This window comes from Arachis ipaensis, chromosome B9 (assembly GCF_059453495.1).
Source record: "Arachis ipaensis isolate K30076 ecotype BB chromosome B9, ASM5945349v1, whole genome shotgun sequence".
NCBI lineage: Eukaryota > Viridiplantae > Streptophyta > Magnoliopsida > Fabales > Fabaceae > Arachis > Arachis ipaensis.
In genome coordinates this window covers 156,787,955-156,860,043 of record NC_142444.1, presented here as the reverse complement: position 1 = coordinate 156,860,043, position 72,089 = coordinate 156,787,955, and the positions used below count along the sequence as shown (strand labels likewise).

The following is a 72,089-nucleotide window of genomic DNA, read 5'->3' as shown; positions in this document are numbered from 1 at the left end:
ATACAACTTTTTCTATGAACGATTTCAGACACCTTCATTGTCTTCACAACCGCACCATTCTGGCGGCCCCGATCTTCTGCTCTTGGTTGGCGTTTTCGTCCGATTCCAACTAGATCACTACAAAATTTCAGATGCTTTGAATTTAATTTAGCTATCAAATTTAATTTTGTTAAGAAAATTGCTTACCCTGTATCAAAATTTCTGATTTGCTTTCTCCATTCGTTGTTGCTGGAATCAGGGGTGTTACTAGCAACCCCGCGATACTTTATGATTTATCTTCATCTTCATCTTTAACAGCAAACTTCTTTTTTGTATTGCATTTAATTCCTTTACAATCTTCTTACTTGGCAGAATTTTGAAAGAGCCATAACTATATCAAATGCTTACAGTGAACAGTTGAGGTAAGTTTTCTTTTGTACTTGATTTTCAATACATAATGTTTTGCATAGAATATAGATTTGAAGTAGGTTGTGATATACTTTTTTATTTACTTTATCTCTTGTGATTAAGCCAAAGGTATAAACTCTAGATAAAAAAATTTGGGTAAATTCTATTGAATCACATTGTTGAACTCATTATTCTGATCTTCCATATTGAGAAAAAAGATTCAGACTTGTGATACAGAAATTTGTTGACTGTTAGAAACGTAATTCAAAGTGTAATAAGTTTAAATGTCACTGCAAGTTGTTATGCGCATTATGATGTCACCAAAATTTTATCCTTGCGGCTTACAGAAGCAACAATATGCTCATTGTTTTTGTGTATTTTTTAACAGCTTATACTCTGTCTTGCTCAATACGAAACAGTAATCAATGCTTACTTGGATGGTCTTGAAGCTTCTGAGATGGCTAATCTCTCAAGGTTTAAAGTTCTGCTGCTTTCTACATTAGTAGAGTGGACGTTACAATTGACAAGAAACTTGAGTAAATTGGTACTTTTGAGGCTCTTGATCTTAGGGGAAACGAACAGAGCTTTCACCTGCAGTGCTACTCCCATCCATCATCGACATGAGTAACAGCCCCCGATAGAAGAATGAGGAGAGTGTGATGAACAAGAAAAAGAGATGAAGTTTACAAAAATTTGGGGATTTAGGGTTAAATATAAAATGAGGGACCAATGTGGGTACAAATTGGAAATTCACCAGCTCAGATAGCTGTTGGACCCCTCCAGCGTGGCAAACAGAGGCCACATCAGTGCTCCGGTGATGACTCATTACCAGAAATATGTCTAGGGACCATTTTGAGTACTCGAAGCTCTATCTGGGGACTAAAATAGGGAAATCGGGATCTTGAGGATTACATTGAGTATTTACGCGAATCTCAGGGACAACTATGAGTATTTACTCTATTTTGCTTGGATGTAGAGCTTTATTCTTTTTTTTTCTGTTAAGAGTTTCAACTTGTTCTCTCTCCTTTTCGTCTTTATTGTTATCTTGGAAGGAGGTTGCTGCCCCTAACCTTGCAAGGCGGTGGCCAGCCTTTGAATTTAATCATTAAACATTAGAGACAAAGTTGAATATAAACTAATCGTTACTTCAATCACATGGATCAATCTTTCAATTATGAAATATCTTCTTTTAATTACAAATAAATTTGGTTAAAAACTCAACATAAGTTAAATTTTAACCATAAGAATATGACCTCTTAACTATTTTTTAGCCCAAAATATAGATTTATTATATTTTGTCTTTGCAATAATTTCATATATATAAAAAGATTATTCTCTGTTAAATAAACCATGGAGAGAGATAACAATGGAATAAGTAGGGATAAATTTTTTCTCATCTTATTTAACTTCACCCTTTTTTAACTTGGATAAAACTTACTCTGCCTTAAAACTATTAAAATCCAACAAATAAAATTATTAAACTTCAAAAGAATATATATATTAAGAGCAAGTAAAGGTAGATATAATCTAAACCCGACTTCCATCCAACCATGTAGAAATGGTTGAGTATTTGAGAGTTCAAGTGTTATTTATTATGAGTAAGTATTTAATATAAATTTATTTCCATTAGTTATTTTTAATTTACCATCTTATTAGAAATGAAGTAATTATTGACATTATTTGTTAATTTTATTAATTAATCACAAAATGTAGAAATAATATTAAAAATATTCATTCATAAATATTTTAAATAGAGTTAATATTCAAGTAAAATAATAAATGATTAGAGATCAGAAATCCTTAAAATTCTTTTGAAATTATTTTATTTATTGGAGTGCCTTCAAGCTAATAAAAAATTAGTTACCAAACTGTACCCTAATGAATATCATAGTTATAGACTACAAAAAATGTGAAAAAACCATTAAAAATGAATATATATTAATAAAGTTTATTTAAAAAAAATGCATGTGACAACTTTATTTCATATAAAAAAAATCTCATTTCACCTCTGCAAGGTAAAAATAAATAAAATGAATTATAATTACAAAGAGATTTAACTTTATATATAGAAAAATAAAATTAAATAAAATATAACCTTAGGATTACATTAAAATGAAAGAATATATTGGAGTATATAGCAAAAAAAGAAAATATAAGACAAAAATCTCTTTTAAATTTCTGTAATTAAAATAAAATATGATTAATACATTATATTGTACTCTAAATAGCAAAATTATTGTATCCCACCATATTATTGACCGAAAATTATGATAAACTTACTATTAAAAGTAAAATAAAAAATTATATATATAATTGATTTTTAATTAATTTAAATATATCAAAATTCAATAAATAATAAAATAATTAATATTCTATATATAACTTTAATTGAGTATAAAAAGAATTCATTTAGAAAAAAATACAAAGCTATCAATTATATTATTTAATATATACTGATATGTAACTTATACCTCGGCAACGGAAACGATAAACTCGGACACGTGAGACATTAGTTAAATGTGAGCAGTAAGACGTTGCGCGTAAGACCCAAATTTTGGAAATTAAATAATGAGTTATTCGTGATTATTATATTTATTCAAGATTTTATTTTTACAGATTTTTATATTAGTTGAAAATTTTTTTATTTATGATTTAAAGTTTTAGTAATTGAAAGAAAAATGAGAATTTATATGCTTTAATTTGAATATTTAAATTTTGAACTTTATTTTATGGGTAAAATAAAATTAATTTGATTATTTCTAAATCTCAGATTAGAGTATTTATTTGAAAATAATTTATAAATTTATGAATAAATAGTATTTTTTTTAAAGATAATTTTATTGGATTAAAATTGGTTTTCAATTACTCTATTATCCCTATTCTTATTAAAAATACCTATACTATCCAAAACCCTAACTAAGTGACACACATAAAACCCTAGCCCACTCTCACCTCACACACTCAGCCACATCCTCACTCACCTCACACTCATTCTTCTTCACACACACACATGAACGGAAAGAGAAAAATGGAGGGAGAGCTGCGCTGCGAGGGATAGAAGAAGAGAGAAGGAAGATGGGAGCCGTGTTGCCACTGCACCATCGTCGCGCCCAGCTCGCCGCCGTCGCATCCTGCTGTTTCCGTCGTCATCGCGCGTCAAAGGAGAGAGCACTATTGTGTCGCGCGCGAGAGGGAGGCCGAAGCTGTCGATGCAGAGGAGAGAAACCACGTCGCGGTTGGAGCTGGATCCTTCTGACGCCATCGAGTCACCCACTGACGTCGCCGTTCTGATGCCGTCGAGCCACCATGAGGACCTTACACGAGGAGAGAGAGACAGAATGCGTGCGGAGAGAGAAGGCATCGCGGGGTGGTTTTGCCGTCGTCTAGGTTGTCACCAGCAGATGCCGCCACTGTTGGAGCTCGCCAGAACTGCTGCTGCTCCGTTCCCCCACTTATTCTCGATTTGGGTAAGTCATTTTGCTCCAAAACTCTTTTAGTCGCTGTTCTATTATATGTGGATGAGGTTTTGCAACGTTATTGCGATAGGATCAAGTTCCGGTTGTTGCTTGTCGTGTTTGCAGTTGTGGTTGTTGTCGCGAGAGTAGTATGGAGCTATTGTTGTAGCTCTCGCTGTTGCGGGCTTAGAGAAAAAGAGAGTTTGTCACGTAGTTGAGTCGCGATCGAGGTAGGGGCGCTTTTCTTAAACTCATTTTATTTCCAAGAATTGTTATAAATCGATATTGATGCAAAAATATATTTTTGGTGATTATGTGAGTCTTATGGATTGACTAAGTTATTTTGAATGAATTTGATTGTTTACTTGATTGAATTTTTTATTGATTGAGTTGGCATTGTGATGGTTAATGAAAGTTTGATTTGGAAATCCGATTGGTATATTTATACTAAGAAATGAGTTGTGTTGAAAATCTTGTTGAGTTGTGAGAAGGCTGAGAATTCTGAATTTTGAATTGATTTTGTTGAAGTTAGTCTAAATTGTGATTGATGAGATTGGTTGCTTGAGTTATGGAATTTATTGATTCTTTCAGTTGAGTTGGTATTGTTGTGATAATAGTTTATTAGAAGTGATTTGAATGATTGAGAGATGTTTGGTTTGGTTGTTGTGACCCTTGAAGGGTGGCAAAGTCTGAATTTTAAAGGAGATGTTGCCAAAAATTTTATAAAAACTCTGAGACTTTGTTTGAAGCATTATTTAGAAAAAAATTTGATTTAAGAATCATATTAATTGATTTTGATTTATTACGGAAAGAGACATATTTTTAGTTCGATTTATTGAGAAAAGAATTATGTTTTGAGTTTTATTTATTAAGAAAAGAATTATGTTCTGAGTTTAATCTATTGAGAAAAGAATTTTATTTTGAGTTTGATTTATTAAGAAAAGTGTTATGATTTGAGTTCGATTTATTATGAAAAGGGTTTTGTTTTGAGTTTGATTTATTAAGAAAAGAATTATGATTTGAGTTCGATTTATTAAGAAAAGAATTATGTTTTGAGTTTTATTTATTAAGAAAAGAATTATGTTCTGAGTTTTATTTATTAAGTAAAGAATTATGTTTTGAGTTTGATTTATTAAGAAAAGTGTTATGATTTGAGTTCGATTTATTATGAAAAGGATTTTGTTTTGAGTTTGATTTATTAAGAAAAGAATTATGATTTGAGTTCGATTTATTAAGAAAGGAATTTTGTTTTGAGTTTGATTCATTAAGAAAAGAATTATGTTCTGACCTCGATTTCATATAAAAAGAACTATGTCTTGAGTTTGATTAAAGAATCCCATTTTTAGAAGTTTTGGTGAATTTATAGTATTTGAATTTATTTTGGGGCTTTAAAAAATTATTGAACTTGAGAATGAAGTTGAAAGGGAGCTTTAAGCAATTATTTCAAATTTGAGAATTATGTTTTTGAAAATTTCAAACAGAATTGAAGAATAAATTTTCGAGGTTAATTTGAGACTTCAGATTTGATGAAAAGGAGTTTTGTGGAAGATAAAAGAATTTGAATTATTTGTAAAAAGAAATTTTTGAATTTTTGAGCTTTTGGGATAATATGCAAGGATGATGGTTTTGTCCCGCTTGTTTCCAGGTGGAATTTGAGCTTCTGGGGGTAAGATGCAAGGATTGTGGTTTTGTTCTTCTTGCTCTCAGTCGAAATTTGAGCTTCCGAGGGTCATATGTAAGGATAGTGGTTTTGTCCCACTTGCTCTCGGTCGGAATTGAGACTTTGTTGACCCTCCGTTGCAAGATGTGGTCGAGCACTTATACCTTTATGGATGATTCGCCCAATAGATATTGATCAATGAATATGAATACGAGCTTCGGGGATGCACGCACCGAGGGACTGTCCAGTGTTAGCTACCAGACATGTCGGGTTCGGCTGTATAACCGACAGATGAGCTCATTGGCCATAGGACAAGAATGCATCATTTGCATTTGTGTGTATTATTGGGGTGTGTATCTTGTATTTGGTTTGCCTATTAGCATAATTGTACCTATTACTAATTCAACTAATTGCCTTAACTATCCTCTTTGTTTGTGTATTTCTTGTATTATTTTGTTTGTGCTTGAACAACTGAGAGATCCTTTATGCTGGCGGTGGTAATGCCGAGGGTTGTTCCTGATGTAGTACTGGCTGTAATTGTTCTCTGTTTGTAATTGCCTTGTACCGTTTGATGCCGGTAATTGATTTTGTTTTGAGATTGAGCTTTTATGGTGATTTGATTCGAGTTGGGTCGGAGGCCATGATTTAATTTGATTTGGGCCCGAGACCGAGTTGATTTGATTTGGGCCGGAGGCCGTTTAATTATGTTATGAGATATTAATTTAGAACTAACTTGGGTTGGCCAAGTGGTCAGCTCACTCGTCCGCTTAAGCAAGTGTTGGGAGTTTGAATCCCGTCTTGTGCATGTAGCAACCCATTGGCCAGTGGCAGACCCTTAAATGGAGCTCAGATCCGCGACAGATTAATCCTTAGCCTGCCACGTTGAGGGATACCATGGGCAACAAAAAAATTAGTTTTGAAATTCTTATAACTAAAGAAGTGAATTTTGAACTTTGGGTAATTAATTGTTAATTATTTGAATAGATTCGTAAGACGATCGAGAATTACTGCAATTGAAAGAAATTCTTTGTTTTATATGCATCCTCTTATGACAATTTTTAAAAACCCTCTATTAAGAATCAGCGAAGACGATATTTTTAACCCCTACAAATTTTTATTTTCAGGATGGACGAAGAGTTTAAAGAGTTTTTCTGTGCATCTGATTGTGTTCTATATTATTGTATATATAGTTATAGTTTTTTCTCACTTTTATTATTATATTTATAAGAGGGATAGGAGTTGTAATGATATATATGTATGTATATTTGTAAATTACTTGTATAAAAAATTTTGTATGTATGTATGTATGTTGTATGTATGTATGTATGTATGTATGTATGTATGTATGTATGTATATAATATGAGGATTGTGATTTGAATTTGGTTATATATGCATGTTTGAAAAGAAAAAGTATTTCTGGTTTTTCAAAGAAAACAGCGATATGGTTTCAAGTTAAAGTCTCATATCTTATTATTAATATATGAAGTCGTCGTAATACTTCTCGCTATCAGAGTAGCGTAGCCGGAAGCATGACATTCTGATAGTAAGGGTGTTACGTTGCGCACAACCCCCCACATAAGCGATATTCTCAAACCAAACAAGAATCTCGATAAAACTCTAAACTGACTAACATACTATTACTCTATATAAAGGAACGAATAATAACGCAACAGGCAAAACAATATGTATACTTCACTTGTTTTTATTAGTTCTTACCACATTATTAAAGTTCACTTATGACTTGAGTATTGGAGTATATCTTTTGCAGATGTTCCCACTCGTGGTGTTCGACGCTACCGACGTATAGCTCCTCCAGAGAAATAAGCTTACCAATGCTGGGAGTTGCTATAGCTCGGTTGGAACCCTCAACGAATGGAACATTTGGCGCTTATCGTAAGACCCGAACAGGATTAACTCTAAGATATCAAAATCTTTTTATTTAAAAACTTTTGTTTGCAAAGACTCTAATAATGGTTGACAATGGGATCCCTAAACTGACACAATCCGAGTTGATGGCACAAAATGCGGAACTCCAAAGAGTGATCGACTTGCTAACCCAACATCAAAACGGGAAGAAAGACAAAGGAGATCCCAAAATCCCAAACCCAAACGACCAACTTGTGTTCGAAGCTAGTCCGGATGAAACAGTCCCTCCAAAAGAAAAAAAGACAATATCTAATAATTTTTCAGAAGACATTATGCAGTTTCAGATACCGAAAAATTTTACATTGTCGACCACCGTCAAACCATATGAAGGGCTTGGAGACCCGCACATGCATATCACTAAATTCTAGGCGATGATATTTTTTAACGGTGCTTCTGACCCTATATTTTGTCGTTCTTTCCCAACTTTTTTAGATGGTGCTACTTTACTATGGTTCTCTAAGTTACCTGTATGGTCCATTCCCAATTTTGAAGACTTGGCAGAGGTCTTTACTAATCACTTTGCTGCTTCAAAAATATACATGCATGGATGGGACTATCTTAGCACCATCAAGCAAGGACAACACGAAAATCTCAAAGATTATATGACGCGTTCTGCTAAAGCAACAATGGAGATTTCAGACCTCAGTCCGGACGTACACTTGCTTGCAATCAAAAGCGGCCTTCGCCTTGGCAAATTTCAAGAGACTATAGAAGTAACAAAATCAAAGACATTAGCCGAGTTCCGGGAAAAAGCTGCTAGAAAAATGGAGATTGAAAAGCTCCGTGAAGCCCAGAGAATAGATAAACAGCAACTTCGGCGTGATAAGGAGAAAACTCCCAAATACACAAAACAACAAGGACATTAAGAAACCATTCAAACTCACCCCTAAATTTGATACTTCTACCCGATTTAACATCGAAAGAGAGGACATCATAAAAGAAATCCTTCACGCCAAGATTATTAAACCTTCGAGCAGAGCATGCACCTACTAAGACCAAAGGTTTGTAGACAAAACAAAGCATTATGCTTTTCATAAAAAATTCAGCCACACTACAGATAAGTGAGTAGTGGTGAAGGATCTCCTAGAAAGACTAGCACGACAAGGACTCTTGGACAAATACGTAAATGGATGATTACACAAAGATAGCAACTCCACTCAATAAACCAACAGCCAAATGCCAACAGAGAAAGACAAAGGTAAATGGATGAGTTCTAACCAACCAAGGGGAATTATAAATTGCATTTCAGGAGGCTATGCCGGAGGAGAAACTACATGCTCGGCTCGGAAAAAGGAGTTACCGGAATATGCTAGTGATAGAAGGAACTCAACCTGCAAAGGAGGGCATAGTAAAAATGGCAATTGCTTTCACACAATCCGATTTCCGCTCCTCAAGTCCAAACCTTGATGACCTGGTGGTAATTTTCATACAGACTAGTGACTTGTTGGTAAGAAAAGTCTTATTAGACCCAGGTAGTAGTGTTGATGTTCTATTTTATTCAACTTTTTAAAAAATGAAATTGTGTGATAAAGCTATGCAGCCTTCCTCTGGAGAACTGGTTGGGTACTCCGGAAAAAGAGTCCCAGTGCTCGTGCATATCTGGTTGAAGACTACGATGGGGGAACGCCCTCAGTAAAAAACTATTGACATCCTGTATCTCATAATAGATTACCCCAGTCCATATAACATCATTCTTGGATGACCTGCTTTAAATGCTTTCGGAGCAATAGAATCTACTTTATATTTGTGTCTTAAGTTTCATCTGCAGAAAAACTTAGTGGCAACGGTACACACCAACCATAAAGAAGCACAACAATATTACAACGCAATGTTAAAGCAAAGCTCCGCTAAGACAATACCACCAACATGCTTGCAAGCCGTGTACAACTCAGAGGAGTTGCTCCTACTGTCTGAGCTTGATTCTAGGGAGGACTTCCATAAAATACCTCAACCAATGGACGACCTTGAGAAGGTAACTTTAACCAAAAATGAAAAACAATTTACATATATAGGAGGTGCTCTAACCGACGAGGAGTGATTGCGGCTAATGATCATATTACGAGATAATGCCAACCTGTTTGCATGGATACTTGCCGACATGCCAGGAATTGATTCCGGTATCATTTGTCACAAATATCTATTCATTACCTTGTATTGACAAATTGATTGATAATACTTCTGATTTTGATAACTTTAAGTTTTATAGGTGCGTATTCTGATTTTCATACGTTTTGAAGATTAGAGTAAAATGGCCTTTATAATAGAGTTTGGTAATTTTTTTTTATACAATAATGCTATTTAGCCTGAAGAATACAGATGTCACATACTAACGGTTGTTAAACAAAGTATTCTAACAATAAATAGGACGGAAAATGAAAGTTTAGGTCGACGACGATATGGCTGCAAAGACATCTACGCAGGAAAATAGCGTGCAATGGCCCTGCGGTTTAATTTGTGACAGTATATGTAGTGGGAGCGGGCATGGTTAGTTTTTGGCCCCCACATTCATTCGTAAATTGATTTTCTCCACTTATAAAGTACTATATATTAATTGTTTTGTTGTCGCCTTATTAGCTTGGCCTTGCAGTGATATTATTGTGACCCGGCTGCTTTTAAATGCCTGGAGAGCATCACATAGTGGATGGGGATAGCTAAGAAGAGATGCCTCACTAGTATATGTTTAACTATTTCAGCATCCTAAGTACCTAACCTACACTAACCTACCTATTCATACATGGGTTACTAGTTTAATTGGATTAAAAAGGATCGGAGGAGCACTACTGCTAGATTTATAGTTGATTCTTGATCGAGGTGTCGATTGCCGACTCGTTATGAATAGCGAGTCAAAATAAAATAGAGTATTGCGTATAATGGGCTAAATGAATAAAATGAACATCACCCATACTATTTAGAATAATCATTTGGATATCACGAATAATAAATATCTCATATCATAAAACCATTTATCCCAAAAGCTTAAACTGATTTTGGAATTCACCAAGGATAGAACTCTTGACCTTTCGGATTTAGAATCCGAATATTATATCATGAAACCACTCACTCATCCCAAAAGGGTAACCTGACAAGACAACGTAACACTAATGGTCATATCTCCAATACTTCCTAAACCTCCATTGTACATATTGTACGCTTAGGCCATTGGCTCCCTATACTTTCTCTAAAATAAAATATATTTTTTATTTTTAACATTTTTTAAAATTATTTTTAACATTTAATTTGATTTAATTTTTTCTTTAACCTTTAAAATAAATTTAATTTTACTCTTACTATTAATTATTTAACAGTTAACTTCTAGTCAAATTTTGACTAATTATTGGCGGTCAAAAATTTTACAGTAAGAACAAAATTAAAGTTATTTTAAACATTAAAGATAAAATTAAATCAAATTAAATATTAAAGATAATTTTAAAAAAATTTTAAAAATATTAGAGACAAAAAATGCATTTTATTCTAAAAAAACCGAGTTGGTCCGTATTTTAAATGAGTATAAAAAAATTAAAATGATCTGATTTATCCGAGTTAACGAGTTAGATGAATCGCCAAGAAGCTATAACTCAAATGTCATAATCTCCCCATACTCACTCAAGAGATTGCGGGTTTGAGTCTCCCTATTTTTGGTAAAAGAAAAAAACAAGTTAGACGAATCAAGTTTTTTTTTTATTTTTAAATAAAAAGATAGTTCATAATCTTAGCAACCTTTTTTACTTAATATCTATACAAATAAAAAAATTATCATAAATTTATATAAAGAGAAATATTAGCTATTAATTAACCACCAATGTTTAAAAGTATGGGATAAAGTATATTATTCCATTACTAGACTAAAAGAACTAGACTAAAAAAAATTAAGTTGATGACTAAATAATGACAAAAAACAATAAATTTAGATAACCTTTAACATTTCTCTTATATAAATTTATTCCAAATTATCTAAACTCTAAAAAACTAGTTAACAAAAAAGAAATTTTGTATACTAAAAGAGATATTATATATATACCCAAAAATAAAAAAAAAAGAGTAAAGGACAAATTCATCCCTGACCTTTTTTACCGCGGACATTTTCGTCCCCGAGGATTAGGAAATACTTAAATGTCCCTGACCCCGTTAAAAACTGGACATTTTTACCCCTCCATTTGAGTGTCTCTGTTTGTCTTGTCGGAAAACGGTGACGTGGCTCCCGTGGCGCTGAGCTGGCCTTAACGGGCTGCCACGTCGATGAGCTTTTAAAAAGAGGACAAATTAGTCCCCAGACTCAAAAACGCTGCCGTTTCTCCCCAACCTTTAGAAACTTACCTTAACTCACATAAGCAACACCCATAACACAAAAACGATCAAAGTTCCCCCTCTGTTTCTCCCTCCAAAAACTGCACTACGTGGAAGAGCAATCGGAGTGCAGTGGAGTTGCTGTCGGTGGTAGGAAAGAAGGTTACTGGCGAGGTCAGCACTGCCGTCTTCCTGTCAAGGTAAGATCGCCTTCCTTACCCCTGAAGTTTCTGTAGTTCATGTTTGTACTAAGGGTGAAGTCATCATGGGCGCATGTTGAGACTATGTAACAGTAGTGTAATGAGGGCTAAAAATATTTTTTAGAGCATGGTGTGTAGAAGTAGTAGTAGGAAGCATTGTGTTAGGGTTTAGGGGGGTTTTGAAATAAATTTTCAATGTATCCCGGTACTGACACAAAGTTGTTTCTTGGTAAATTTCAGATGGTGAATATTTTTGTAGTGCTAGTTTTTCACCACGGAGGTAACTTCGTGAGAGGTAGTGATGGTGTCCTTGTATATCAAAATGGTAAGGAGGAGAGGTTCCCGGAGATGGACCTAGATTTTGTGAACTTCGAGGACCTTGTAACCTTATTTAAGGGTTTGGGATACCAGTCATACAAGGCAGTATACTGGTATGATCGAAGAAGTGACAATCTTGAGTCTAGTCTGAACGAGTTAACCGGGGACGCAGGGATCAATGCAATGTGAGAAAACTTATTGAAGGACCAACATTCTCTTGAGTTTCACATTTACTTTGACCACCCCGTTAATGCTCCGGAGGTAGTAGATGATGCTGGTAGGAATGGTGATGATGAAGTGGATGTGGATGTTGATAAAATTTTAGAGGAATTGAAGACATCCTCTTCATCGGATGATGGGTACGAGAGCACCGAGGATGACCCAATATCTAAGGAATCAACATGACTGATGGCTGACGATATTATGCTTTTTTTTTTTGGTTTAGCTGTGACCCAATGTAACTGATAACCAGAAATTCTAGATACTATTTCCTTTTTTGGTTTGAGTCTTTATTTTAGTTCAAACTTTATTTGTGAAGTAAGAAGATATTAATGGTAGAAAGACATACTACTTTCCTTTTATTTTGATGTTAATGGTTGAAAGTTTGATTTCCTGTAACTTTGCCAACTTTCTTTTCATACATACATAATCACAAACATGACCCAAACTTATGTCAGATACACAAATGATTAATACATTTTATTTTCAACATTTTGCATGTCTTACATCATTTCTTATAACTAAATAATACAAATATCAGGACAACAAACATCACACATATGCTCCACCAAATTGGATTTTTTTTAACCTCTAACGTTTCTATCCTCTTCTCCAGCAACATTATCCTCTTTTCCATGTCTTTGTTCCAGTGATGCTCTTCACCATGTAAAATTTGCTCATGCCCCAGGTACCTTGTAACACCAACACCAATACCAGCTATGTGCTCGTCCAGCCACAGAAAATACTTGCAACATGGTTGTCTAACCTAAACAAAATAATCCTCAAAGCTCAGAAAATCAGGAATTGAGAATAAACCCTACCACAAACGGAGTTACACAGATTTTCTTTGCATACCTTATAAAAGGGACATCCCAGAAACAATCTCTTCGGATTTCTGGTCGTCCTCGACATGAACAGGATTGCATTTTCTCCATAGAAGCACTTTGGTGACACGCACTCTTTTCCATCATTGTCGGTCGGAACTGGGCCTCTTCTCGAGTTTGAGGACACACCTTCGGATGCCATGGTCGGAATGCTCCCTTTCTTCCTTCTCCCGCTTCACCCTCAGAATGCATTCAAAGGATTAGGGCTCCAGGATTTCATACATTGGGGATGACTGAGAAACGGCAGCGTTTTTGAGTCTGGAGACTAATTTGTCCTCTTTTTAAAAGCCCATCCGACGTGGCAACCCGTTAAGGCCAGCTCAGTGCCACGGGAGCCACGTCACCGTTTTTCGTCAAGGCAAATGGAGACACTCAAACGGAGGGTAAAAAGTCCAGTTTTTAACAGGGTCAGGGACATTTAAGTATTTCTTAATCTTCGGGGATGAAAATGTCCGCGGTAAAAAAGATCAGGGACGAATTTGACCTTTACTCTAAAAAAAATAGAGTTAGACGAGTCAACTTGTGTCCGCTCGAACCAAACCTATTTAACTCATAAGTTATATAAACAATACTAAATTATCACGCATTTAAATGAATTATGATTTTACTGGCTCGACTCATCCATATTTACGAAAATTAAATTCGAACTAACTCGTGAATCACAGCTCATTTTGATAACTTTATTGATTAATCATGTAAAATATTGTTCCTGATAATATTTTAGAATATAGACAATCTCATAACTTTGTTAATTAAAAATACTATAATACTGAAACCACCCTTATTATTATTATTTAGTAATTTTTTTAATATGTATATTTTCATTTTAGAAAGTTATTTCAAATAAAATATATAAACTTAGTTAAAAATTGTCTTAATAAATAAAAATAAATTTTGAATTATAATATTAAAAAATTTGCAGCTTTGTATATATTCAGTATATTATAAATACTAATTTTTTTTATCTTTATAGCAGTTTATATATATAGTAAGACTTATTTTTATGACTTTTGTACAAGTGCAAAATTCCAAAAAATATGATTTCATCCTTCTTAAAATAAATATATCTTTTATTTTTTCTTAAGAATCATTAAAACGTGGATTTAACTAAAGAGTATTCTAAAATATCATTAAAAATACAATAATAAAAACTTATTTATTTTTTTATATATTTAATGCAGTAGAAATATAAAATATTTATCTTTTCAATAATTTGATTAATTTTTTTGTTACACTCAATTAGTATCTTTATGATATTTATGAATAAAAATTTAAAAATATTAACGAATTTATATAAAAGGGTTGTTTGGATATATATTAGGATTTGTTTGATTTTTATTTCTATTTTTTGTTTTAACAAATAATTCTGTTATTATTTTTATTTTTTTTATAAAATTTCAAAAAACTGAAATTAAAATAAAAATCAATCACATATTCACATAGTTATTTTAACAAGTTTTAAAAATAAAAAGTATTTATTTTGAAATAATGTGGCTAATTTGTTTTTATGTGATCCTGTTAGGTGTATTTGCTTTGAACATGGGCATGTTATGTTAAATTGAGTGAGTACAATGATTAAAACAAATTGTGACTGCGGATTTGCTTTAAGAAAACGAAAATAGTGACAATTTCATTTAAGTAAAGTTTTAATTTTTTTTAAAGAAATCATTAGTAATGGTTAGAATTTTAAAAAAACTGTAAATTTAAAATAATCTTAGCCATTGATTTTAAATCTCTTCCTCAATCTGAGTCGTTATTTTTTTAATATAAAATCATTAGTCACCATTTTAATTTGTATAATAATAATAACTAATAGATTCACAATTTCTATCTAAAATTAACGAGTTAATTATCAATTTAGTACTCAAAAGATTAGTTGCTCACAAAAATTTTTTTAAAAGATGTTATGGAATATCGACAAAACAACTATGGAATGATTTGAAAATACAATAAAAAAATCAATAAATATTATAATTTTTGTAAGCAACAAAAAAACTTTTATATTTAGCAAATAATTTATCTATTAGCTCTATATTTTTGTGGCAACATTAAAATAAATATTTAGAAGGTGTACACAAAATTTAGAACAAAACTTAATTTCTAAATTTTTTTATTTTTCAAAAAAATTTGGTCATTTACAATAAATTTAAAAAAAATCACTTGCCAAAAATTATTAAATTTTTAAAATAAAAATATTTTTTTTCTAATAATAATTATAAAAATCTGTATCAAAATTTAATTTCTAAAATTATTTTTTAAAATATATATTTAATATCTAATTTTTTAAAATATATTTTTAATTTTTTAAAAATTTATTTATTGTTAATATTTTCAGAGTTTGTTTTATTAGTCATGCAAATTTTTTAATACTATTTTAGTAGATTACTCTAAAATTAATTAACGGAAAGTCACGGAGTACATACACGAGATAAAATTCTTAACTATGCACTAAAATTGAAAAAACCCGGACCCAACACCCCACCACCCCTATCCCAAAACCGCTTCTGCAACAAATTGATTTTCACAGACTTTCCATTATTGCTCCTCGGCGCCAACAAGGCAACAACCATGGCTACCTTCTATGGCTCCTCCTCGCTAATTCTGGCGATGATTCTGGGTGAAGCTGTGATGCCCGATCAGGTCTCCTCCGTCAGCAACTCCTCGGCAGGTCCTGCCGGAGCAGAGGGCAGCGAAGACGCCTGAGAAGTATTAAACTAGTCTTGCAAATAGGATAAAAAGTTGCTGTTGAAAAATTAGATAGCTAACATCCCGCTTTACTGAAACATTGATTTAACCAAGTGATGTGATTGTTTGACCCTAATAATTGCAATCTTAGTATTATTTGACCAAACTCAAATAAAAAATATGATTTAGTTAAAAATCAATATAAAATGTATTATTTAAGAATATGTGACTTTTATTCTTTTAATATAATAAATTATAAAAATTCCAAAACAAACTAATATATAATTTAAATTTTATATTAAAATGTTCCATTTATTATCAACCCCTGTAAAAATATATCGGTATTTGAATCTACTAAAATTATCATACAAATGAAAGAAAATAATATAGTATATCGGATTGGAGACCAAATTATAAATTTGTAAGAAACAATAAGTGATATATATATATATATATTATTTATATATTAAAATTAATTATTAATATATTTATTTAATTATTTTTAATATATATTATATTTTAATATATATTTTATACTAAAAATTAATTTTATTAATTGATTTTAATGATAAGGTAACATAGTCTACATATATATTAAAGTAAGTACAAAAGGTCAAAGAAAAACTTTTTTCAAAGAAAATGCATACATATGAATTATCCAGGAAGTACTTTTTTTTTTTTACCAATCTTCGGGCCCTTAATATAATTAGGCGTTTGTCAATGCAAAGGACGTGGCATGTGAGCTAAAGGGCCATTTTTTTCTTGTATCATAGATCATTGGGTCCCCCATAATTAGACGCATGTGTTTATTACAAGGGAAAACAAGTAAAAATGGTAAAATCTTGTACCCCTCTGTGGTTCTTCTAAGTTGTAACTACTGTAATTTATACCTTTTAATCACATACATATCTGTGTTAAAGATGGTGGAAGTTCAGGTATACTTAATGTAGCCAAACTTTAGTACAAAAAGCTAGTGAGTCTTTTAGTTAGTGAATCTTTTATTTACAGTCACTGTATTTAGTAAGTTAATTAACTGCATTAGTTGAAGAGACTCGGAGAATAATTAGTTAGTTAGTTAACTTGAGTAAGAAAATAGTTAGTTAGTTAAATCGTAACTTATGGCTGATATTGATTGAACACTTTGTATATATATATACTAGCGTGATAATTCGTGCAATGCACGGGATTCACGAAATTTAAATATTTTTAAAAGAAAAATACTAAGAATATAACTAAAATGTATTCTATAAAAATAAATAGTTGTATTAATTTTAGATAATTACAAAATTATCATTATACTAAAATAAAAAAATAGATTACAACAATTATTCAATATGTCAATAAATAGCATAATATATTTTGTAAGATAATAAAAGATAATAAAATATTCAAACAATTGGTAAACATTAAAAAAATCAGAAAAAATAAGTCCAACAGAGATGTAGTTTACTATTACGTATTATCTTAAGAACACATAACGTCAAGATACTTACTGATAGCAAAACAAAATATATACAACATATATAAATTTGTTCATTAAACAAAAAATAAAACATGTCCAAGACAACTTAACATATAATTCAAAATATCCATCAAATAGAGTTATACACATAAGAGGCCTAACGTCGCTGAATTGATAACTCTATCTGGCGGTTAGCTATCGAGCTGAGTTTGAAAGTAATGCTATCACCCTCCTTTAAATTGTATATTCTACAACATTCACTCCACCCGACCCCAAATTTTCATTCTCCACGTCTTCCTCAACTATTCAATAAGTGAAAGAAGAACACATTCTTCTCTACATTGGAATCTGGACCGGTGAGATCATCCAAATCGAACCATCTCCAGATGGTTTAAGATACACAGCAAATTTTGAAGCCAAATACTGCAACGAATAATTCATAGTTGACATAAACATAATATTTTCATACACAATGAATAACAAATTTAGGAAGAATATCTAATAAGCTTGCAGGAAAAAAAAATAAAAAAGAAACTAAAGCAACTAAAGCACTTTCTTGTTCTTTTTCATTAAATGTGTAACACCATAACACATAGAGCTTTACGCTTAAGTCGTAAAATAGAGGTGGTGTGGTATTACGACCTCTAAAATAATATATAATACGTATAATAATTGAAAGAATATAATATCGAGGAGCCTTGAAGGATAGTTGAAGCAAAATCGTGAAATTAAAAGCGTAACACTCAGGAATATCGTTTACTTGCGTACGAAGAAAGTATAGGCCACACGCACACACACGAGAGTAGAGGGTTAAGGATACAAAATATTCAAACCTCAAGCTCAGCCTGTGAAGTTAAGGCTGGTCAGAGAATATTTACATACATACATATAAATCCCAAGTCACAAAGTACTCAAAATAACCCTAATTCTCCATCAAAAAGCCTCTACGAGATACAAGAGCTAAACAAAATAGGGAGATGGCACACACACACACACATATAATGAGAGTAGAGGGTTAAGGATACAAAATATCCAAACCCCAAGCTCAACTTGCGAAGTTAAGACTGGCCAGAGAATATTTTCATACATACATATAAATCCCAAGTCATAAAGTACTCAAAATAACCCTAGTTCTCCATCAAAAAGCCTCTACGAAATACAAGAGCAAAACAAAATAGGGAGATGGTCTACACATTACATATATATATATCAAAGTAATCCCAAAAGGTAAAGTCCCAACTCCGCGGTGACCGAAACTCTAGACGCCTAGCGAGGTGCCTCTCGACTTGCATCTGAAAAATATAAATATCCGTATGAAATGAGAACCGCAGGTTCTCAGCGTGGTAATGGTGCCGTATACATAAGACTTAAGGCCTCGGAAAATCTAGAGGCAATCCTAAAACTCCGACGCTCAGATTATAAAACTTAAAGATTTAAAACGGAAACCATAAACAGGGGTAGTTCTCTAAGGTTTCTAAAATTAACTAAACTCTAGCCCAAAATCCTTAATCCTCCGCCTTCCTCCAATCCTCCAACTCTAGTAGGACCACACAGACAAACAAACAGACAAAGAAAAACACAATTAGAGTACAAGTAATGCAGGTAGCAAGTATAGCAATTAGGCATACTAATTCACAAAGGCACTACCAATTAATGCACAAACAAGAAAATCAAACATATGCATATGATGTACGCCTGCCCTATGGCTGATGAGTCTCATTTGTTGGTTATAAAGCCAACCCGACATGTCCGGCTGCTAAACCCTGGACAGTCCCTCGTGCGCGCATCCCCAAGAGTCTATGCATAGCTTTTTCTCATTTGTAAATAAATTCTGCTCATTGGGGGACCTTTCCGGGGCATTAAAGTGCCCGACCACCTCTTGCAACGTTGGCTCAATTGAGTATCGAGTCTCAACCTGGAGCATGTGGTGGCAAGTTACTGCTCTTATCCAGGAAAACTCGTATCTTAGATAAAAGAACTGCATAAGCCACATTATCATTCATATTTATTCATAATCATTCATTATGGCCATAAACACCACATATACATCATATCTCTGCACTTCTCATACATAATTCACCATATATCAAGGTTACTTCACTTCTAAGATACCCCTTTTCATAGCTTAATCTCTTCACTATACTTAGGACTAATACTTAGGATCTAAAAGAGTAAAAATAGAGGTTTAGAGGTTTAAAATCATGTTTAAAACACAAAATCCAACTTGCTGAAAAACAGGGCCCCGTGTACGGGAACCATGTCCCCCGTACGCAGAAGTATATTTTTTCCAACTTGCGTACGCACTCCCTTGTCCGCGTACGTGAGTACACTGGACAGAGGCGTATGACCGCGTAAGCGGCCGTGTTCACGCGTACGCGAGTGCTCCATTTGGCCCATGTCGCAAATGGCTGCGTACGCAGCCATAGGCCCGCGTATGCAGCCATAAGCCCGCGTACGTGTGCCCTTCATATCCCTTAAAAAAAAGTTGCTAAGTGCATATTTTACCTTTTATATCTCCAACTTCTGACGCGCATAACTCTTTTGTTAAAAGTCGTTTTTTATCCGTTCTTTGAAAGGTGTAAACTTCACGGACCCAATTTTCATATAAAACAATTTGGAAAAGTTTGGGGGTTCAGAAGCTGAGTTAGGGCCTGCCGAAGTTCGGCCCAAAAATCAAACTTTCACAAAAGTCTCAAACCTCTGTTTTCGCCAAATCATAACTCATTAACCACATTTACAAAGCCATAACCAGCACCAAAATATACCATATTACAGCCAACACAGCTCCACATTCTACCGCAACCAATCATACCTCAACTTTGAATAATTTCATTCCAAAATTTTCAATCATACCAACACAATCATCAACATTCATATATCCACTCCCAATATTCTCATCTATCACTATCAAAATCATCATTCATCAATCTTTTTCACCAAACTAACTACATTCATATTATAAATCATTCAATCTATCATGCCTCATCAATTCAATATACATTGTCAACTAAAATTACCAATCAAGCTCCAAAATTCATAATTCAACTTATCCTAGGTCGTCTAGCCTAAGTTTTCACGATACATTATATATTATATACAAGAAACCAAAACCATACCTTGACCAATTTTCTTGTATAGCCCAAAGACAACTCAACTAAGCAAGTTCACAAGCTCCACCACCAAAATTCAGCATCCAATTCTCCCAAATCAAGCTTTCATCTCCTCAATTATGCTCCAAAAATTCATATATACACTACCTATTCCATATCATTATTTTCATGTATACACACTCAATACCCAAACACATATAATCAAGGAATTCAATACGGTTTGAGAGTTCTCACCTCACCAATGGAGAATTGGGTCAAAACCTGGTAAGCTCACTAAGCTAGCTTGATCCTAAACATTAAAACCAACAAAATCTCAACATTAATTTATTGACTAATTATTCGTTAATTAATTACAGGGTTTACACAATACACATGATTGTGAGATTCAAGAGTTACTTATCTCAGAAGTGATTGAAAAGCTCTCAAAAACTTCAGAGAATCTATTAGGAGATGTTTCTAGTTACAGAAGATTAATTGGTTGATTGATTTACTTGACAAACACACGTCCATATATTTGCTTTGCTATGGGTAAGCGTAGCCAATACTTTGGATTGTGCTACAGACACTCATTTCAAGGCTGCATGTGTTGAGGTACCTCAAAGGTGCACCAGTAAAGGAAGTTCTATTTTCAGCCTTAAAAGACCTCAATCTGACAGTATTTTTAAACTCGGACTAGGGAGCTTGTCTAGACACTGGTCAATCCATTTTTTTTTTTGCTATTTCTTAGGCAAGTTCTTGATTTTGTGGAGACGCAAGAAGTAACAAATTGTAGCGTGCTCCTCTATTGAGGCATAGTATTGAGCCATGGCGCTTGCGATGTGCAAAAGTTTTAATTGTCTTTTATTTTGCGTAACTTTCAGGTACCATTAAGCAAATCAATGACACTATATTGTGACAAATAATCAGCTCTTCACATTACGACTTCTGTGTTTTATGAACGAATAAAACATATCGAAATTGACTGTCACACTATGCGAGAAAGAATAAAAAATAGATCCTTAAAGCTACTGTCTGTTTTGTCAGCTAACCAAGTGGTTGATATTCTAACCAAGCACCAAATCCATTTTTATCATGTGAGGTCAAGTGGGATTAATTAATTTTCACACTCCCAACTTGAGTGAAAATGTAACCAGACTTTAATACAAAAAGTTAGTAAGAGCCCGTTTGGGAAGTAACAGAAGCTACTTTTTTTTTTTTACTTTTAGATTATAAAAAAGTCACAGTATGCGTGTTTGGCACCACTTTTAAATAAGCTTTTAACTTTTCGAAAAATTAAATTCATAACTTTTTGAAGAAGTAGAAATATATGACTTATCTTCTTTTCCATAAGTCATTCTACCACTTCCTTAAAAAAAAAATTTAACTTCAAAACAAAAAAATCTACTTTCCTTCCACCACCATTTTCACGTATGGTCTGCTAGAAGCACTGGCCTTCCAGCATCATTCTCACGCAATGTTCCATCAGCTAGAAATAAGGGTCCTCCATCACCATTTTCACATAATGATTCATCTGCTGGAAGTATTGATCTTCCACCACCATTTTCAGACAATATTCCATTTGAATAATCTATTACATATATTTTTTCTAGGTATTTTTTTATCATTTTATCACTCTATTTTTATTATTAAATTTGTATTTATTTAATTGTGGTATAAAATTTCAGTTTTAATTTTATTTTTTTACATGTGATTTTATAGCTTGCTATTATTTTTATAGTTAATTATAGCAAGTTCTTGACCTCAATAAAGGAGAAGGAAGTTCTAATAGAAGTATAAAAAAATAAAAAACAGTAATAAAATATACATGGACACATATTTTATATTTATTTTTTATTTTCACCTACCATATCATACACAATATTAGTGATTAGGTTATGTAAAATCAACATTCAATATTAGAAAGTATTTGTTATCATCGGTATCCCTTATTTTAATATTCATTCTCTTGTGTAAAAAAAATTGTAGTTTTTGAGTTATTTATCCAAACACTAACTTTTATAACTAAAAATCCAAATATAAAATAACTTATTTATAAGCTACTATTAATAAAAGTCCTTATGCTTTAAGCTCTTTTTCTAGAGAGTAAAATATCGTTTTTGTCCCCAACGTTTGGGGTAAATCTTATTTGTATCCCTAACGTTTAAATCGTCCTATTTGTATCCCTAATGTTTGTAAAAGTGATTCAATGTTATCCTGCCGTCAATTACACATCATGAGTGCTTTAGTTTGAGTTTTAAAAATCTCTTTTTGAAGTTAGAATACAAATGTCTGGGATAGAATCGATTATCTACTCCGAAAAATAGCTCATCAAATGTTGAAACTAATTCCTACAACATTTACATAATTCACTTTTCTAAGGACATAATTCAATCTAAACACAAATAGTGGGTATAATATTAAAATTGACCACATCCAAATGAGACCTAATTGAGAATGAATACATCCAAATGAGAATAATTGAAAAATATAATATGATTTGTTAGTATAATTGATAGTAGGATAATATTGAATCACTTTTATAAATGTTAAGGATACAAATAAGACGATTTAAACGTTAGGGACACAAATAGGACTTACCCCAAACGTTGGGGACAAAAACAATACTTTACTCTTTTCTAAAAGAGCTTATTTAAGCTATTTATCCAAAGTGTTTTAACTAGTGAGTCTTTTACTTACGGTCACTGTATTTAATAAGTTTATTAACTACATTAATTAAAATAGTTACTTAGTTAACTTGAGTTAGAAAATAGCTAGTTAGTTAGATTGTAATTTGTGACTGATATTGATTGAGCACCTTGTATATATATTTAACATCAGACTAATGAAATTAATTTTTGCCATTTTAACTAATTCTCATTTTTGAATCTCTTTCTTGTATGATGTAATTCCACTCTCACCTTTTATTTCTCTGCAACTGGACAAGATTTTTTTAATTAATTTTATATGAAATTGATAGCTAAAAGTTATTAGATAAAAATTTAGTCGAATTTGATAAATTATTTAATGACTTCCAACAACTAATTTTATATAAAATTAATTGCAATTCGAATTTCTACTGCTAAAGATTCAAGGGAAGTAATGCAATTTTTCTGAAGAAAGTATAATAATATATACAAAATATCCGTTCACACTAATTTTGCTTTTAAAACAAAGAAAGAAAGAAAGACTAAGAAGTTGATGGTTTTATCCATTGACAAGCTAAGAGTGTGGGAATGGTTATCGTAATCGAGCCTTAGCTTAACGTCATGATCAATCCAAGTACTATTTTTTCATTGAAATCACTGCAAATTGCGGCAGATAGACATCTAAATCCGAAAGGAAGACTATATATAAATTAACAGTCAAGCATGATAACGAAACACATGATTGTATGGCCCAGTTTCAATTAATTTTCAAAATCAACTTTTTACATTCTCAATTTCTCACATTGTTTAAGTCACAAAACGCAATGATTAAAATGGGCAAATCCCATATCCCATGCTCACCATACATACATGGCTTCGTTTAGTCTCCTTTTTTTTCTTTTGCATGATCTTCCAAGTCCAAAAGGCTGTGTGAATTGTGATAGTTCAACAATAATACAATTTGTAAGATGTAGTCAAGTCAGAGAGCTTTTGTAGAAAGAGACCGGTGTCATGATAGAGTCGCAGAATTGAATTTAAATTAAAAGTTGAAGATCATAACCTTTGTAATGATTACATCCTCATTAAATTATTAATTTATTATTATAAGAGTTCAATTGATAAACTTCAATTGATGCTTGCCATTTCTAAACACATTAGAAAACAAAAATTTAAGATCTGTTAACATCGTATAAAAATAAAACAAACCCAACTACCAACTAATTAACTTGCATGTGGCTCTTCTCGTCCAATAGGAATAGTCAATTATAAGCGCAAGCGTGCTTACCTTGAATGCATATTATATATTTGTTACTATATATCTTGCTAAGTTGCTATATCTATTGATAAATGATAATCCATGCGGGAAAAAAAAAAGGAAAAAAAAAAAAGAAAACGTACAACGATGACATATGACATTTTTGCTGTTTTATTTTAGCTATAATATTTTTTTCTCCAAATTAAATAAATAAATAAATAAATAAATAATTCTGCTAGAGAAAAAATGAAGAATCTAAATAACGTGAACAATGAGTTTTGAATTTGGTCCAATACAAGGAAAAAAAAAAGTAAAAAAACTTCCCAAATTATCTAAGCAAAATAAATCTAAACAGTTATTTCAAAAAATTAACCATTCTAACCCTAATTTAGTAATTTATTAAAGAAATTTACCCAAACACCCTCTCCCCCCTCCCCAAACCGTCTGCTACTCTACCCTCATCAATCATCCCACTTTTCCGGTATTAGAAGCTTTCTCATCGGCCATCATCGACCACCCCTGTAGGCCCCTCCTCCATCACCGTCGCAGGATCGTCATTCAAACAACCATTCATATAGTTATTAAAATAATCATCCGTCTACCTAGTGAAATAACCATCCAGCATTTGTTAATTGTATATACTTAAATTGAATTGAACAAAATAACCATCCAATTAAGAATTAAAATAACCATATACATACTTAATGAATTGAACATCAACACATTTGCAGGGTGGAGAGAGTCGACGGCGACACATGGAGGCAGGGAAGGAGATCTGGCGACAGAGCAGCCACGCAACAACAACTTCGGCTAGGCAAAGTTACGAACCTGCTTCGTGGGTTTCGAACCCAAACGCGCAGCAGCCAGAGATGGAAAATGAGGAGGAGTCGAACTGGTGGGAGGAAGGACGGCGTCGATGAGATGCGGCACAGCAGCAACAACGGGGAGGACAGACGACGGGGATAACGTGCGTCTCGAATGGTGCGACGGGAGATGACGGCCTGCGGTAACAAGGACACACGGGACTGCGCAGCGCGATCTCCCGTTGCTACGACGCGCAAGCGGAATGCGGAGAGGCTGGACGTCGCTGGCGGGAGGCTGGGCGGCATCGGCGGGAGGATGGGCGATATCGGACCGGACAGCGAGAAAGTGCAGCAGCGCCGGAATGACTCTACGGACCAGAAATCGCAAATGAAAAATAGTAAATTAGCGTGATATTGAGAGTGCCAATTGTAATTTGGTTTAATTACAAATTTTTATTTTTTAAATTTCAAAATTTGAAATTAAAAATAATTAATTAATAATCTGATTTATAATTTTAATTTTAATAATTTTTTTACTCAATTATTCACGTTGTTTAATATTTTTATTATCTTCCTATACTTTTCTATAAACAAAGTATTTAAACTTGAATTAATCCATTACGGAATAAAGGATTAATATAATAACTACCGCCAATGGTTTCTTCAGTTTTAATGTTTTCTGGTTAGCAATCATGTAAAGATTTCTAAAACTCCACTGAATCACTTGTTGATTGTAATGATATTGTTTATGAATGCTTGAAAGTTGAAAGGCCTTTTCTTGTATTATTATAATAAATTATATGGAGTATCATGCATGTGATATTACTTCATCATCATCTGCCTTCATTACAACAGAAAAAGAAAATATTTGAAATCAACTTATCTTTGATAAAAAAAAAAAAAGAAATATCAATAAAATGTGGGAACAAATCCTACCATTCCAACCTTGGGGAGAAGTTTTGCATTATCGCTTGAGGAGACACACAAATGAGTAAAATGACGTAGGCACTAGGCAGCTTATTTCCTCGCCTTTTACGGATCGAACAACACTCGGGCCCGTGATTTGTTTTTTGTGTTTTGGGTCTTGAAAACATAAACACGAACTAAAGGCATTGGAATTTTATATCTGGCCCAATTTCGTACAAAATGGATCCAATCATCTTAAAGCCCATATATATAGTACGTCGTGACGTTATACATACCCATTTCTATTACCCTGAGTGAGTAAAGGGTCGGCATTTGCAGCTGAGACCTTGGATCAATGACAGCATTACTTGCCTCACTGGGAGCTGCACCCAAGTTCGAATCCTCAATGAGGAATGTAAAACCTATGTTAGTAGTAGGAATGTGTGTGAGTGCGTGTGTGTTGTGTAATATATTAAGACAAAAAGAAAAAAAAAAAGGGTCAGCATTTGGATGACATGTGATGTGGACTTGAATGGAATTATTAAGTTCACAACAATAAAAATAGAATGACTATCAAATTTGAGAACTATCATTGTATGTGCCAATCCTTGAAAATTCTGAGTGTATCAAAAGTTATTACTTAGATTAAAATACATAAATTGTATTTTTATTGATAGATTTACACCCTACATAGCAGCATTGGGAGGTGAAGAAGAATGCAATGAATGCATGGTAAAATGTGGCATGGACGGTGGCAGCATATTCTAATTCTGATACTACTACATGGAAAAAGCGTGCGAGTTTAATTACAAAATTGCCCCAACTATTTCCGGTGACATTAATAGTCAATTGCTGACCTCTCACCGCGGTCAACTGTCCTCGGCCATGGAGCTCCCCTCTCTGAAACTGCAATCGCAAAGGCTCTTCTTGTCTCCACGGAGGAGTCAAAGTCAAAGAAAGAAAGTGGTGGTGGTCACGGCCAAGAGAAGGTCAAACATCGAAGGTGTGAGCGACGAGTTGAATGCCATCGCTTCTCAGAACTTGGACTTGGCACCCTCTCGCAGAATGGTCCGTGCTGCTTTCCTACCGGTGCACCAGCACCTCGACCATTACTTGTTCAAGGTTACCTTACTACCTTCTCTTCTTTTCATCGTCTTCAATTTCATCTTCACCACCACTCATCTCCTTTTTCGCTGTCATGTTAGGCTGCTCCTGCTGGGATCAGAACTCAAGAGTGGTATGAAACGAATTCCAGGGGATTCGAAATTTTTTGCAAAAGCTGGATGCCTCAACCCGCTCTTCCAATTAAGGCCGTTCTCTGTTTCTGCCATGGATATGGCAGCACTTGCACCTTCTTTTTTGAAGGTTTGATTTCTCTCTTAATATTTATTTTCAGAACTAGTTAATTTAGAGATTGAGATTAGGGTTCAAAATTCTGTTCAGGTCTTGCCAAGAGAATTGCTGCTTCTGGATATGCTGTTTATGCTATGGATTACCCAGGTTTTGGCCTTTCTGAAGGCTTACATGGTTACATTCCAAAATTTGATGATCTGGTTGATGATGTTATAGAACAATACGCAAAAATTAAAGGTTGGACATACTCTTAATTGGTTCTTTTGATCTAATCATTTCAATTTAGAAAGTGCCATAATGTTGTCACCAGATATATCTTTGTATTTCAATTGACAGCAAAGCCTGAGCTTAGAGAGTTGCCTGGATTTCTATTGGGGCAGTCAATGGGTGGAGCCATTGCCCTTAAAGTTCATTTGAAGGAACCAAATAATTGGGATGGGGTAATCCTTGTAGCACCAATGTGTAAAGTAAGCTCATCCCTCTGTATATATAGCACTTGAGTTAATTGTTAACCAGCTTCATTAGTTTCAAAGTTTGATGATACCTTTGGAACTCTATTTTGTAGTACTATTGATAGTTTAATATTTTGTATCTTATATTTTCAATGGACTGCAAAATTCTGTGCCTACAATAAACTTTGTCCGACTCAACATTTGAAGGATTCCTAGACCAATTTGTATGAAAATGGATTTATTTTCATCAGAGGCATGGCCTTTGGTGATTTTATTATTGTTTATATCAGAATACAAGTGTGATTTTGTGCTGTTGTTTGGATGTTAAGATTGCAGAAGAAATGTTACCATCTAAGGCAGTTTTGAAGGCATTGGATCTTTTGTCTTATGTGATGCCAAAGGCAAAACTGTTCCCATACAAAGATTTATCCGCATTGACATTCAGAGAACCAGGCAAGAGAAAAGTGGTTCGTTAACTCTGTCATCAACCCTTCAATTCTTCAATGCTTACAAAATAAAATGATTCTTCAGTAACTTATATTCCTTAAAATATGTATCTGCTAATAATTGTTTCTTGTACAGGCCAACTACAATGTTCTATCTTATGATGATCCAACAAGACTCAAAACTGGCATGGAACTCTTAAGTGCCACACAGGATATTGAGTCACAACTGCATAAGGTTTCGGCTCCATTGTTGATTCTTCATGGATCAGAAGACAAGGTGACAGATCCATTGGTCAGCCAATTTCTTTATGAGAAAGCTTCTAGTAAGGATAAGATTATGAAGATTTATGAAGGAGGTTACCATGGCATTTTGGAAGGGGAACCTGATGACAGAATTTTTGCTGTCCATAATGACATTATTTCATGGCTTGATTCTAGATGTTAAGTTAATTGAGTAGGCAATTATTTATATATATATATATATATATATATATATATATATATATATATATATACCTTTTAAGAAAAAAGTTAATTCAGTTGACTTCATTCTATTGGCAATGTAGTAATATGGACACCTCTCCATTTTTTTTTACCAAAGATAGGAGACTCGAACCCGCAACCTCTTAATTGAGTATGAGGAAACTATGCCATTTGAACTATTATTTATTGGCTTGGACACCTCTCCATTTGTTGAGAGGATACATCGGCAATAAATTCATCAACAATATATATATATATACCTCTAAAGTTGAAACTGAAAATCTATTTTGGAATAATGTTACACATCCAAGTCTTTTTATGAATTAAGTCTAATCAAATTAAATAATAAGACTTGAAATAATGATAGTTATAACTGATTTTTGTTATGTTAGACTAACTTGGTTGAATTTAGTTAACAAAAAAATTTTATTAGATAACCAATCATTTTTAGCCAACACCAGTCAATTTTTAAAAAATTATTTTATTTATCTTAAATTTAAATTTTAAAGTTTAAAATTGGTTAATATTGACTAACTAAAAATTAATTTTTTATATTTTTATTTATTTAATATCCTATAATAATAATAATAATAATAATAATAATAGAAAATGGTGCCATATAGTATGAGAAACCTGAGTATAAAAACAATACTAACTGACTGACTAACATGTGTTATGGTGTTACAGCAGTGAAACTGTGAAAGTGTATAAAAAATTAAAATGTTGCCAGCTAATCTGTAAGTAATTTGTATCATTGATCCAGAAATAGAATTATGATATTCTCGTGTTGTTTTAAAACATGACTATGTCATATTGAAAGATAAACGGATAGAAATATATAAATTAAGTTCACTAATTTACCCAATGAAAATTACATTGGTGAAATTCGCTTGAGTTTTGGAATTTGGGATAGGCAAGTTTTATCAACAAAGTCCGAGTTCAAATAGAATTAGGTCTCCTCGTCTAAGTGCCTTTTTTTTTTTTATATAAGATATGGAGGTTTGAACTCACATTCTATGTCATCTGAACTATAGTCTATTGGCTCTCGTTTAATTGTTTATCGTTGAGCAAATTGAAAAAAAAAATCAAATTTTTACGGTAACACTAATATTAATTAATAAATGTTAACATTATATTATAGGGGTGAGCACGGGTAGCGGGTACCCGATTACCCGTCTGAATTCGAACCGAACCAATTAAATTGGTTCTGAAACCAACGGATAATCGGGTCCAACTCGAACTAAACCGATGACTTTTGTTAGTGATTGGTTCGAGTATCGGTTTTGGAGGTGCGGAACCCGAACCAACTCGCGAATCCGATCATATATTAATTAAAAAAAATAAAAAAATATATATAATTTTTCCATTAGACGATGATTATTCATTATTAATATATTTGGATTTTAATGAGTTTAGTTTTTAATGTATTTGGTGTTTAACATGTTTGGATTATTTCTATTGATGTTACATGTTTATTGAACTTGTTGAATTTTTAAGATAAAAATTTAGTTTTTTTTTTATGAATTTCAAAATTATCGGGTACCCAATTATCCGAACCGAACCAATCCGTTCTTAATCGGTTTGGTTTAATTCGGGTACATATACAAAAAAATATAAAACCGAACCAAATCGAACCAATTACATTTTAATCGGTTCAGTTCTAATTTTACCATAAACCCGAACCAAACCGACCCGTGCTCACCCCTATTATATTATATTAGTCCCCAAATTTTGAGTTAATTCGGGCTTGGATCAGTTCATAGGTTGCTTTCGGGTCGGGGTTTAAGCGAACGAGATCGGCAGAAGAAGGTTTGGTGGACGTGGTGACTCCCATCTGCGACTTGGGACTCACTTGATTGCTGCATCTTCACCTTCATCTTCATCATCGTCATCATCAACAATGTCACTTCTTAATCAGCTCTTTAACAGAGGTGTTTTCGCCACTCGCTGGTGATTTCCCCCACTTCTCTCACCTTTTACTGACTGATTCTGTTCTTCAAAGATCAAATTTTGACATATATCCATGCTTTATTACTCGATTTGAGTATTGAGATTCGCCCCCTCTTTCCTTTGTATATCTGTAAATCGTGTATTACAGTTTATCAAATTCAGATTATAATAAACATTCAGGGCTGGTAGTTGGATTTGAGTGGATGCTTTTGCAATTTATTATATGGATACTCTTCATTCTGTAACAACCCTAAACACGATGCTTGTTGATCTTGGTAATCTGTAGTAAAACATGTCTTAACCTGTCGATCTCGCGCATTAAGCTGCTGCAAAACAAGAGAGATGCGCAACTGAAGCAAATGCGCAAGGAGATTTCCCAATTCTTGCAGGCTGGCCAAGAGGCAATTGCTAGAATTCGGGTAATTGTTCAGTGTTTCATAACGCTTGTTAATTTTATTTCTATCTTAGCTCACTCTGCATTTTCTTTGCTGTTTGTTTGATTGCATTGATTTAAATAGGTGGAGCATATCATTCGAGAACAAAATATATGGGAGGCATATGAAATTTTAGAGTTATTCTGTGAATTTGTTCTTGCTCGTGTACCTATAATTGAGAGCCAGAAGTAAGTCCATACAAATCTAAGTATTTGTGCTTATTGGACGGTGTGTTTTCTTTTTAGTTAGCTTACATGAAGTTAGTTTAAACTATAATCATACATGAAGATAAGTGCTCCTGGATATTTTTTCTTTGATATCTGAAAATCTCTACATAACAGGGAGTGCCCGCCAGAATTGCGAGAAGCCATTGCTAGTTTAATTTTTGCTGCCCCTAGATGTTCAGATGTGCCAGACTTATTGCACATCAAGAACTTATTCACCTCTAAATATGGAAAGGAGTTTGTATCTGCAGTATCCGAACTTCGTCCTGATTCTGGCGTGAACCGCATGGTGAAATATTTTCAGTTTTCGTTTCTTAATAGTGAACATATATCGGTTATATTGGAGTATTAGCTGTTGCTTACTATCATCATTCTATTTGTTCTCTTGATATTATTATTTCAGATAATTGAGAAGCTCTCTGTTAGTGCTCCACCTGGAGAAGTAAAGCTCAAGGTCTTGAGGGATATTGCTAAAGAATATAACATAACATGGGATTCTTCTAAAACTGAGGCAGAATTTAGGAAAAATCATGAAGATCTCCTGGTAGTGTTATCATTGGAGCTCCCAATTATTTCTTCTTTTGTTGTTGTTTATTGTTTTAATACTAGTGTCATTAATGGTGAATAGCATTTATATGACGATTAAGCTGTCACTTGTTTACCTTTGTCCACAACTGACTCCAAAATTTATTGCAAATTTCCTTCTAACCTTGGGAGAGTACTTGGTTCTTCGTGAATAATTCTGGAAGGAGAATTAAGAAGTTACTCTTGCTGTTGAGAGTACTTTCCTGAATTCTTTCCATGCATTTGTTGGGTTTTTGATATTAATATGTTTCATTTAGGGTTTTTCATTTGCTGGGTTTTTGTTTCATTTCTGCGTTTTCTTCATTTTTGTTTATGGTTTTCTTCTAGGGTGGAGCAAAACATGTTGATATTGGATCTGCCGTTTCTCATACTCCTAGGAAAAAAGGAACTAGTAATTCATCATCTTCTAGTACAGAATATTCCATCAAGTCCATGCGTAACAAGCAAGAACAAAAACACCTTGAAACTCCTAGGCCTTCAACCAATGATTATTGGATGAATACGAATGAAATTGAACAGTCCCTCAACTATGCTAAGGTTCCCACTACTGATGCCAAAAGAGAGACAAGGCCGCAGTCCTCTGATGTATTGGAGAAGGCTCAAGCGGCCATTGCTTATGCAGAGCGTGCATCCGCTGCTGCTCGTGCTGCAGCTGCACTAGTTAACAATGATTTTGGCTCACTAAAGCTGGATGGTAAATCTTCATAGTTCGAAACGAATGAACATTGTCAGAGATCTTAAAGCCAGAACAACTTTATATTGAAATGCCAACGAGGAGAGATGTTCCTCCTTGTGGTTATAAGGTTAGTTATTCTATATTGTACATCTAGGATTTGTAAATGTATACATTGTAATAGAATGGAATACACAGCTTGCTTGAATCCATCCTGATTCTTTGCTACTGCAAATGTGCATAAGATGATTTTATTGATACCATGTAATTTTGAACAGCAGTTTTATGTTGGCAATAAGTGTGCGCATTTATGAGCTGTAGCATCCACGCATATTTAAACAAAAAGCGTGAGAAATTGTAGTGGTTATATTGAGCCTGAGATGGTGCAGGTATAATAACAGTACAACACCACCATATGTGTTTGGTGATCGGTATGAATCTTGAAGACAAGAGTGAAAGCTAACTTCCTGAGATGAGATTGTTATCAATCACCAATGCAGCTACTTTTCTCCTTCCATGGAACAAGATGGGCCCAACTAGTAGGTCAGAAAATAAAAAAAGGAAATACAGTGAACTGGCTCTAAAGATAGGCCCAAACACATTGCTTTAACCAGCAATCCAGTCAAGTTAAAAAAAAAATATCAACGGATCTATATTTTGGCTTTTTAAGTTTAGAAAATATTAAGACCATTATTTTTAATAAAAAAAATAATGAAAAGCTAGTTAATGTTGTTGGCTCAGATATAAGACCAATATAAGAAAAAATGTTTAAATTTATTTGTTTTCATCATTATCTTTTACTAATATTAAAAGGAATAACCCCTTGGTACTAAGAAATTTTATAAGGATAGGTTTTTAAACATACTAGAAGCAATTGGTGTTTTTCCTCATGTATTTCTTTAAATTTTCATGCAGATTTTATTGAAATTGCATTTTTATAGGGTAGTTTCTATTTAATTTTCTTTTTCTCTGGACTTAATACCCCATTTTCTATCCAAAAAAAAAAATAGCAACTTTGAATTGAGAATGAGAGAAATTGGTGCACAAAAAAATTGAAAAAAGGAAAGTATATGTATAAAATAAAGTTTAAGTGATGGGAAGTTGTGATTTGGTAGAAAAGAAGAGGAGAAGAAAGGGGGTGGCATGATTGGGTAAGAGAGGCACCAAAAGAGGAGAGGTGGCAGGAGCAGAGAGTCAGAAGAACCAAAACATTCTTGTTGGCATTCCCGAACAGCATTGAGCTAGCCAGCATCACCCTATTGACCACACAATGCAACCAAGCTAAAAGGGTGAGCCCTCTCTCTCTCTCTCTCTCTTTCTCAGGCTGAACCCTAGGGCTCCCTACATACTAGCTTTCACATAATTAAGAGCACCCTATATAATATACATGTATGTAGCCCCCTTTACATGCTACTACCACACCTCTACCTATCTATGTATCTATATCTATCTACATCATCATCATCATGATCCCATCCAGTTTATACACTTAGCCGCAGAGATTTCTCTCAGCAGGCACCAAGATATTCATTTTTATACTTTTCTTATTTCTTATTTATTATATGTATGTAATGCAACTATGCACTCTCGTCTCATCATCATCAGATTCAGTCACCAGCTACCTAGCTCATAAATCACAATTATGAAGCACAACCCTCTCTCTTCTCTCATCTGATGCAATTCTCCAATATTACACATATGCATGAAACTTCATCAGCAAACAGTTCTGTGAGAGAGCCACACTTATAGCCGTACAGTTATATATTCATTCAATAGTGTGTGTGTGAGAGAGAGAGAGAGTACAGTGCGTGTTTGTGTGTGACAAAGATGTAACGTTGGGTAGCAGGGAGGGGAACTAATAATAAGGACAGAAGTGAACAAGACCGGACCAGTAAAACAAAAGGAAAATGGGATAATGGTATGCCATGAATGACACTACTTTCACTATGACCAAATGCGAAGAAACAAGTTAATTAGGGATAACATACTTTTATTACACTTTTTTTTGGTATATTACATAATCATATATTATATTTACTAATTAATATATATAATCTAAAATATTTAATTAAATAATTTTTATATTTATTTAATTTTTATTTTCTGTTATTATTTTTTAAATTAATTATATTTTTAATTATACAAAATTATTAAAATAAACATTAAATTTTATTATTTATAAAGAGTGAATATAAAATAACATTTAATTGAATATTTTAATTTAGATTACATATATTAATTGGGAAATATAATATATGATTATGTAATGTATTTAATAAAAACATAATATATAATAAGTAGTAGTTTGGTCTAGTAGTACTCAAGTTGTTCTCTATTCTTCAAATTCTGTATTTAAATTCCATCCATAGAGAAAAAAACTATATTGTATATAATTCTTTTAATTTTTTTTTTAAAAAAAAATTCATTTTTATCCTTCATTTAAAGTTATAATGCATAGTAGTATTATCCATTTTGATATTATAATATTATTACATTTGCATATATATAAGTTTCCTCTTTCCATTTATTTACGAAGAATTATGATACGTTGCCCCCCTCCGTGGTCCTTCTTCACTTTTCATGTCCTTTATAATTTGTTTAGCTTGCTCGCACTCTCATCCAACCCATACAATTTCAACCCAACATTCATTCATTCTCACCTACCTAATAATTCTAACACCAAATACATATACTTATTGAAAAGTTTTTAAGTACATTGATATTTGATTTTTAACTGTTGATTTTAATTATATATATAAATTTATATATATAATTAAAATCAACAGTTAAAAATCATTAAAATACTGATATATTGGTAGTCTGGTACACTTGAAAATTTGTTATACTTATCAAGCATAGTTTTACTACTAGAAGTGACCGTCAAAAAAGAGAGAGAGAGATGGCAAATGAATAAAGTAAGGTTAAGTTCCACCGTAATTTTTTTCGCAAATTTAAATTATTTAACTCGAATCTACTTATATCTTAAACCTCTCAATTTGATCCAATAGGATCCATATAAAATAAATTTATTTTCATTTAAATATAATATTTACTTTTTTATATTTTATAATATTAATATAAATTTAATTTTAATGCACTGTCAGTTTAAAGTAGTTTTACACATCAATAAAAACAGAAAAAGTTTAAAGCACTTTTATTAAAATTTGGTTGGCACTTAACTAACAAAAAAAGTGAATAATCTCACACTATTAGATATAATCTCACATCATTAAAAATATTAATAATAATTAATTAATGACTATAAATCATGCTGGTCCTCTAATACTTGTCATAAAAATAATTATTTTTTTATATTAATCGTATAAATAATTATTTAAAAAACCAATATGATTGCATCAAAATTAATTTATATATTATTAACAAATCGAATTATTATTATAGTGACACCAAATTACTGTCCAAAAAGGAGGAATTATTTGAGTTTAAATTCCTACTCTATTTTCATACGTATATATTTTTGTGAATATACACATTATATATTAACAGTGTGGCATATTAGGTAGATAAAATTGATCTGCTACTGAATCTGATCTTATTCTGCGAGTTGGATTGTCAATCTATTTTGGTGACCACTCAGATAAAAACACCTATTTCATCTTTTACTAAAGATGTTTTCACGTTGTGTTTTAATTAGTTTCTGTATAATTTATTCGGTATTTCTTATCATATATTATTAAATTTCTCAAAAGATTTCCTTTCTAAAAACAATAAAAGACATTTAATTTGGACTAAAACTAAAAAATAATAGATTAACTATTAAATTTTTTTAAATTATTTATATAAAAAATATATTACATTCATCAAAATATATAAATATATATATATATATATATATATATATATATATATCTTAAAATTTTTACAAATAAAAAATAATTAATTTATATTCGTACAATATATAAAATAATTACTATATTATTATTATTATATTATAGATTAAAATTCACTAATTTAAATTTTGTTTTTATTTTTAATATAAGCATTAGAAATAAATAAATTTTTTCTAACAAGATGTAGTGTAACAAAATATATATAATATTAATTAGTTTTTAAAAAATTCTGAAAAAAATGATTTTTTCTAATAAAGTGTTATTAGAAAATTAACATTATAAAAGCTAATTTCAACCAATATGATATAATAGGTTATTAAATATATTTAATACAAAATACATTGAATATAAATTTTTATTGAGTTTAAATTTTAAATAATTTTTAATTGAATTTCAAATATTTTTATTTTAAAGAGTTAGAATATTTTAATATCATCTTTTTCATATCTTTTAATTGAGTCTTTGATTTTTTAAATTATAAACCTTATTTATAATTAAGAGTAATGTTTTAACACCACCAATTAGTCACACATATAGAAATACCAGAACAATTCTATTATCATAATTATAATCTAACTTTACAAGCAATACAATACAATGAAACTATATATAAGTAAGGGTAAAAAACCTTAATAAGCCAAGTCAAGAATCATGTAACCTAAATACGCCAAAACGAAAATCGTTTCAGCAATAAGCCAAATCATATTTTTATATAATTCGAACCATGTTGGTTCGAATTCCATTTCTACATAATTCGAACCAGCTTGGTTCGAATTATACACAAACACATGCATACACGTAATTCGAACCAGCTTGGTTCGAATTACACACAAACACACGCACACACATAATTCGAACCAGCTTGGTTCGAATTACACACAAACACACGCACACACTAATTCGAACTAGCTTGGTTCGAATTACACACAGTAATTCATTGTATAATTCGAATTATGATGTTAAAAAATTAATAATTTATTTAAAAAAATTTATTAAAAAAATTAATAATTTAAAAATTAAAAAATATATATTTTTATTTCATACGTTAAAAAAAGCTAACAAAATATTTAATTACGAGACTTCTTTAAAATATTAATGAGCTATCAATTCGAATTCCATACAATACTTTTCTGTCCATTTTTAATAGTTCATGAATATTTTTTAATAAATTTTTTTAAATTATAGTACAAAAATATTTTATCCTATGCAAAACAATTTAAAAAAATGGCTTAAAAAATGTTAGGAGTACTATAAAAATTTGTAATGTTATAATAATTTAGGTAAATACATGCATGTACTCAAATTTCTAGTGATTTAGGTAAATACATGATAAAAATATTTTTTCTTTAATTTCTAAATTATTAGTGACTATGTGGAGTATTTCTTTAATGTCCTAAGTCATTAGGACATTACAAATTTTTATAGTACTTCTAACATCTTTTAAGCCATTTTTTAAATTATTTTGCATAGAATAAAATATTTTTTTGTGGTATAATTTAAATAAATTTATTAAAAAATATTCATGAGCTATCAAGAATGGGCAGAAGAGTATTGTATAGAATTCGAATTGCTCACTATATCATTTGAATCAGAGTAATTCGAACTTCCCTATGCGTAATTCGAATCATGTAATATCTCACCATATAATTTAAATAATTTTATTAAAAAATTATTTTATTCTATGCAAAATAATTTAAAAAATGGCTTAAAAGATGTTAAAAGTACTATAAAAATTTGTAATGTCCTAATGACTTAAGACATTAAAAAAATACTCCACATAGTCACTAATAATTTAGAAATTAAAGAAAAAATATTTTTATCATGTATTTACCTAAATCACTAGAATATTATAAACTTTTATAGTACTCATAACATCTTTTAAGCCATTTTTTAAAATTATTTTGTATAGAATAAAATATATTTTTTAATTATTTTGTATGGAATAAAATATTTTCTTTCATTTCTAAATTATTATTGACTATGTAGAGTATTTTATTTAAAATTTGAGTACATGCATGTATTTACCTAAGTTATTATAACATTACAAATTTTTATAGTACTCCTAACATTTTTTAAGCCATTTTTTTTAAATTGTTTTGCATAGGATAAAATATTTTTTGTACTATAATTTAAAAAAATTTATTAAAAAAATTTATTAAAAAATATTCATGAACTATTAAAAATGGACAGAGAAGTATTGTATGGAATTCGAATTGATAACTCATTAATATTTTAAAGAAGTCTCGTAATTAAATATTTTGTTAGCTTTTTTTAACGTATGAAATAACAATATATATTTTTTTAATTTTTAAATTATTAATTTTTTTAATAAATTTTTTTAAATAAATTATTAATTTTTTAACAGTATAATTCGAATTATACCATGAATTACTGTGTGTAATTCGAACCAAACTGGTTCGAATTAGTGTTTCCGTGTGTTTGTGTGTAATTCGAACCAAGCTGGTTCGAATTATGTGTGTGCGTGTGTTTGTGTGTAATTCAAACCAAGCTGGTTCGAATTACGTGTATGCATGTGTTTGTGTATAATTCGAACCAAGCTGGTTCGAATTATGTAGAAATGGAATTCGAACCAGCATGGTTCGAATTATATAAAAATATGATTTGGCTTATTGCTGAAACGATTTTCGCTTTGGCGTATTTACGTTACATGATTCTTGACTTGGCTTATTATGGTTTTTTACCCTATAAGTAATATAACTAAATTATATCTACATCTATAGTCACATTTCATAAATAATATAATCAAATTATATTTATGTTTATAATTAAAATATGAATAAAAATACAAAAAATTATCATGATGGTTAATTTTTTTCGTTCATAATTTTTTTATTATTTTTTGTTGTGAAAAGTTTAATTATTTTAATAATTAATTATTTTTTAAAAAATATAATTGAATAACATAAAAGAGTCTTATTAAGAGTAATTTATTTATATATGATTAAAAAATAATTAAATAATTATATACGATAAAAAATTAATATTATTAAAAAATAAAAATAAAATTTATTTAAAAATAAAATTAAAAATCATGCTTTTTTTCTTTTTTCTAAAATTTATCTACGAATAATTCTATAAATATTTTATAATGAATAAAAATATTAAACTCGTACTAAAATTTATTCTAATAAAATTTATTTTTATTCTACTAAATGTTAAATAAACTATCGAAAAGAATTTTGTTTTCTCCATTAGAGAAGAATGATAAACTTCCATACTTCTATTATGTTATGGCAATAATTTGACCTGTTATTTTTTAATGTACAAAATAATAATAATAATAATAATAATAATAATAATAATAATAATAATAAACAAGTATGTCACAGTAAAAAAGAAAATACGTCACCAAATAATTTATTATCCGAATTATATATGAATCCAATTGATAATATGAGGGCTAACACTACAAAAATCGATAGCAAAGTTAGGAACTTACAAAATCTTTCTTAGACTCACAGAAAAAATGTTTATATTTGTGTGATATATAAAACAATTATCATATTATTATTACATTAATTATATATATATATGAGCAAAAACAGTCCAACTGTTTTAAAGTAAAATTTTCTTTTAATATTTGATTAAATGTTCTTGTATTTAGTACTTTTTTTTTTTGTACTTCCTCTAAGTTAAAAATATAATCATTATAATTTTTTAGTTATTATTGTTAGGGGTGTTCACAGATTGAATATGGTTGAAATTTTGATCCAATCTGCACTAAACTCATTAGATTAAATTCGATATTCGCACTTTTTATGTTTGGATCAGATATCAAATATATCCATAAAATAAAAAATATTAAAAAATTTTATTTTTATAAAAAAAAGTCAATATTTTTTTTTAAACATATTTACTTCTATCTGATTAGAATGTGGATCCGATTCGATCCAATCCAATCATCTTACAAATTATATCATATCCACAAATTACAAATCAGATACGGATAAATACTGTGGATTTATGGATATGATTAAATCTATGAATACTCCTAACTACTACTATATGATCTAATTTATGGATATGATCCAATCCTCATTTGCATAATCCTTCTTCAATTCAGAAATCCCTAACGCTGTCCATACTCCATCTAACCTCTCTGCAGCCACTCTCTCGCCACTCTCCCTTCTCGCCGCATCGTCACACCTCACCGTGCCATGATCCTTACCGCGTCGTGCTCTCTATTTACGGCGTTCTTTTCCGTAACTCTGTCGTCGTGTCCATTCTCCTCTCTGTTACCGCGTCTCCCACCTTGTCAATTTCTCTGTCCTCTGGCTTGCCGTTGCGTCCCCCCACTGCGTCATTTCGAAAGAAGTCACCATCTTATCATTTAGACTTTTTGTATAAAATCTTGGTGTTTTTGTAAAGAATGGATACTTACACCTCTATTTATATGAAAATTAATAATTAGTTAGAACTATCAGATAGATGGGGAATGGGGTCCTGCGGGGAATGGAGCCCTGTGGGAATAGGGATGGGGAGCAATATTTTCCCACGGCGGGAAACAAGGACGGGGACGGGGAGTAAATCTGGGGGGCGGAGATGGGAGCAGGGAGGCATCCCCCGCCCCGCCCTACCCCATTGACATTCCTAATTATTGCAAAAGAATATTTTTTTATTATAAACCATTATCAGATCTTAATTGCCATTAAAACAACTTAATTGTCAACAAAGAGATAATACTTATTGGTCTCTGAAATTATGTTCGTATTTCAATCTAATTTCAAAAATTTCGATTTACTCAATTTAGTCTCCCAACTTAATAGTTATGACTCACATTGGTTCCTGATCTTATTTTTGTCACAGTCTCACAAAATCGTTAACGACATGCTGAGATGGACTAACGACTGCTACATTATACGTTCTAGTGACTATTTGATGTGACAATTTAATTTTTTTTATTTTATTTTTTTTACTAAACACTTAAAACCCTAATATAAGTCACGGATACCTAAGTTAAAAAATCAAACTAAGTAAATTAAAACCTTAAAAATTAGATTAAAGCTCGAATATAACTTCAAAACAGAACTTTAACTTATGTAGTGATTAATTTAAATGAGAATAAAATAAATCAAAATTTAATATAATTTTTATCAATGTTTTCAAATTCGAAATTTCTTTATCAAAATTAACTAGAATTTCTCTTTAAATTAAAAATTTAATGAAATAGTGACTTTAATTATCTTAACCAATATCCTAATTAATTACTTTTATGTCTTAAAAAAACTGTATATGAAAAGAAAATAATTAATTTGTCTACTTTAATAAATAGTTATTTTACTAAAATGAAAGAAACTATTTTTTTAGAATTTTTTAAGAACTAATTAATATTATATATTTTGTTACACTACATTTAGTTATAAAAATTTTATTTATTTCTAATGCTTATATTAAAAATAAAAAAATTTAAATTAGTAAATTTTAATCTATAATATAATAATAATATAGTAATTATTTTATATATTCTACGAATATAAATTAATTATTTTTTTATTTGTAAAAATTTTAAGAGGCTTGAACTTGTTTTATATATATATATATATATGAATGTGTTATATTTTTTTATATAAATAATTTAAAAAAATCTAATAATTAATCTATTATCTTTTTGTTTTAGTCCAAATTAAATGTTTTTTATTGTTTTCGAAAAGAAAATCTTTTGAGAAATTTAATAATATATGATGAGGAACACCAAATAAATTATACATAAATCAATTAAAACACAACATGAAAATATCTTTAGCAAAAGATGAAATAGACGTCTTTATCTGAGTGGTTACCATCTATTTTAGTTCGGATAAAAGTGAGTTGGATATATGCAAATATAGTTAGAGGCCTAGAGCTATGTTTAATGTTTTGGGTTTTTTTTAGGTGAAGAAAAAGTTCAAATATTAATATACAGGTTCATGAATAGTTGAAATAATTAAAGTGAGTTAGGATTGAGAGAGAGGTTTTATTTGCAAGAATACTAAACACTAGAAAGAAGAAAAGAGAAAAAATTATTTTTGCATATATATAAAATTGTCTTTGTAAATTGGTCGCTGCAAATTCGTTAATTGTTGGATCAAGCCTAAATTTAGACAGTGTGTTCTAGACACCTGATTCTTTGTTTCTACTGTTCGAATCTTTAATTCAATATCTGTAACTGGAGATATTGACCATACACAACAGTTCTATTTTTTTTTGGTATTTTCATTTTCATGTTCTTATTTTGTAAGTTTTAAAATTTTAATTATTTGGTTTATTGTAGGCATATTTTATACGACAATTTGTAAATCTCTTGTACTCTATTTGTTATTATAATAAAATTATTTTCTGATTTTAGTGATTCGTGATTTTTGCTTCTCACATTAAAAAAATTTTTCACATTAAAAATTTTAGTGTATTAACTTATCTCTATTTTTTTTGTTTATATAAATTTTCTGCTATTATTAAATATTATTACTCTTCTAATTCTTATAATAAAAAATAGTGTGTTTTATTCCTATCAAGCTGCCAGCCATGACCAGCAGTGAAACTCGTTCTCTTAATAAATTTCTCTATAAGGTTTACATTATTAAGAGAATCAATTATTTTTTATGTATTACCATGTTGGCCAATAGAAATTCAAAGGGATGAAAATTATCATGCTAATTGTTATTTTCTTAAAATTTTTATTCATTGACAATGAACATTATTTTACACTATCAAACGTATATATGTAATGAAAATAAAAAAATTGGTGTGCAAATTTATTTTTCTAAAATACCTTTTCACATATACAATTTATATATATATAAAAAAAGAAAATATATTTTATTATTTTAAAAATTTAAACATGTTCATATTCTAACCCATTACTTAGCCAAGTCCAAAATGGATAAAACTCAATTTACAGACATTATACAAAACAACACCTACCCGACCTCATGGAAGTCGGTCATAACGATATAAACGCAATCCTAAGTATTTAAATAAGTAACCGACTCCTACTATCTCTTCCACTCTTCTAGAAAGGAGATCTTAACAAATTCCCTACTAATTGAAAGGGAGTAACCAACCCACTATCAAAGGTAGAACTACTCAAAAGGTGGTTGTCGACTCTGCACCTACCCATATAAATACACTGACACCTCAGGTATTCTTCAAACCCAATCTATTAAAAAATCTACTTAAACCCTTGATAACTTAAATATTAGAGTCCCTTGCAGGTGCCACCCCCTACCTCTACTCACAAACAATTTCGATGGATTCATCCTCGTTAGAGAAGATGTCGGACAAAGTACTCTTTTTTCTGCTAAAGTTCAAAAACTTTTTCTAGTTTGTAATACCTTACCTTAGCCCTCCCAAGGATTTTAGCACTTGAACAGCTTTTCCTGGACCGCTACTATCTTATATCCTATGGAAAGCCAAACAAAGAAAAAAAGGGCAGTTTGATTCGGAAAACGCACTAGAAAACGACGTTTAGACCTCACGTTCAAGCCCAAAGCATGGAGATTCAGAGCCTACCTACTGAAGCAGTCATCATGGAACTAGTCAACGGCCTTAGGAAAGGACCCTTCTCTCAATACATAACCAAAAGACACCCGATCTCTATGTACGAATTACAAGAACGAGTTGAGAAGTACATCAATATGGAAGAAATAACTCGTTTAAGGGAACTTGCCTCAAGACAACACAATCAGTATCCCCCTCGAGATAAAGAGAAGGAATAAAAGATAAAAGAGGAATACAACTCGGACAAAACTCAAAAGTATCACAACTTCTCCCCATTACGAATGTCTCTTGTTGACGTCTACAGAAATGATTCCACCTCCCAGACCGATAAAAAAAAAAGAAAATTAAAAGTCGGTCAGAATAATGCGAGAACCACAAAATCTATGACCATTCCATGAATGATTGCTATGATTTAAAAAATGTAATCGAGAAGTTGGCTAGGGAACGTCGGTTGGATAGGTATTTAGCAGACAGGTCGGATGATCAGAACAAGAGAAAAAGATATGAAGAAGACAGGGTTCGCCGAGACTAACCCCTACGAACTCCTAAGAGGCACATCCACATGATTTTTGGAGGATTCGCAGGAGGAGGGTAACAAAATTCTCCCGTAAAAGGCATTTAATAGAAGTTTACCAGGTCAGTGAGGAAACTGAGATGCCTGACCTTCCAGTCATCATCTTCACAAAAGAGGACGCCCAAGGGGTAGTGCCTGGACATGATGACCCTGTCGTGATCACAAGGATAGTTGCCAATGAGAACCTCCACAGAACTCTGGTGGATCAAGGGAGCTCGGCAGATATTCTGTTCAAACCAGCTTTTGACAAATTAGGCTTGGAGGAAAAAGATTTGAGAGCATACTTAGATACCCTCTTTGGTTTGGGAGACACTCCAATTCGACCTCTAGGGTTCATTTCTCTCTACACCACCTTTGGAAAGGCCTCAACAAAGGATGTCCCAAGGACCCATATTCACTTCCTAGCATCGATGCTCTAGTAGATTCAGCCTCAGGCTACAAATACTTGTCCTTTATGGACGCATATTTGGGATACAACCAAATTTCGATGTATAAGCCAGATCAAGAAAAGACCTCTTTCATACTCCCAGGGCAAACTACTGCTATGTGGTAATGCCCTTTAGGTTGAAAAATGCTGAAGTCACTCATCAAAGATTAATGAACAATGTGTTTTCATCCTACCTCAGAAAGTTGATCGAGGTCTACGTAGACGATATGCTTGTAAAGACTAAGGAAGAAACCAGTTTGCTGTCCGACCTCATAGAAGTGTTCAACATGATAAAGCAGTACGGGATGAGATTAAATCCCACAAAGTGCATCTTCGCAGTAGAAATCGAGAAGTTCCTAAGATTCATGCTCACTCAAAGAGGTATGGAAGCTAACTCGGACAAATATAGGGCTATCATAAAAATAAAAAGCCCAACCTGTTTAAAAGAGGTTCAACAGCAAAATGGCAGGCTGGCAGCCTTGCCTAGATTCTTGGCTGGGTTGGCCTTAAAATCTCTACCCTTGTTCACCATTTTCAAGAAGGGACACCAGTTCCAATAGACTCAAGAATACGAGCAAGCATTCCAAGACTTCAAAAAATTCTTGAGCCAGCCACCAATCCTGACCCAACCCGAAGAAAGAGAAGAAATCGTGCTGTACTTAGCCGTTGCAGACAAGGCCATAGCCGCAACCCTTGTCCGAAAAGATAAGGAGGGACAACAACCTGTTTATTTCATGAGCAAGGCATTATAGAGGGCAGAACTGAACTACCAAAAAATAGAAAAATTCGCCTATGCCCTTGTCCTAGCCTCCAAAAGACTCAGACCTTACTTTCAATCCCACACTATCAAAGTCCGAACGAACTAACCTATGAAGCATATCCTCCAAAAAAATGGGCATTACAAGTCGGATGCTACAATGGGATATAGAATTATCCGAGTTCGACCTCAAATATGAAACTCGTACTACAATCAAATCTCAATACTTGGCCAACTTCTTGGCCGAATACACAGGTGAACAACAAAAAAGTCCAACAACTTAGCATTTGTATGTAGATTGATAGCCAAGGAAAAACTCAATTGCTGAGCTGATGCCCTCTCCAAATTGGCTAGCACTAAGCTAGGGGACAACCATAAAAGCCTGATCCAGAAAACTCTCCATACACCATCAATAGTTAAGGAAGTTGACAAGTCGGAAGCATTGACAATCTCCAATCTAAACTTGAGTTGGATGACTCCTATTATCGAATATCTCAAATTAGATATCATCCCTAAAGAAAAAAGGAAAGCAAGAAGAATCATAAAGGAAGCATAGAATTATACCCTGGTTCACAACTTTCTTTATAGAAGATGAGTATCTACACCCTTAGTGAAATGTGCCCCGACCTCTAAGACTGAATAAGTCCTAGAAAAAGTTCATAGTGGCATCTGTGGAAATCACCTAGGAGCACGGTCACTAGCTAAAAAAGTGATATGAGTTGGCTTCTTTTGGTCGACCTTGTAGAAGGAAGCGGCTGACTTTGATAAAAAGTGCCTGCCCTACTAAATGTATGCCAATTTTCATGTGGCGCCACCAGAAGAGCTCATCAGTGTCACCTCACCATGGTCTTTTGTAAAATGGGATGTGGACCTGCTCGGACCATTTTCTCGGGAACCCAAACAGGTCAAATATCTTATAGTTGGGATTGATTATTTCACTAAGTGGATTGAGACAGAATCTTTGGCAACCATTATAGCCAAAAGATGTCGCATATTCCTCTACAAAAATATTGTTACCCGATTTAGGGTCCCATACTCCATTACTACGGACAATGATACTCAGTTCACCGATTTGACTTTTAGAAACTTGGTGGCAATCCTCAAGATTAAGCACCAATTTACAATAGTAGAGCACCCTCAAGCCAATGGACAAGTAGAAGCTGCGAATAAAGTCATATTGGATAGGCTCAAAAGAGGACTACAACATGCAAAATGAGCATGGGCTGAAGAGCTCGCGCAAATTTTATGGGCGCATCGAACAACTCCCCACTCTACAACCGGAGAATTTCTGATCCGAATTGCTTATGGCATAGAAGTCATGATCCCTATTGAAGTAAATGGAGAAAGCCCGAGGATAAGGTTCTATAATGAAGTAGAAAATATCCAAACTCAAAAAGAAAAACTCGACCTCCTCCCAGAAGTCCAAGAACATGCTCGGATAAGAGAGGAAGTGTTGAAACAAAGGATGTTCAGAAGGTACAACAAGAAAGTCATCAGAAAAAACTTCACCATGAACGACCTCATACTGATCAGATGACATTGGAGTACAGAAGTCGGGAAAAAGAAAATTGGCTGCGAATTTGAAAGGACCTTACAAGATCATTGAAGTCTTGGAAAAAGGTTACTACAAAGTGTCTGACCTACAAAGAAACGAGCTCCCTAGGTCGTGGAATGCATGCAATATGAAGAGATACTACAGCTAGAAAAACGCACATCTCTCATTGGTGTACTCTTTTTTCTGACTTCATAGTTTTTTTTTCTTGAAAAAGAGTTTTCCTGAAAAGGGGATTTTAACGAGGTATCATAACAAAGGTTAAGAGTTAAAAATAGAAAAACTCTTAGTAGCAAAATAGCATTTGTAAATCATTATTCATCAATGGTAATTTATTATCTCATTTTCTACCAATTAATTGTTCTTCTATATGCACCGATTTAAGCTTGATAAAGTACAAAAATCATTGCTCAACCTAGATGGTTGGAAAGATAAAGCGACGAGGTCCAAATCGGTATAAGAAGTTATATAAGCAGATCGTGACCCAACCTTATAAAACTACTTGTACAGTAATAAGTTAGCAAAAGAGACAAGACTTAAATGAATCGCAAAAGTAACTTGATAAAACAACACCGACTTATTAAGGTCGGATCTAGTTCTTGACATCATGAAAGCGAAATATTGCCCGACTTTATAATAGTTCGTTCAAATAGGATATCCAACGTGATAAAACAACTTGACTAATCGAGTTGTAAAAGAAAGTCCTCACCGACTCTTAAAAAAAGATAGCATTCTCATATGATAAAAAGTTTGTTAAGTGATATTTAAATAATCACAAAAAAAACAAACAAAAGCACAAACATGCAAGTCAATTAATTTTACGAAAAATACTTTTTCACCTCAAAATAAGTGTGATATGCAAAAGCTAAAGTACTTTAAAAATCCCCTAAAAGGGCAAAACTCTATAACCAGGTATATTCAGCGAATATTCAAACTAACCTATTATACAATGAAAAGTGTTCAAAAAGACCCATAGATCGAGCCATCGAATATAAAAGAGTTTTGAAATAAAAACTAAAAAAGTGGAGGATCTTGCTCATCAATAACCATAGGGCCTACCCCATCTGCTTGAATAGAAGGAGGAGTCTCAGAAGTCGGGATGAAAGAATCTGCAGGTGTCTCCTCAGCTCGGATGCCTTCGGGTCCTCGGCAGGAGTGAACTCGGCCTTAGAGTAAACAATTCTCCCATCAATCACGACTTTGTCAAGGTCAATGGGAGAAAGGTCGACCTCAGGAGCTAGAACTTGGAATTGATCCTTTAGGTTCTCTATCAACTCGTCCATTCCCACAGCCACTGACTCCTCCAGAATAACATACTGCTCTCTCTCACATAATTAGCCATGTCCTCCTTTATATCCAGCTTCTCCCCGAAGACACGGGTATAACTCTCCTTGGCCTTTTTCAGCAACCCCTCGGCCAAGCCACAAGCAGCCTTGGATTGCTTCACCCTCTCACGGAGTCTCTTGATTCTCGGCTTCCAACTCTGACTTGATCTTCCGAAGGGAAGTAACCTTAGCTTGGAGATCGGTCACTTTCCTCTGAATAGAGCTAAATGGAGTTGCCTCCAATTATTTTAGGAGGGCGGAGCACACCCCTGCGCTCTGGATACCTCCTCGGGCAAGCACCTCTAAATATTTTTTAAGAGAAACATCATCAATACTTATATGATTATAAGAAAATATGTGCTCCTCACAAAAAGCAACGGTTTTAAAGTCTTTATTGTGGACATTGCTGAGATCGGAAGAAGGAGATTTTCACTTCCGAGAACCCTGATCGGAAAAGGAAGGCACATGCAGAACTGTTTGGGGCAAAGATTCTGTATTCAAAGGTGGAGGAAACGGAAGGACAATTCTTACTAATTGAGAGGAGAAGGAATCTGACTTAGAAGGAGATGAGGTATCACCCGACTTGTCGGCTCCTTTAACTGGATGGCCTGAGCAGCAACGTTCTTCTTGGCCTGTTGAACTCTTTGTAAAGCTTCTCAACCACTTGTCATTTTTTCTACAAAAGGCAAAACCAGAAAGATCCAGGTTAGATAATCCAACAACACATAAAGGAAGTATCTACAAAAAGAATAGTGATGCGTGAGCATCTTTCTTATATTTTCCTAGAGAATTTGCATCTAATTTGTGGAGTTTTATCAAGAATTAATTATCTTTTAGCCATTATGGATGCTACTTTGAATCTTGTGCAATTTTATTTACTTTAGGTAGCTTTCGAATGGATTTGATGGAGTTTCTGCAGAGAAAGAGAAGAAACCATAAAGCTGACCAGCGAGGAGCGACGCGTGCGCGTGCCTGACGCGTACGCGTGAAAAGCAAAGCTGCTCAGCGACGCGTGCGCGTACCTGACGCGTACGCGTGACTCGCGGAAAAGACCCTCGACGCGTACGCGTGACTGACGCGTACGCGTGACATGCGTCACGTGCAGAAAATGCAGAAAAATGATGGGAGCTATTTTTGTGCTGTTTTGACCCAGTTTCCAGCCCAGAAAACACATATTAGAAGCTGCAGAATGGACAAAACGAGTGGTCCCCACCCATCAACTGAAAACTTGTTAATTAATTCTAATTTAAATTCAAATATTATTTTTAGAAAAAGATATTATTTTAAGTTTTAAAAAGATAGTTTTTAAATTAATTAGGATTAGTTATAAAAGGGGATTCCAACAGGGGGTTCCAACACAACATTTAGAACAGAACATTATTCCATTCCAATTTACAATCCTTATTTTTCTCTGAACCATGAGCAACTAAACTTCCACTGTTAAGGTTAGGAGCTCTGTCTATTTGTATGGATTGATTTTATTGCTTTTTCTATTTTAATTCATGTATTGATTTATATTTAAGAATTGTTTTCGCTCTTTATCTTATGAATTTGGGTGGAACGGAAGTATGACCCTCTTTCTATTTGAGTTCTTGTATAACTTCGAAAAGCTCTTTACTTGAACAACAGCTTGAAAACATATTCTCCTAAATTTTAATTATCTGGATTTAACGGGATACGTGACATATAATCCTTTTATTTTTGGGTAATTAGAGTTTTTGTGGCATATAAACTGAAATTTGATCATGCAGCTTCTAATTGGAATTAATTGACCAAGAAATTGGCAGTTAGTGAATTTTAGAGGAGACTAGAAAGGTCTAAGAAATTAGGGTCTAGTCACATATAGTTTGTCATGAATTAAATCTTACATGATTAAAATAAATTAATAAGAAAAGTCAATCCGAAAAATAGATAACTCTGAAGCCTTAACTATTTCTCAATATTTTATTCCCAACTTATTCACCTGCCTGTCTTCAAACATCTAAATTTATTAATTAATGCTTTTGAACTCTCAAACACTATTTTCTGTTTGCCTAACTAAGCCAATCAATCAATTATTGTTGCTTGATCCATCAATTCTCGTGGGATCGACCCTCACTCACATGAGGTATTACTTGGTACGACCCGGTGCACTTGCCGGTTAGTTTGTGGTTAGAAATTCCGCACCAAGTTTTTGGCGCCGTTGCTGGGGATTGACTGTGATTAACAACTATTAGTTGTTTGATTGCTTAGATTAGGCATTTTAATTTTATTTTTATTTAAAATTTTGTTTTATTATTTTTGAAAAAAAATTATAAATAAATAGCATTAATATTTTTTTTAATTTCTGAAATTAAGTTTGGTGTTTCCTAGTTAGTTTTATTTTATTTTTTCTTATTTTAATTTTTAGAATTCTGTTCTTTCTTCTTTGCTTTCCTGTTTACCACATGGTGCGTTTAATTCTGTTTGGTGTTTTGTGCTAAGGAAAAATAATGGAGAGAGATCATATGTGTTACTACTCACACCCGAGTAGTGATTCATATTATTGTGGATGGGGGAACGACCCAAATTTTGGTTGGCAAAGTCAAAACCAAAGAAACTTCAGTGCTCCATGTTCCAACTACCAAGAACCACCACCTCTCTATCCATATCAAGAACCATCATCTTTTTACCCATATCAAGAGCCACTATCTCCCTATCTATACTAAGAACCATAATCTTTTTACTCTTATCAAGAATCATCACCTCCTTCTTATTCATATCAAGAGCCACCATCTCCTTATTCATTTCAAATACTATCAGATCTTGAGCTTCTCATGAAAGAATACATACATGATATAAAGACAAGTGTCAAAAATATAGAGAAACATGTGCAGTCGATTATCAAGTCACAGGAAGAGGAGCAAGCAAATTCCTTCCCAAGAGATATAATGCAAGATCCTATGGAAGAAAGTGAGGAAATCAATCAAAGGAGTTTATACTCCAGTGAATTAGAGAACTTTCCACCCTCACACATGGAAGAAGAGGAAGATGCAAAAACAAAGGGACAAGATGCACCAACAAAGGAGGAAGATGCACAAACAAAGGAGGTTGTAAGGGATGAAAACAATTATGGAAATTTATACTCCAATGAAGCAGAGAGTGGCATGGAGGGTGAGTTTATTGAACCACCAATTCAAGAAGTTCTTGATGAAGGGTACACTTTAACCATCACACAACACCCACATGTTGAAATCAAAGAAGTGAAGATAACCAAGGGAAGCACTGAAAAGGGGATTGTGACCAAGAAACAGAATAAAATATCCATGAAGAAGAAAAGGTCAGAAAAAAATAATCCAACCTCTACCCCAACAAGCAAGGTGAATCAAGCTAATCACAATAAAAGAAAGCTTGTTAGGAGGAATTTATATCAGGGGGCACTAATTTTCACCTCTCCCCCGTTGGAGACATTTCTTTTAACTAACTGGAAGAAGAGGAAGAAACTTCAATAATCAAGTGTCAAGCTAGTGACGTTAAAGAAGCGCTTGTCGGGAGGCAACCCGATAATTTCGTATCCTTAGTTATTTTGCGTAGTAGTAGTTTTCTTACTTATTTAAGTTTTATTGAATTTTTACTATTTTACTGATCATGCAGCTATTTTATCACAGAAACTGAACACCTCAGGCGATTAAAAAAAAATGAGCACACGACGCGCAAGCTTCGCTGACGCGTACGCGTCATATGGGTGTGCGTGAAAAAATAATAATAAAGTGAACAGAGAGTTGCGCGGGAGTGGCGCAGGAATGTTGCCTTGCGCAAAAATATCCTCACGCGTACGCGTCAAAGACGCGTGCACGTCATTTGCAAAAATGTCCATCGACGCGTGCGCGTGCATGACGCGCACGCGTCGCAAGAAATTATTGGTTCCCAAGCCACGCAAACAGAGAGTTGTGCGTGCGCGCGGCTGGCTTTGCGCGAATCGCACAAAACCAAGGGTACGCGGACGCATGCCTGACGCTCACGCGTCATTAAGGAAATTTTGCGCCTCACGCGTACGCATGCCGTACGCATACGCGTCACCTTCGCCGCACAACTACACTAGTTCGCCGCCCAGTTTTAATTTTTTTTCTCTCTCTCCCAATCCTAATTCTCTCTTGTTCTTTTATCCTTTTATTCTTATTTCATCATAATAGTTGTTTCTTTCTGTTTTCAGTTCTTCTTTGCTTGAGGACAAGCAAACTTTTAAGTTTTGTGTTGACACTTCGCTTAAGGATTTTCTGTTTATTTTTATAGTACCAAAAGGGAGGCGAATCATCGTCACTGAAGAGCACAACATGAAGAATAAAACAACCGCTAGGATAACTAAGGTAGTTGAGTTCCTTTCATTTTTTATTCCTCCCCTCTTTTTCTATATAATGTTCCGGTTTTCTGCTATTTTTACTTTGTTTGTTGCATGATCCTTTATTAGTTAGAATCCTAGGTCTAGTTTAGTTTTCTCTTAATTGCTTTAAAAGATGTCTCATGTATTACTCACTGAGCTTGAATTCAAATAAAAAATACAGAAGTGATGTATTGCATGAGAAATTGAGTTAATTTTAAGAGTAGTCTTATTTACTTAGATGTGGTGGCAATACTTTTTGTTTTATGAATGAATGCTTGAACAGTGCATATTTTTTATAGTGAAGTTTATGAATGTTAAAATTGTTGGCTCTTGAAATAATGATAAAAAAAGAGAAATGTTATTGATAATCTGAAAAATCATAAAATTGATTCTTGAAGCAAGAGAAAGCAGTGAAAAACACGAAGCTTGCGAAAAAAATATAAAATAAAGAAAAAGAAAGAAAAAAAAAGAAAAAAAACAAGCAGGCCAATAACCCTTTAAACTAAAAGACAAATGGTAAAAAGGATCCAAGACTTTGAGCATTAATGGATAGGAGGGCCCAAAGGAATAAAATCCTGGTCTAAGCGGATAAATCAAGCTGTCATTAACCATGTGCTTGTGGCGTGAAGGTGTCAAGTGAAAAGCTTAAGACTGAGCTGTTAAAGTCGTGGTCCAAAGCAAAACAAGTGTGCTTAAGAACTCTGGGCACCTCTAACTGGGGACTCTAGCAAAGTTGAGTCACAATCTGAAAAGATTCACCCAGTTATGTGTCTGTGGTATTTATGTATCCGGTGGTAATATTGGAAAACAAAATGCTTAGGGTCACGACCAAGACTCATAAAGTAGCTGTGTTCAAGAATCAATATACTGAACTAGGAGAATCAATAACACTATCTGAATTCTGAGTTCCTATGGATGCCAATCATTTTGAACTTCAAAGGATAAAGTGAGATGCCAAAACTATTCAGGATTGCAGTTGTAAACCCCGCTATAAGAAAAGACATGAGCTTAATCGAACTCTCATTCTCATGCAAATTCACATCCTAAGCTTATATTAGTTTTGGTTGCTTGAGGACAAGCAACAATTTAAGTTTGGTGTTGTGATGCGTGAGCATCTTTCCTATCTTTTCCTAGTGAATTTACATCTAATTTGTGGAGTTTTATCAAGAATTAATTATCTTTTAGCCATTATGGATGCTATTTTGAATCTTGTGCAATTTTATTTACTTTAGGTAGAATTCGGATGGATTTGATGGAGTTTCTGCAGAGAAAGAGAAGAAACCATGAAGCTGACCAGCGAGGAGCGACGCGTGCGCGTGCCTGACGCGTACGCGTGATTTGGAGTTATTCATGGCGATGCGTGCGCGTACCTGACGCGTACGCGTGAAAAGCAAAGTTGCTCAGCGACGTGTGCACATACCTGACGCGTATGCGTGACTTGCGGAAAAGACCCTCGACGCGTACGCGTGACTGACGCATACGCGTGACATGCGTCACGTGCAGAAAACGCAGAAAAATGCTGGGGGCTATTTCTGGGTTGTTTTGACCCAGTTTTCAGCCCAGAAAACACAGATTAGAAGCTGCAGAATGGACAAAACGAGTGGTCCCCACCCATCAACTGAAAACTTGTTAATTAATTCTAATTTAAATTCAAATATTATTTTTAGGAAAAGTTATTATTTTAAGTTTTAAAAAGATAATTTTTAAATTAATTAGGATTAGTTATAAAAGGGGATTCCAACAGGGGGTTCCAACACAACATTTAAAACAAAACATTATTCCATTCCAATTTACAATCCTTATTGTTCTATGAAAAAATGAGCAACTAAACATCCACTGTTAAGGTTAGGAGCTCTGTCTATTTGTATGGATTGATTTTATTGATTTTTCTATTTTAATTCATGTATTGATTTATATTTAAGAATTGTTTTCGCTCTTTATCTTATGAATTTGGGTAGAACGGAAGTATGACCCTCTTTCTATTTGAGTTCTTGTATAACTTCGAAAAGCTCTTTACTTGAACAACAACTTGAAAACATATTCTCCTAAATTTTAATTATCTGGATTTAACGGGATACGTGACATATAATCCTTTTGTTTTTGGGTAATTAGAGTTTTTGTGGCATATAAACTGGAATTTGATCATGAAGCTTCTAATTGAAATTAATTGACTAAGGAATTGGCAGTTAGTGAATTTTAGAGGAGACTAGAAAGGTCTAAGAAATTAAGGTCTAGTCACATATAATTTGCCATGAATTAAATCTTACATGATTAAAATAAATTAATAAGAAAAGTCAATCCGAAAAATAGATAACTCTAAAACTTTAACTGTTTCTCAATATTTTATTCCCAACTTATTCACCTGCCTGTCTTCAAACATCTAAATTTATTAATTAATGCTTTTGAACTCTCAAACACTATTTTCTGTTTGCCTAACTAAGCCAATCAATCAATCATTGTTGCTTGATCTATCAATTCTCGTGGGATCGACCCTCACTCACATGAGGTATTACTTGGTACGACCCGGTGTACTTGCCAGTTAGTCTGTGGTTAGAAATTCCAAATAGTTAATAGATATATCATATTTATAAATTATTTAAAGATTATATTTTTGAAAGATGTGAATCTGTAATAACCATATCATTTCTTTTGTTCTAATTTTGCTAATGAGTTCTAACGACAATTATTAAATTTGTAAATAACGTGTGTATTGAATATAATTTTTTTATTATAAAAAAAATCATTTTTATCCTTTATTTAAAGTTATAACGCATAGTAATATTGTCCATTATAATATTATTACATTTGCATATAAGTTTCCTCTTTTCTTTTATCAGAACTAATGAACAAAAGAAATTAGAGCAAAGAAAAATGATATGATTATTACAAATCTTAGATGTTTCAAGAATATAATCTCTAAATAATTTATAAGAGTAATACATCTTTCATTTTTGAGTTAGCTATTTGAATAAACTAGTTCGTTGCCTTCAATTTCGAGAAAAATGTTTGAGACAAAGGAAATTGACGGTTTAGAATATGATAAAAGTGAAGAAGCTAAGAGAGTTAAAAAAAGCAATAGGAGGTCTCAATAGTCAATTTCTAAATCTGGGCCTGCATGCATGGTAGTATATATCCATCTACAATGGTGATCGAGAATTGAACTCAACCGCGTGATGTGTACTCTACACCGAAAGAAAGAAGCCACATTGATTTTGCTGAAATGAAGGGTCGTTTTCGTCTTGAATTTCGTTTAAACACGGACATGTTTCCATTGGTCGGTTTGGATCTGCCCCTCTTGTCCCGTTCTTTTTTCTTATGCATTTGGGTGCATGCAATTCTATTTCTTCTTTTGTCTTCTCTTTTAGACCATGCTTCATATTCTCCCATCACTCACTTTGAGCACTTACAAATTCAATAAATAACTTCGATACTCATATATATCTACCTCTACCCATCATTCAATACAAAAGATGCTCTACATAAGACATCACAATTGTTAACATTTAATGATATATTTTATAATATCATTTAAAGTGTTTCAACAATATATATATATACAGAGGAGTGTTACGGCCAGCAAAATTTGTGATATTTAACCATTAATTAGCCATCATCAATATTTTTAATGGTGTGAGATAATATCTAATAATATAGAATTAATCATTTTTCTTTTGATGGTTAAATACGGGTCAGATTTTAATAAAAATACTGGTCCTTAGATTTTCTCATATATATATATCACTGTTTGGGAACCTTCAATCACAATGAATAAGTTGGGCCAACTCTTTTTTGGGCCATATCACACTAGCAGGCCTAGCATGAAATTTAAATGATGAGACTTTAGGCTTATTAAAAAGGAAGATACTAATCAAGTTGGGTTGATTCAGTGATTAGCTTATTAGCTAATTTGCTTAAGTAAGTGTTGGGAGTTTGAATTTCGTCTTATGCATGTAGCAATTTATTGGTTAGCGACAAATCTTTAAATAGAGTTCCGACCCACGATAGATTAGTCATTTGCCTATCGGGTTGGAAGATACCGTAGGTAACCAAAAAAAAAAAAAAAAGAAGGAAGATACTAACCAAGTTGGATTGGTTTAGTAGTTAGTTCATTAGTCTGTTTAAACAAGTATTGAGTATTTGAATCTTGTCTTATGCATGCAACAGACATTGGCCTGCGCAAACCTTTAATGGAACTCCGATATCCGACAAATTAGTCATTGGTTTGTCGGGTTGGAGGATACCGTATAGGTAAAAAGAAGATACTTTGATATATATATATATATTTTGTGGATCCTTCTTTTTTCTATTTTTTTTTAATAATACCACAAAAAAATCTATGTATCATATGGACATGTATGTGAGCACCCACCTATTAAAAATGGATTTGATAAAGTTTATATTTTCTTAAGTTGTCTATCTTTTTTTTTTTTAAAGATAGTTTTTTAAATATTGTAATAATAAACTGCAAGGCTTACTCTAGCGGTATCTATGTATAGTTAATTTAAGAAGTGTACCAAATTTAAATCTTAGATATGACTAGAAAATAGTTATACAGAACTGATAGACAGATAGAGGAGGGGAGGAAAGGAGAGAGGTGTATGTGTATATATTAAGGTGTAACTTGACAAAAAAAATTATTCTTAATAATTATATTCGGTATAATAAAATAAAATAGTTTATATTAAGTATAAGTTACAACAATAGTATTTGATGATGAAATTACTTTTAAAATTTAAATCATTATAGTAAAAGGTACAACTAAATTTAAATATTAATTAATATATAAAATTATATTAATTCTAAAAAACATATTCATAAAAAAGTACTTAATTTTTAAAAATTAAAAGTACAATAACATGTTATTTTATCAAACTTAAGGCACTAATTATACTTTTAAGAATATCATGCTTTAAAGTATGAATTTAATTTTCATACATGAACAATATAAAGAATTTTATATATAGTCATTCAATTAGATTTAATTTAGATAATTTTTTAGGAAGTGAATTTGAAAATTAGTTAGGTTTACTAACGTAACAATCACACGATAATACATAGATAGGTGAATTCTATGGTGTCTATAATTTGGTGCCTAATTTTTGCCTAACTTACTTTATGGCAACTTTTGAATATTTAATAATTATTTATTTTTATATTTTTAAAATTAAATATTGATTTTTAACTTCTTTTAATAAGTTAGGCAAACACTTTTAGACACCATAGCAATCATCATATATATATATTATATAAATATACAGAAATGTTTGTTAACCAAAGAAAATAAGCCAAAAACAGGCATAATTTACCTTATTTAACATTTATTAATTGTTGCAACAATTAATTAATGTTAAATAAGGCAAGTTTTAGCTTTTTTTTTTTTTTTGTCTACCTAACATTACCTTAAATATAAATATGATGAGCATTTTAGGGTTTATATAGCATTCTTAAAATGGGAGAAGGAGAAGGTAGGAAGAAAGCTGTGTTGATATGTGTTGTAGTGTGGATATATGAATTTTATAATTACGGCGTGATTTGATGCGGCGAATGCAGTTACGCTGATTACTTAACTAGTAGTAAAGCTAAGCGGAAGAAGCAGTGTGAATGAGTGAATGAATGGAGACAGAAAAGACAAGAATGAGAGAGAAGAAAACAAGGAAACAGAGAGATATCCTTTGAGTAGTTGCATGAGAATTGAATTCGCACACTTGCCAATTACCCTTTGAGGGGGAGGGTGAGGGGGGGCAGACACACACACACAAGAACTAAGCTTCAGTGATGCAATGGAAGCAGTAGGGCCATGCATCCGACAGTGAGTGAGTGAGTGAGTGAGTGTGTTGTTCAGGCAGTGAAACTCCGTGATATTAGGATCAATAGCATTGCCTGTGGGGGCTTAGCTTCTATCGGATACCCTTTTTTTCTGTTTAAGGTAAGTTGGACAACATGGTCCACTCTTCTATCTATCTCTGCTTCTGCATCGGCCATTGCAACTAACTCTTATTATATATAATTATTGTTGCTGCTGCTTCTGCTCAATGCCCAGAGAGGGAAAGTGATGGCTATTCATGAATTACTACTCACTCACTCATCTATCTTCACCTTCACACGCACTCTGCATGCCATGGCCGGCCCAACCTTTCAACCCTGCCGCGTGTCTCTCTCAATTATTTCCATCACAAACTTCCCTTTCCTTAATTCTCTTCCATTAACTACTCTTCACCCGTTAACACACTTACACTAATATTTTCTGAAACAATTATGGTTTCATGTATATTATTGTATCGGATACAACATTATTTTATCTACTGTGTGCTCGTGTATTCTTTCAATGGATACATCAGCAATAGCTTTGTACCCAAGAAAAAAGAAATCAGCAAGAGCTGTTTCATATACTATGCACACTGATAGTTCTGTTTGAAGGAGGTTGATGAAATTGTTGCATCAATTGAAAACATGACTGACGTAACTTAGAGTGTTTGGTACCCACAACTTATAGTGCATGCTGCACTTACACCCACATTATTTCTTAAAGAAAATCCTAAAGTCTTCACCACCTAGCTACTACACCTTAGACAGTTCCTGAATATATCAGTAGATGTTTTTTTTTTTTTTTTAATAAATCCTTCTCACGTAATTAATGGAAACTAAAAACATTATATTATATACATGCTTAAAGTATAAAAAATTAATTTTTAATTAATTAATATTTTAAAAATTATTTTTTTAATTTTTACTTTTTACAAAGTATACAATTTAGGGTTAGAATTTATAATTTTAAAATTTAAAAAAAAAATTAAAAAAATCAGACAATATTATAAAAATTTGGCTCTCTAGTTGAATTTTTGTATTTCGTAAAAATGCAAAAACATAATGAAAAACGGTTTAAATTCTTTTAATAAATACATTAAAAGTTTAAATTTTTATATAAATTGTCTAATTAATAACTTTAATATATGTGTTTATTAGAACAAGTGTATATTAAAAACATATAATATAGAACAAGGACATGACACGCGATCCTAATAATTCATACTGTATAGTGTAAGTATTATTTGTTAATGCATATTGAATGATCTTAAATGTGAGCATCATTATTGCATGGACCACCATTGCTAACTCTGGTGCAGTCAGCTGTCTCTTTTTAAGGCACCCAACCTTCAAATGCAGGTTATATTCTAAAATTTATAAGACAAGTGATGAGATAGTGACGAAGGATTTTAGGTTTCTTTACAGATTCGGTGAATATGTTTCCTCTTCATTTCTCCTATTGCATAATGTTCATCGTCGACAACACACTGACGGAACCTGAAGCTCTCTCTCTCTTTCTCTCTAATATTGCATGTCTATTATCCTCACTTTCAACATCTACATCACTTCTGCATGATCAAATAATTAATTAATACACTTCTGGAATCATATCAGTTTTCTGCTTTAATTAGGTGACTAATATTTTTTTTTAATTAATACTAGCCACCTTTTTTTGACTAAAAAATAATAATCTCCTAACTTGCATTTCCTTTATTAGTGTAAAAAATTTTACTTGTGTGCCATCTCATTTTAAAAAAATATAATCACCTATTATAATTTTTTTAACCTATGCGACAAAAATATAATTGGTGTTTATTAGTATAAATTAAATTTTTTTAATACAAGAGTAATCGATGTATTATAAATAATTATTCAAGCTTTTATTTATATTTCTACTAACTATATATACGTAATATATATATATATGATTATTTTTTACAATATTTATATAAAAATATCTATCTATCTATCTATCAGATTTAGAACTTCACTTAATTTTTTTATTTATAAATAATTTACAATGGTCCAAAAAATAAAAATAAAAACTAGAAATAGGCTACAGTAACCAGGGGTTTAAGCGATAATTAATTAATTAATGTTAAAAGCAAATTATTTTGTTCAAGTGAGATGAAGAAGCTAATAATAAAAAAAATGTTGTGGTGGCATATTGAAGAAAAGCAAGAGACATTATTGTTTGTTTGAAACGGCAGAGAGTAGAGAGATATAAACGAAAGAAAGAAATAATAATTGTGACACAGCAGCAAGACAAAGCACGGCGTAAGTGACGGAGAAAATTACTGTGAAAGCTGCAAGAAAGAGAGGATAAGCTAGCATCTTCATGATTTCTTCTACCTTTTTTCTTTTTAATTCACGAGTTCTTGAACGATGGAAACAACTAAAAAAAGAGTATAGCAGGCTGCCCTTTCTTTTTAAAGAAGGGTTGATAGATTGAAGAAGATGAAAGATTAATTAAAGTAGCACTTAATTTGCACAGATACACTTTAAACATTCTCTCATTCATTTATTTATGTCATGTACGGTTTCATAATTATTATTAACAGTCGGTGACATCCAAAACTACTGCTTCTCTGTCTTCATCAACTTTTATAATATCAAACTAACCTCTTCTAAATTCTTTTATTCTAATTATTATTCTTTACTATTATTATGCACACTAACGATGCTAATTAAGTTCTAGGAACCAAGATGATTTCAGCCAAAAATCAGTCAAATACTTTTTGGTGAATCTAAAATCTTTACGTGCATGGTGTTTATGTTAGGAATTAGGATATTTCTTTTCTTTATAAATTGGATGGTTCTGAGAAGTAAAATGAAGAGACGGAAGCTAATTGAATCAGTTTTTGTGATTCAAGTTGCAATAATACTGAACGTATCTCTTCCTAATTTGGATGTGGTGAAACATTTAATAACCAATATTTTAAATCATAAATAAATAAAACTAATTATTATATTTATAATTAATTAAGTTGTTCTATTCTTGGCTGATTTGGAATTGGTTTCATATATTTTTCCTTAAATTTATCATAAATAAAAAATCTAAACAAGACTTTTTTTACATTTAATTAGGGGTATTTTAATATATTAAAAAATCAAAACCTTTTATTTTATCTTTCTTAACCATAACACACTAAACCAATTTAGACATTCTTTTGCTAAATCCCTATTATTTTCTCAATTTTTTTTCCGCTTTACTGCATTTAAGATTAAGATATAACTAAGGCCCTGCATTGCTCTCTTTCTCAAGCTGTTTCAGTTTTGTGGCCCTATATTATACTCATCAATCACCAAGATCCAACAGCATCTCAAAGCCCTTTCTCTCTCTCTCTGATCCCGAGAGGCATTAAAGTCTGAAGAGTACATTAGACTGACTAGGATGATTACATGCATTAAAGTGTGTAGTGAATTGCAACCATAGAAATTTCGTAACGGAGAAAAATATGTATTCATATGTACATAGCAAGATTAATTATTGTGTTGAAGCTAGCTAGGTGGTGAAATAAAAAATATAAAATAGTAGTGGTAACGATGAAGAAACGATGTTTGGATTCTCTGTTGAAAAAGGAATGTGAGGTATAACGAAGGTAGTTTTACTGGGGATCAGTGTTTCAGGAATCAGGATCAAAGAAAAATTTGATCTCATATGTACTGTCTTTTTTATCAGTGTTGTGAATATCTTTTGTCAAAGACTATAGATTATGCGTTTGCAATTTGATAATGTCTTTTGATCAGTGTACGTTTGTTTGTGCAAATACAAAAGTACTGAAATGAAAAAGTAGGGGGACCCGGAGAGACTCAGTGACTTGTGAGCCAAAGCCTGTATCCTCTGTACCATTTCCCATTTTTCCCTTTTCCATTTTTGTTTGTGTTTTTTGTGGGGCTTAATGCTCTTTAATGCTCCAATGCCTTGTTTTACAAAGTGCTTTTAGCATTAAATAAGTGAACTTTCAATCTTGTCTCTTATCAAATATATATATGGTAAAAAAAATACAGTAAAACCAATATATATATATGGAAAAAAATGAGAATTTTTAATCATTACTAGAATTATGATTTTTCACTGAATTTTTTCAAATAATATTTTAATATTTATTAATATTTATCGAAGAAGTTAATAATTATTATTTAATTTTAAAAATAGACAATGGGTTTATTAACATTTAAAGTTTACATTTTCTTATCACCAAAAATATTTATGTGATCGTAAAAAAGATCCGCGTTATTTTTTTTTAGTGAAAAATTGTATTTTACTTGAACATTTTTTTCAAATAATATATTAAATCAGGAAGAGTATTAGAGTCCATCAACTTTTGTATTTTGTAACCATCAGTAGTGTTTTTAATGGTGTCAGATTACATCAAATGGTGAAAAATCATTCACTTTTCTTTTGGTTGTTAAATACTGATCACAAAACAGAAAAGTTGCTAGCCCCTAGACTTTCTCTTAAATCAGTTCTCAACGAATTTTCAGTCGGATAATTTAACTCTAAAAATTTTAATTACTAAATCAATTTCTAACCTTCTATTTTGTTTGACATATTATTCTCTAAGTCAATTTTTTAATAAAAAGTTAGACAAATCAATAATAGTCGTTTATTTAATAAAGACATGTAAGTTTCTAAAATCTTTTAAAATTTTAAGATGAGTCTTTCTATTTAAATTGATAATCTGACATAGAGGCAAATAAAATAAAAATTTAGAGACGGATTAATAATTAAAATTTGTTGAGAACTAAGATGACTAACCAAAAATTTTTTATAGATTGATTTAGAGTATTACTAAAAAAATCAATTGTTTTTAAGTATTATTCATGGAAATATATTATTTTATATTTGTTTGAAATTTTAAAATTTGATTATCAGAAATAATTTCTTACCTAAAATATATTTTTTTCCTCGATAAATATTTGATATTCCCATGTCAAGAAAATGAAAATTAAGATATAAAATTATTATTATATCTTAATTATTATATTTTTGTCTAAGAACTTATTTTGAGAATATTTAAAACAATTTTCAACTATTCGTAACGCTAAATAATAAACAAAGTATTTTATAACACTCAATTATAATATTTTTGAGAATATAATATTTTAAAATATATTTCTTAACTTTAAAATAAATGCTCAATTCAAAAGTGATAAATTTGTACATATACAAAAGAAGTAATATATTTGCATTATGTTTTCTAAGTTTTGAATAAGGAGACACACATGTAAATATATATTAAGTAAAAAAAATTGATCTTGCAATACATTTTTTTAACATTTTGCTTCTAGCTTTTCTTCAATATGCATTTTGTCATATATAATTAATGGAATCATTTTTTTTAATTCACATTTGGTTTTGGTTTTACAGGACTAATTTTTTATGGATCTAAATTTTATTTAAGAGTTTGTGTTGGAGATACAAAATGAAATTTAAATTTTTGACACTTATTTAAGCAGACGAGTGAGTTAACCATTCGACCCAACTCAAAGTTGATTTTCTCTACCGACATATATATGCCATCCATCATTGGAGGAGTTGATTATTCAACTAGCTAGGATTCTTTTATCTCAGTATTATTTATAGTTGAGAATGCATTGGTTCAACAATTTATATATATATACACGAAGTTTTATAGTGACATTAGTTTTGGTCACTAAAAATAGCATAAATTTGACCTATAAATAAAATATTAACACATAATAAAAAAAATTAAATCTAAAACTAAAATAATTTTCTTTTTTTTTATAATTTTTTATAATTATAAAAATTATTTAAAAAAAATAACATTAAAATAATTTTTAATTATATTTATAATTATTTTTTATTAAAATAAATTTTTTTATAATTATTTTTTTTATAATTTTGAAAAGCTAAAACTAAAATAATATTCTCTCTCTTATAATTTTTTATGATTATTTTTAAACTAACACCAAGAAAGAGAATATTATTTTGGTGTTAGTTTTTTAAAATTATAAAAAAAATTATTATAAAAAAATATTTTTTAAAAATAAAAAGTAATTAAAAAATAATAATAAAAATAATTATAAAATAATAATTATAAAAAATTATTTTAATAAAAATTATTTTTTAAAAAATTACTTTGGTGTTATTTTTTTAAAATTATTTTTTTTAATTATAAAAAAATTATAAAAAATTATAAGAAAAAAAATTATTTTAATTTTAAATTTAATTTTCTTATTATATATAAATATTTTATTTATAAATCAAATTTATGCCATTCTTAATCACCAAAACTAATACTACCATAAAACTCTCTATAAAATTCCCCTGTATATATATATATGTTTGGTTACGGATTCATAGATAATTTCTCTTACAAGGTTGACCCTATAAGACCAGTACCATATGAAATAGTATAGAGAGGGGGAAAAGGAACCATGAATATAAAAACATTTGAGACATCAATCCAGTGTAAAATAATAATTAAAACTAAAAAATAGAATGTAAGAAGAATGTGCCCAAGATGTGACTCCATTAGTTGAGAAAGTCAAAGTGTGAATTTTTTTGAAATAAATTAAAATAATTTTTTATTTCTCAAAATAAATAAAAACATCTTTATATATAGATTTTTTTTCTAGAAAGTGTGGTCTGTATGGTAGCGTTTGGTAGAGAGACAGAGACGGAAAGAATGAGACTGAGAGACAGAGACTAAGAGACAGAGATTGAAATAAATTTCAGTATTCTGTTTGGTGCAAAGTGAGAGACAGAAATTAAAACAAGAATAAAATTCTAATTTAATTTGTACAAAGGATAAAATTAGAATTAATTAATTGAAATGAAGGTATTTTAGGTATAAAATGTTATTAAAGTTTCAGTCTCTGTCTCTAAAAATTTTAGTCCCTTGTGTCTCCACTTTTTGGAGGTACCGAAATACCGAAATTCTGGGGACAGAGACAGAAATTTTAATACTAGTCTCTAAACCAACAAACATAATACTGAATCTCATTCTCTCAGTCTCTGTGTCAGTATGTGGTAAAAGACCATTTTTTATTCTTCTTTTTATAATATATTTATCTTTACTTTTTTAGATCATATTTAAATATTTTAATCTAATTTAAATATCTTAATTTATTGTAATTTAAGTTTGTATTCATAATTTTATATTTAGGATATTTTAAAATCTACTTTAATTAATATAATTTAAATTTAAGTAAAATTATTATGAATACAATTGTTTTCTAAAGTAAGAGTTGAACAAATAATCTACAACTTATTACAAGAAATAAAAATAAAATGAATGCTAAAACACGCCTATCCACACATTATTTTATAAGTATTCTATTTATTTAAATTATATTAAAATATTTAAATATAGTGTAGAAGAGAAGAATAAAGATAAAATATAGTGCAGAAGGAATGAATAAAACGAAATTATTTTGTATGTCCACACACACATTTTTATTTGTGTTGGGAAATAAAAAAAATTAATTTATTTCAAAAAAAATTTCCAAGTGTTGAAGGTGAGAAGCTAATGCAAGTGGTGGCGCATCTGATAAGCTGAATGAACCGAGGCTAGTGGCTAGATAAGGAGCCAGATAGGCATGAATGAAGAAGATGAAGCTAAGATTGCAATTACAATGAGATGGTGAGTTAATTACTAGCTAGTAGCTTTGGTTGTTAGGACTTAGGGCTAATTGCTATAGCTGTTAACTGCTCTACTCATGGTTGGCTTGGCAATTGGCATCACCAATATCAATTTGTCTGTATCTTTTTGTCTCGTAGCTCCATCCTAAGCTCTATAGCTTAATGCATAGAGCTATTATATTATTGATTCATACTCACCGCCAATCCTTGAGTTTTTTGCACTTTTAAGCACCTGGAACCCTAATATCTGTCCCCACAAACATGCATGCTCATGGTTTGCCCAAAAATGGGTTTGGTCTAGAAATTCAACCCTATGCATCTTAGGCTGCCTGAAGTGTCTTAGTAATCTTTGGGTTCTATCTAATCACCTCACCAGCTACCTATTAGCTACTATGTCCTCTTTATAGGCATATAAGGCCTTTTAAAAGGTTAGATTATTAGATTGCTATTACCCTACTATACCATACTATACTGCTCTCAAATTAATAATTTCTAGTCTCAAGATACGGAGAACCCCAACTAAACTAAACAGTACTATTATTTTCTTAGTTCTTATATATTAAGGTTTTTTAAATAGTACTATCTTTTATTTATGAGCTTCAAATGTGAGATTACCAGATCAGCCAGTGGTACTTTTTGAGTTTTTACTATTAATAATTATTTTTACACAACTATCCAATGTCAGTTTCAATTTGCTAGACACGTTTTTTCCTTCAATTGGACTAAAGTAGTGATATAGCCCAAATTCGTAATTAATAATATAAAATTATTTAAATGAACTTTCTTTGGATATCTCAGTTTCGTTTCTTTGGATCGATGGGATCCGTCTATGCACTACTATATATTCGATTTCTCGTTTAGAAATCCAAATAAACTTTGGATAGAAAATCAATTATCAAAATAGTTATAGGTTTTATACATATTTTTTATTATCAAAATAAGGTTTTTAATTTTAGAGAAAATTTCACTCCCCTCTTTTGCGAGATGCTAAAATGACACTTTTCTCTCTTCTATTTATAAAATGTACATTATTTTTCCTTATAATTTTTAGAAAATCTCATCTTTAATCCATTTTAAATTTTTTGTGTTAATTAAGGTTAACTTTATCCATTTTTCAAGAAAAATAAATTATTTTTTACAAAAATACCCTTTAACAAAAATTTTATTTTTTGACATTAAATTTTGCTTACCAAAATACCCTTTAATAAATTATTTTTTTATTGATTAAATTGTATTTTTACCAAAATATTTTTAAAAAAAATTTAATAATAAAATATTTTTTTAAAAATATCTTTCAATAATTTTTTAATTATTAAATTATGATTTTACCAAAATTTTTGTTAACATTTTTTTATATTTTACTATTAATTTTTTTATATCAATGTATATTATTTTAACATTAAATAAAATTTTTTATCATTGTTAATATGTATAACAATTAATATATATTGATATTAATATTAAAAAATAAATTTACTAAGATTTTTTAATATAAAAATAATATATATTAATATCAAAAAATTAATAATAAAATATAAAAAAAAATGTTAACAAAAATTTTGGTAAATTTATAATTTAATAATTAAAAAATTAGTGAAGGATATCATAAAAAAAATAATTTAATTATTAAATTTTATAAAAAATATTTTGATAAAAATATAATTTAATTAATAAAAAATAATTTATTAAAGGATATTTTGGTAAACAAAATTTAATGATAAAAAAATAATTTTTTTTTTTGAAAATGGATAAAGTTAACATTAGTTAACACAAAAAATTTAAAATGAATTAAAGAAAAAGTTTTTTAAAAGTTATAAGAGAAGAGAATGAATATTTTATAAAATAGAGGAGAGGAAAATGTCGTAGAGAGAGGAGTGGAATTTTCTCTTAATTTTATAATGGTTGATAAATACTTAGCAGCAAGTCTTATCCAAATAATTAAAGCAGGGCTATTGAGCCCCAAACCAAAATTAAAAACGCAGGCTTTTGTTAAGTTCAAATATAAAAGTTCATACTTGTACTAATTAAGCTTTATTTACAATAATGTGTTTGCAAGATTCGGTTTAAAAAAGTTAACCTTATTTAAGAATTTATTGTTTGAGGGAGAAATGATATTTTTATTATATGGTTAAGACTTTTATATATTTTTAGTTCTCCCATTTATATATAATAAAATAAATCAGTTTAATAAAGAATATTAATTAAAAAAAACATATAATATGTTTTTATTTTTTTATCTTAGAAATTGTATTCATTCTCCCTCTTTATATCAACAAAATACAAATACTTAAACAGTCTAAATTTATTTTATTTAGTATTTATATATTATATAATATATTAAATAAAGTTAAAAATAATAAATTTTAATAATTTTTTATTAATATTTTATTTGTTACCAAAATATAAAAAATGTTTAACCATGTATCTCATGGAAATTTAATTTACACAAGTTCTTTACTCAAGATATGGATAATGAAAATTTGTGTATCTACACAGTATACGTTAGCAGCAAAGATGACGGTGACAAAACTGTTTGATTCCTTAGGTGGTAGTTTTGGTTGGTTTCATTCACGAATGTTGAAAACAAATATAGGAGCTTGATTTTACTACTATATGTTCTGTGCAAGTAGAAAATGAGAGATTTGGCAGGTTTGATTGTTTTAAGCATGGATCCTAATTAGCAAGATGGGTGTAAATTAAAGAGGAGTCGGAGTTGTGTGTATGTGATCATTACCCTAATTGTGCAGACATGCGTGACACTGATAGCAAAGCATTTCAAGAAACTAGAAGACCCCAATTTTGGTTGGGATAGAATGAGAGCAAGAGAGAAGAAGAGGAACCGGCAAAGATTCAGGTAGTGAAAGCCACCACCAATTAGAGTAAGAAAAGGGCAACACACACATTCAATAATAAGGCTATACATACAACGGTTTATTAATTAACATAATCCATTATATACTTGGGATGCAAAGAGTGGGAAGTTAGTTTGAGTTAGTAACTAGTATTTGTTATGGTAACAAATTAACAATAGAAATAGAATAGGGCGCCCGTTAGTTAGTTGTTAAAGTTGGAAAGAAGAAGAAGGAGAAGGAGAAGAGGAAAACGAAGAAGCCAAAGTAGCTGAGCGTGTACATGAGCTCAAAAGCTGCAGCCAAGTCACTGTTGAGATAAACAAAACAAAAGAAAAGAAAAGAAAATAAAAGCAAACGAAACGAAACGAAGACCGAAAATAACAAAGTAGTGATAACTTTCTCTCTCTTCTCACTCACTCACTCACTCACTCATGAGTCATGACCCCATCTGTCAGCTAACCTCGCTTGTTATGTCTCTCTCTCATTCTCATTCGGATGGCGTGTCTTTATGATACATACTGCATAGCATAGCATAGCATACTACAACTCTATTTCATAATCATCACTTACTCAATATATATAATAAACAAAGAATCTCATCTCATATATATTATATTAGAACCCATCTTGAAACCGATTGATCGCTGAAGGAGGATCCAAACGATGATGAGGCTGTGATCCCGATGTTGATGATGATCTTCCCCAATTCAACGACCCTTCCTGATCCCTCTCCTTCCCTCCTCCCACCACCGGTGCACCTATGCACGTGTAACTGCCTCCTGCTGCTGATGACTCCGCCGCACCGCCGTAGTTGATGGCGTGTTGCTGGGCGGTGCTGAGGACATGGCCCACGTAGTAATCGTGAGGAGGAGGAGCGAACTGGTGATGAGCCCCCGGGAACGAGACAGGCGGTGGCCTGGATGGTGAAGCGTATAGATAGGGCTGATGATGAGATGCTGCAGCGGTTGATGACGTGGATGACGCAGAGAAGTATCTTGGGAATCTGAGAGCTGCCGCTGTTGGGTCTTGACAGCATCTGAATTCAAAACATGAGAATAATGAAGGAGAGGAAGAAGGTTGAAATAATGGAAATGACAAACATACCCTAAGTGAGGTGGAGGTTGATGAGCAGCAAGGGTGTGATCGTTACGAAACACCAGCTGACGGGCATGGTTCAGCGTCTCTGTTTCCCTCTCTGATGAAAATCAAATAATTTAAATAAATAAAAACAAAAAGAAAAAAGAAGCAAAGCAGGGCCCTCTCTCTTTAAAGTTTCAAGAAATCTCAGGAATCTTGCTTCTTCATCATCATATCACACTCACAACAACTACTTTTTTTTATTTGAAATGACCACGCCTACCTTCATGGACAAATCATTAACAATCTATCAATCTATGTCCCCCGTTTCTCATACATGTATATAATAATATAAAAAAAAGAAAAGAAAAAGAGAGATAGAGTAGAGAGTAGCCTTGGCGGTGGCGGTTCATGTGTCCCCCAAGAGCCTGGGACTTGCAGAACTTGAGGGAACAAAATCTACACTCATACACCTTCCCACACTCCTCTTTTCCATCCTTACCGCCGCCGCTTTTCTTTTTCCTGCAACCTGCACCCAATTAAACCAACTTCCACACATATCATGCATCAATCCATCAATCATTTTTCTTTATGTTTCACCTACCTAGCTAAGACTAGGACAAGACCAAAAACCAAGATAAAAAGTAGTATTTACCGGGAGAGAAGGTGTCTTGGAGGAGTTGTTTGCCATGATCTCTATTGTAGTCATCGGGCAAATTGTTAAGGTCTAATGGGTTTCCTTCTGGTCTCCTGTGAAGGAAACAAGTCATCACATGAATAGAAGAAAGAAGCAGATTCATTATTAAGAGATAGAGGAAAAGCAACAAGGTTTTGTAGTAGTAGTAGTGGGGGAAGACCTACATGGTACCGACACGCAGAGAGAGTAGAGAGAGACAGAAAATATATATAAATATGAGGGGCAAGCCAGCCAGCACTCCTCTTTTCTTTCTTTCTTTCTTTCTTTCTTTCTTTCAGATGAAGGGAAGATAGAACTAAAAGCTTTTTATAAAATTTGCGAGACACACTTTCAGTTTGGAACTGCAATATAGAGGCTAGTTGAGTGATGGTAGAAGATAAAGAGCTTTGAAAGTTCTCTATCAGTTCCTCTGCCACGCCACACACACTCTTTCTCTCTCTCTCCCACACACACACACACACACACAATTGAATGAACAATGGGACAGTGGGTCTCGTGACTTTAAAAAGAGAGTGTGAGAGAGTGGGTGAGTGTGGGAATTGAAGGCTCGCTTAATCACAAGTGTTTACTACTTAATTATTCCAATCTAGTTTGGTCTAGTTTCGTTGGAAACTTAGGGAAGTAAGCCCAAAGAATTATATATATTGATATTAATTATATATATGGCGCTACTTTTTCTGGCTCTATATAGTTTCTTTTGCCCTAGAGCTGAGGTTGATATTGAAAAAAATCGAAAAGAAAAATGGTTTTGCCAACAAAGGGTGGCAATGAGATGGTGCAGTACACATGTTTGAGCATTAAAGTTTGCCCTAAGAATGAAAGAAGGCATTTATATAGCAGAAAGAGGCATAAGGGTACGTGAACAATTTGCGTTGTTATTGTGCTAAAAGGAGGGGGGCATGTTTAGAGAAACAGGTAATGTATGGTCCACATACAATAGCTCAA

The 72,089-nt window shown here is 31.8% G+C and overlaps 3 protein-coding genes across 3 annotated transcripts; 2 read left to right on the top strand and 1 right to left on the bottom strand.

Annotated features, from left to right (window-relative positions):
- Nucleotides 1-26,868: 26,868 nt before the first annotated feature.
- LOC107616176 (caffeoylshikimate esterase) lies at nt 26,869-28,982 on the top strand. The gene is made up of 6 exons (XM_088499679.1): nt 26,869-27,301; nt 27,385-27,544; nt 27,623-27,769; nt 27,869-27,999; nt 28,314-28,451; nt 28,567-28,982. Exons 1-6 carry the CDS (start codon nt 26,963-26,965, stop codon nt 28,873-28,875), a joined length of 1,224 nt encoding a protein of 407 aa, XP_088355805.1. The 5' UTR covers nt 26,869-26,962; the 3' UTR covers nt 28,876-28,982.
- An 804-nt stretch (nt 28,983-29,786) lies between these two features.
- Nucleotides 29,787-33,074, top strand: LOC107619020 (Regulator of Vps4 activity in the MVB pathway protein). Its single transcript, XM_016321224.3, has 7 exons — nt 29,787-30,056; nt 30,635-30,863; nt 31,150-31,282; nt 31,382-31,485; nt 31,639-31,810; nt 31,925-32,065; nt 32,434-33,074. Exons 2-7 carry the CDS (start codon nt 30,814-30,816, stop codon nt 32,812-32,814), a joined length of 981 nt encoding a protein of 326 aa, XP_016176710.1. The 5' UTR covers nt 29,787-30,056; nt 30,635-30,813; the 3' UTR covers nt 32,815-33,074.
- A 36,599-nt stretch (nt 33,075-69,673) lies between these two features.
- Nucleotides 69,674-71,579, bottom strand: LOC107616790 (zinc finger protein JAGGED-like). The gene is made up of 5 exons (XM_016318712.3): nt 71,309-71,579; nt 71,103-71,197; nt 70,842-70,976; nt 70,475-70,565; nt 69,674-70,406 (listed from the first exon to the last, which is right to left on the bottom strand). Coding segments are annotated over exons 1-5 (744 nt in total). The 5' UTR covers nt 71,311-71,579; the 3' UTR covers nt 69,674-69,985.
- Between the last annotated feature and the right edge of the window lie 510 nt (nt 71,580-72,089).

Bases quoted from the DNA above. Each gene is read 5' to 3' on its own strand.
- LOC107616790 (XM_016318712.3), bottom strand. The intron at 70,977-71,102 runs GTAAATACTACT...AATTGGGTGCAG, and splicing joins CCAAGACACCTTCTCTCCCG to GTTGCAGGAAAAAGAAAAGC. The intron at 70,566-70,841 runs GCTACTCTCTAC...GATTTTCATCAG, and splicing joins CATGAACCGCCACCGCCAAG to AGAGGGAAACAGAGACGCTG.
- LOC107616176 (XM_088499679.1), top strand. From the start codon at position 26,963: ATGGAAAAAGCGTGCGAGTTTAATTACAAAATTGCCCCAACTATTTCC. The intron at 27,770-27,868 runs GTTGGACATACT...TTCAATTGACAG, and splicing joins ACAATACGCAAAAATTAAAG to CAAAGCCTGAGCTTAGAGAG. The intron at 28,452-28,566 runs GTTCGTTAACTC...TTTCTTGTACAG, and splicing joins AACCAGGCAAGAGAAAAGTG to GCCAACTACAATGTTCTATC.
- LOC107619020 (XM_016321224.3), top strand. From the start codon at position 30,814: ATGTCACTTCTTAATCAGCTCTTTAACAGAGGTGTTTTCGCCACTCGC. The intron at 30,864-31,149 runs GTGATTTCCCCC...GGTAATCTGTAG, and splicing joins GGTGTTTTCGCCACTCGCTG to TAAAACATGTCTTAACCTGT. The intron at 32,066-32,433 runs GTAGTGTTATCA...GTTTTCTTCTAG, and splicing joins AAAATCATGAAGATCTCCTG to GGTGGAGCAAAACATGTTGA.